The sequence below is a fragment of the Beta vulgaris genome, chromosome 8 (genome assembly GCF_026745355.1).
Source record: "Beta vulgaris subsp. vulgaris cultivar EL10 chromosome 8, EL10.2, whole genome shotgun sequence".
Lineage (NCBI taxonomy): Eukaryota > Viridiplantae > Streptophyta > Magnoliopsida > Caryophyllales > Amaranthaceae > Beta > Beta vulgaris.
In genome coordinates this window covers 23,304,028-23,365,871 of record NC_079209.1, presented here as the reverse complement: position 1 = coordinate 23,365,871, position 61,844 = coordinate 23,304,028, and the positions used below count along the sequence as shown (strand labels likewise).

Below are 61,844 nucleotides of genomic sequence, written 5' to 3'. Positions count from 1 at the left end.
CAAACTCATTCATTTATAAAAGTATATTGTTGACCCTTGAGTTTTGAAGATGACTTAACCACAATAGCCATAGTGTATTTTATTTATGTTGATTGCTAAGTAATTCATTCTCGAGCAAAGAGAATACTTGATTGAAGATTAAAACGGAGAATTAATCAAAGATCGAAGTGAAGATGTTCGAGTGATAAAGTATCAAGCATGGAGTGAAGATTAGAATACATTAGGGTGTATTTATTGTCTTCATGTTAAGGTTGAGTGAAAGCTCAATTTAGTTTGTGGTGAATTCTCAAAGAAACTTGGTTTTGTTCCCATTACAGGAACAGACCTGGCACAGTTAGGAACAAGGTTAAGGAACAAGACTTATAAACTGATTTAGGAACACCTAAATAACTTAAAAGTAGTGCGCCTAACTCTAGGTGTACGCCTAATAAGTTAGTTAGAGTTTTTAGTGTAGTTTTAATTAAGATCCACTATTTTAGGGAATTTGTTTCTAGTTTGTTAGGAAAAGATTTAAATTGATTTTCTGATTTTATCTAACCGATTTTTAAATCTTATCTTTTATCTTTTATATTTTATTTAAACTAAAAAGATTTTGTTTTCAAAATAAAATATACTTTCCGGTTTTTAAAGGATTTTCGTTTTAATTATAAAACTGATTTTCGTTTTAATCAAACTTATTTTTAAAGATATTTTCCTAAATTCTAGTTAAAGTAAATTTTTTATTTACTCCCTAAAAATCTACTATCATGCCTAAAACTACTGCTACACGTTTTGTAGTTAGTGGATTAATTGCCTTGGTTGATTATTTTCCAAGTATTAATTAATTTAAATGAGTTTAATTATTCCTCAAGTATGTAAACCACGTAATACATTACTGCTTCTCTTATTAAGATAAGTAGTGGGTTAGTGGATTAATTACTTCTCAAGGAATATTTTATTTAAGTTATTTAATTAATTAAAGTCATGGACATCATGGGATAATGGATTAAGTAGTGGATAAAAATTGTCTTGTATTAATTGTCTATAAATAGGCGCCTAAAACCTTAGAACAATTTGTGTCTGACTTAGCTAAATATTCTTAGTTGTCTAAAAGAGTCAGTGTCTTTCCTAAGAGAATTTATACTTACTTTATTCGAGTTTATTACTCTTCCATTGTCTTACAAATTGTATTTTTGAGTTAAGGATTTGAGTGAACTCTTGTAAGTGTGAGAAGCTTTGAGTGAAACAAGAGAAAGAGAAAAAGAAAGGGACTTCTAGTGAAGTTTGAGAGGAACGACAGTTGTGGGAACTGTTGTTGGGAACTTGAGTTTAGTGACTTAAGTTGTGAATTGAGAGAAAAGTAATAGGTTTGTAAACTGAGTTGTTTTGGCCTATTATAGTGAAAAGTTGTGTAAAAATCCCTTGTGGTCGAGGTTGTTTCTTCCTACTAGGCCTAGGAAGTTTTTCCTCGCTAAAATCTCTCGTGTTCCCATTGTTTGTTCCCAAGTTTACTTTTAATTCCGCATAAAGTATAGCTTATTCTCTCATTATAATTCACCCCCCCCCCTCTTATAGTGCTCATATTATACAACATATACTAATTAGTAATAACCTCATTTATTCAAATGAGTAACCTCATTATTCAAATGAGTAACCTCATTTGCTCACAAAAGTAACTTCGTTATTTCATATGAGTAACCTCACTAGTTCACAATATTAACCTTATTTAATCATATGATGATCCTATTTGATCAAGTAACCCCAATTATTTACAAAAGTAACCCCATTTTATTATATGAATAGCCCATTTTTATCATATGAGTAACCCAATTAATTCATACTAGTAACCTCATTTATTTATACAACTTCAATAAATCATAGGAGTAACTTCATATAATTTAATCATACGAGTAACCCCAAAGGTTCACAAAAGTAACCACATTTGCCTATAAGAGTACCACATAGGAGTGACACCCTTTTATTGTTAAAAATAAGCACATAATCATACAAGTAACTCCATTTGGTCATAAGAGTAATTTCATCTGTTCATAAAAGTTACTCCATTTATTTATAAGTGTTTGTGCATAAGAGTCAACTTCAAAAGGTCATATCTCACATCATACTTAATATTCTGGGAAGATTCAAGTTGGAGTTAAAAATTTGGCTCGATAGCTTTCCAACACTTTGTCAAAAGCTCGATTCTGATGAGAAACGAGTGAGATATGACCATTTGAAATTGAGCTGACAGGCTGAAAGCATGTTGCATGCGGCCACACCTGTACTTTCGCGTGTGGCCGGCCACATGCAAGACGCACTGAAAATTAAAAAGTTCTCTATCTCCCGCCCCTCAAAACCCGACCTCCACCCACCATTCCACCTTTCACCCTTCACGAAACACCGCCAGCAGCACTGCCACACCATCGCTCACGATGCACCACCGTGACACCGCCATACTACCACAACAACACACTGTCATTCACGATACACCAACAACATCGCTTGATCACCATACCAACACACCACCTCTCACGAAGCACCATCACACCACAACCACCACTGAATTTCCTTTTCCGTCACCACCACACCACCACATATCTCTCTCCTTCATCATGCTTCCAAACCCTAATTTTTGTTGTCGGCTTCTTCCTTCCCTATTTTCAGGTTTTCAGTTTGTTTCCGGTTCGAATTCATTTGAACATTCGCAATTGGAGCACTTCATTGATTTCTTCACAATTTGGTTCGAAGAAATCTTAATTAGAGCACTTGGTTGAGTTTGCAATTTCAATGGCTTCGGAGGATGTGAAAAAAATCATCATAAAAGTTCCATAAGAGATCTCAAAAAATAATGAAATTGCGATTTGTAAAGATGTCGATTTGTTGGAAATGGCGGCAAAGTAATTGTTGAGGTGCGAGAGAAGGAGGCTAATTTTGTGGAGAAAGAAATTGGGGCGGAAGAGAAGCGAAAAATGGAGTTCATGAAGATGAAAATGGTGATGAATATGCAAAATTGATGGTGAATACATCGTGATAATTCACAAGAGTGATTAATTTGTTACACAATAAATTATTGTGTAAGAGTTACACATAAGACTTTGTGTCATTGCTATAAAGAGTCGTTTGGAGCTCGTGTTTAATGGAAGCCCAAATGATTTACTTTTTTGAAGGGAAGTACATATGAATATAGTCTAAAAGACTATCACAATTATCTCAGTTAAAAGTAAATGGACCCAAAAGCTATTCTAGTTCAACAACTCTAGTGGACCAAAAGATGTGTTAGAAAAACAATCAAATACAAAAAGGCTAACCTAATCTGCAATATATCCTCAATTGATCTCCCCATTTACCTTGTCTAGACTTCAAATTTCACAAGTTCTTGGTCTAACATTTGCGGATCAGATGCTTGAGAATAAAGGGAAGGATAAGGGGACCCCTACTCCTAAACACCACATTTAGTAATATCCGAACCCAGGACTTCAAGAATCTAAGTTAATAGTCTTGCCAAGTAACCAAGTACTACTTGGTAGTCGGTCTCTTTCTATATATATCGACGACGAGATAGAAGACTTTTAATCATTTTATAATTAAGGGTTATAGTTTTTCGCTAAAGTACTTATAGAAATTTCAAAAAAAAAAAATCTTATATTATACAACGGTGTCTACATTTATTTTTTTTTGTATGCATTTCTATGGTTGAACAGATTGTACTAGTGAAGAAGCTAGCTCAAATCTGCTCTACACCAAAAATGTCAGCTCACATCTGTTATACATCAATTAAAATAAAACTAAATTATCAACATTATAGCATAGCTAATCACACTTACACACACTCAAATATAATTATCAGGAACACCTAATATATCTACTTTTTTCATTCTTATTTACTTACAACACTTATCATTTTGGGTTGTTTTAATTTACTTATGGCACTACTTTTTTTGGATATTCTTTCTCTATATCTCTCCTCGTCACTTGGGTTACCTTTTCTCTCTCTCTCTCTCTCTCTCTCTCTCTCTCTCTCTCTCTCTCTCTCTATATATATATATATATATATATATATATATATATATATATATATATATATATATATATATATATATATATATATATATCTTTCTCTCTTCACCTAAATTATTATGCCTCCCTCCTGTTGCAAGTAAATCAGAACAGAGGAAGTATGTCGTAGGCCTTGTGAAAACTTGATAGTCATAAGCTAACTTTTGATTTATCTATATTACATGCCTTGTGAACTTTTATGTGGATATTTTGGAGATTTAGAGCATTTGTATAATTTGATACATGTTGTGATTGTCAAAAGTCGCTTGGAGCCTAGACTCATGGAGCGTCCGCTACTCCATGGAGTGTGCGCTCCACAGGGGAGTGTAAGCTCTAGTTTGGTAATTTCGTGTTTTCTTGCAAAGCGTTGTTTCATCTTTTCAGCGGTTTTGCATTATTTCGTCGGTATAACTGTTTGTTCCTGATTATAAGTTATTCACTCTATATATATGAGACTCCTCTGGTATTCATGTATGGTTTTGAAACTCTATCTCAAACACAAAAGCAAAAGCAAATTCATCATCACAAATCTCATTACACATTTGTTCTTAATTGACATCGTTCTTTCTGAGCAAGAACTTTGTTGTCATTCTTGTTTATAATTCGAGAGAGATCACATGCAACCCACGCTCAATATAGGGTCATAATACTTCTTTTGAGAAAGTGATTACATGCCTAGAAGATTCGCATTCATCATGTTTATCTTTGTTATCCTAGTTCTACTGTATTTCCTCTAATATGATATAGTAGTATCTTGGGTAAAATGTTCTCTTACTCTTCTAAAATTCCAAAAAGAGACACATTACTTTTAATATGGAAAATGAGACTAATGTGCAATAGTGTCTGAAAATACTACGTCGTTTTGAAAATAAATGCAGCATTAACTTTTGCACAAAGTTTTGGAGAGTTAGCTTGTGGGGCATTTCTTTTTTTACTATTATAAAACTAGATATGAAATATAGAAGTTAGTGTAATACTCCATCTATTTTCTTTTGTTTTTTCTATTTGGAATCTTTTTGTGAGTGAAATTGGTCAAAGTAGGAAGAACTTCCGGGAACAGAAAGAGTATTATTTTATTAAAGGAAATGGAAAAGGGTCATTTATACCATGGATGTAAAATGAGATAATGGGTATAAGGTGAATGGTGCTAGAATTTTTGCCATAAAGCGAGCGAAAGATCAACATCCAACTAACATTTAACCAGGATTGACAAGCACAACAAGCATGACAAGCTAGTTTGCAAGGTTACTAGCATGCTTGGCAACGATTAAGGCAGCACGAGTGTGGGCGTGACATCGAGAAGCAGCACATAGCAAGTAGCGTATAATACTAACATAACAACATGCAATTTGGTGGAGCTATGTAGCAAGCCCAGGCGGGCAGCATGGTAGCCCAGGTAGGCAGGTGGTATGGGAGGGTGAACTAAGAGCTCAAACATGCACTACAAACTACAATGCTGACTGTTCAACAGAGGAAATTCAACTCAGGCTTGCAGCTCATATGCCTAAAGGAGTATGTCCTTAAACATTCCCCGTAATTACGAAATATAATAAGAATTATTATAAAGATAATTAATTGCGTTATTTTAGTAATCATGTTTACTTGTTAGAGAATAAATAATGGTTAGTGAGACAATATTGATTAGGTCAATCTAATCATATGAAGTCACACTGTGTAGGAACCAATTGAAGAAAGAAATCAAGCCCATTATGGGTCCATAGTGTTCGACCAAAAGGAGAAAGTTAGGGTTGAACTTGGTCTCTCATTAAACCTCTTCTACTATTATAAAGGTTATTATAATAGGGTTAGGATGATTAGTTAGTAACTTTCAAAGTAAAAATAAGATAGACCGTATATTTTCTTCCTTGGAAAACCAGTCACCCCTCCCTAAAAAGTGAGAGAGTGAAATAGTTCTAGCAGACGTGAGATAGTAATTGGTGCTAGTAGACTAAGTAGAGCGACAATAATGGTGTCCTTTGATCTCTAACACTAGTACTCAGGTGGAAAACACGCGCGCAAAAGTTGTTTATTCTTTTCCACATACTATGATTTATTTATGTTATGTTTATGATCTTATGATATATGTTAGGAAATTATTTCCTGAAACATATCTGCACCTAGGTTCCTACAATGCCTAGGTGGGCCCTTTCTTAGCTCAAGTGAGGTTTGTGCACTACAAAGATTGGAAGGCTTGCTAGGTAGGCAAGGGTGTGGCTCAAGCGGGCGACTAGTCACAAACATGGTTTTCGCACAAGTTCTACATTGCTTATGATTCCATTCTACTATAAATATGATTAAGGTCGTATTATTCATAGATTAACTAACATTCGCTGATTGAGAGAGAAATTCATCTAGAGGAACTAGAGAATCCTAGAGAGGTTAAAGAGATCAAAGTATCTTCTTGTATCATTCATCTCATGTTGAAAGTCTTGGTGCAGAGTATGTGGGTTTCTCTCTGTTTAAGGGTTTCCATATCAAATTTTCTTGTGTGATTTTTTAATGTAATTATATTGTGTTACTTCTGCGTTATTATTGTTTGCGAATACATAATTAGTATGCGACTAATCATAAAAATTTATGGGAACCCAGAGTGAGAGCTAAATAATAAAGTAATAGTGAGGCTCTTGTGTTCAAGATTATGTTGCAATTATCATGGAGCAATTGGGGAAAAAAAGTGTTGCTATTATTTAGGGATGGAGGAAGTATCATGTCGATGTCAATGTTAATAAAACTACATTTACAGCAAACATGCAATTTTCTTCACAATTTTCATTACCATTGATACCACCTTTTAAGTGATAACAAATTAAATGGTAGTAATACATTTTGATAAAGAAGAGAGATGTTTGGGTATCGACATCGGGGCCGCAGCTGGAGTGTGAAAAGAGCCAATTCCAGTTTTTTTGTTTTTATATGAAAGGGTCAATTTGAAAAAGTTTAATGCTTTGTAAACTATAAACGCCAAACACTTCCACAACTCCATTTTCTGGACTCCATAACTTCCGCTACTACCTATCATCTTCCGCAATCTCTTCCACCAAAAATTCAACCTTCCATATCCTTAACTTTCTAACTTCTTCCATCAAATTTTATCATCAATTCTTTTTCATAATTTAAAAAAAAAATGAATCCGTCAATTAGTATTGATGTACTAAATTTTATTATTATATGATCATGGCTACTTTTTATAGAAAGATATTTTCACATGATAGTGATAACTCAAACATAGTACATAGTAAGGAAATATTTTTTCCAACTAATTTTAAAAACTGGATTATACCTAAAAAAAACATATAGACACAATTTATCAAATAGGAAAACTTGACTTTAAAACCGCTTTTTCTATTAAGCACCACGAGGAAACTACAAGTTTAAATTAGGAATTTCAGAGCATTAAATTACTTAATAAGACATCTATAGATAAATATTTAAAAACGTATATATATATATATATATATATATATATATATATATATATATATATATATATATATATATAATTATATATATATATATATATATATATATATTCATTTTGGTATGATTCAAATAGCTTTAAAGCCTCTATCTAGAGAAGGTCTTGATTGTCCAATATATATAGCTTTAAGAGATAATTGCTTAGTTGGCTATAAAGATTCTCTTTTAGCTATGATTCAAACTAATATTTGTAATGGTCCAATTTACTTTTATTGTTGTCCAAACTTTACATTAGACTTAACCGATTCATGGATATTAGACACTTTAGTTCTAGATGTCCATCTTTCAAATTGTTCAACCTCCCTCTACCATTAATGCTACATTTGGATTACCCAAAATTTAACCTCCCTCTACCATTAATAAAAAGAGATATAGAGGAAATTTTCGACCAACTAGAGAAATAATTAACAATGACTCATACTATAAGAAGACCTTTAAAGCACCCACTAGACCACCAAAGAAAATTATAGATCCCAAAAAACCAACTTATTGCTATAAGTGCGGATGAGTAGGTCATAAGGCTAACGAATGTGACTTAAAACAAAAGGTCAATGAATTATGTGGTCATGATTCAGACCTTCAACAAAATATTTTAGCCTTATGTTCACTAGAAAAAATTATATTTGAATTTTAAAATATATTTTATTATTATCGGATTAATAAATAGATGAAATTAGTTTTGAAAATATGAGCAGATATTGAAAACAATTATATTGAAACGCGGATATGAATAATAACTTACTTTGATTCAACTTGAATGAACTTTTACAAGGATTCAGTAATAACTATTTTTGAGCATGAGGCTTTTGTATAGGATTCTAAATTTTTGCTCTGTAATATTTTCTTCTGAAAAGAACTTGCTTTGCTACGGTGATACATGTGACTATTTATAGTACATAAGTTTTGGAGTTATTTGAGACAATTCTGTTGACCCTTGAGTTTTGAAGATGACCTAACCACAAAAGACATAGTATATTTTATTTATGTTATTGCAAGGTAATTCATGCTCGAGCTAAGAGAATACTTGATTGAAGATTAAAGCGGAGAATTAATCAAGATCGAAGTAAAGATGTTCGAGAAATGAAGAATCAAGCATGGAATGAAGATTAGAATACATTAGGGTATTTATTAATCTTCTTGTTAAGGTTGAGTAATAGCTTTATTAAGTTCGTGGTGAATTCTCAAAGGAACTTGGTTCTGTTCCCATGAAAGGAACAGACCTGGCACTATAGGAACAAGGCTTAGGAACAAGACTTAATAATTAGGGAACAAGACTTTAAAACTAATTTAGGAACTTCTAAGTGACTAATATTGTGCGCCTAAGTATTGTGTGCCCAATATAGTTGTTAGAGTTTTTAGGGATAATTTGACTAAGATCCAAATTTTAGGAAGTTAGTTTAAGTTTGTTAGGAAAAGATTTTAAATAGATTTTCTGATTTTAAAATACTGATTTTCAAATCTTATCTTTTTAAAATATATTTTATCTTTTATATTTTATTTAAAAGATTTAGTTTTCGAAAAATATATTATTTCCGGTTTTTAAGAGTTTCGGATTTTTCGAAATAAAAATCTGTTTTCCGGTTTTTGTAAAAAGAATTTGAAAAAGATTTTTCCTAAAAACTAGCTAAAGGATTTTATTTATTTATTTCCTAAATTCTAGCTTACACGCCTAAATGATTTACTGCTTCAAGTTTATGGAGTTAGTGGATTTAGTGGTAAGTTAATTATCCTCCAAGTATTTAATTAAATTAAATAAGATTAATTATTCTCCAAGTTTGCAAAACCACGTATTTGTTACTGCTTCTATGAAGTGAAGTAATGGTTATGGATGATGCACATGACTTAGAATAAATAATTAATTTAATTAATTAATTAGAAATCATGGAGAACATGTGATAATGGTCTAAGTTAGTGGAAATCATGTCTTGTCTTAAAAGTCTATAAATAGGCGCCTAATTCACTTGAGAAAAATTGTGTCTGACTTAGTTAATTTGTCTTAAGTTATCTAAAGTGTCAGTGCCTTTCCTTAAGAGAATTCATACTTACATTAATCGAGTTTTATTACTCTTCCATTGTTTTACAAAGTGTATTTTGAGAAAAAGGGTTTGAGTGAACTCTTGTAAGTGTGAGAAAGCTTTGAGTGAAGCAAGAGAAAGAGAAAGAGAAAGAGAAAGGAACTTCGAGTGAAGTTTGAGAGAAAACGTCAGTTGTTGGGAACTGTCGTTGGGAACTTGAGTTGAGTGACTTAAGTTGAGAATCGAGAGAAAAGTAATAGGTTGTAATCAGAGTTGTTTTGGCCTATTATAGTGGAAAGTTGTTTAAAATCCCTTGTGGTCGAGGTTGTTTCTTCCTACTAGGCCTAGGAAGTTTTTCCTCGTAAAATCTCTCGTGTTCCCATTGTTTGTTCCCAAGTTTACTTTTAATTCCGCAAAAAGTAGTGCTTATTCTCTCACTATAATTCACCCCCCTCTTATAGTGCTCATATTATACAACAATTGGTATCAGAGCGGGAACTCTAATATTCAGGAAACCCTGTTGAGTTCAAGATCTTGAAAAATATGAATACTAGAGAGAAACTGGAAGAAGGGTACTCTACGCAGAGGCCACCAATGTTCAATGGTAAGTTTTACACTTACTGGAAGAACAGAATGGAGATCTTTATCAAAGCCGACAATTACCAGGTATGGAGAGTCATAGAGGTAGGTGATTTTGAAGTCACTACCACTAATGACAAGAATGAGGTAATTCCTAAATCTATATCTGATTTTGATAAAGCTGATTTCGAAAAGATGGAAATTAATGCTCTTGCTATAAAATTGCTTCATTGTGGTCTTGGTCCTCATGAACACAATCGTGTCATGGGATGTAAAACCGCAAAACAAATTTGGGATCTTCTTGAAGTCACTCATGAAGGTACGAGTGAAGTTAAGAGATCAAAAATAGATCTTTTGATGAACCAATATGAACTTTTTCAAATGAAATCAAAAGAGTCTATCCAAGAATGTTTACACGCTTTACTAATATAATTAATGAGCTAACATCTCTTGGTAAAGTGATTACATCTGAGGAACAGGTACGAAAGGTCCTAAGGAGCCTTCCTAGGGATCGTTGGATGGCTAAGGTAACTGCCTTACAGGAAACTAAGGACTTTACTAAGTTCAATTTGGAACAACTTGCTGGTTCCCTCATGACTCATGAGTTGCAATTGGACAATGAGAATGGAGATATGTCCAAGCAAAAGTCGATTGCCTTAAAAGCTGATGAAAGTGAAGGCTCAGAAACAGATGAAGAAGAATCTGCTCTCATGGTCCGAAAATTCAAAAGAATGTTTAGGAACATGAAGAAAGGTGATTACAAAGGTAAGAATAAAAATATTCTAACAAACTTGTTTGTCATAAGTGTGGCAGTTCTGAGCACTTCATCAAGGATTGTCCCCAATGGGAACAAGAAAAAGGCAAAGGAAGGGAACAGAGCAGAGATAGGAACAAAGAATACAAAAACTCCTATACTCGATCTGACATGAAGAAAGCTATGGTTGCTGCATGGGGAGACTCTGACTCTGAGGAAGAAGATGATCCTCAACCAAATGAGGAGACTGCAAACTTCTGTCTTATGGCTCTTGACAATTCCGAATCTGATGAAGAGATTGAATCTCTTGAGGCAAGTCTAGACACCATCAAAACTCGTCTTAATTCTTTAAGTAAAGAAAAATTATTTGAGTTTATTGTTGACGCTGTAAATGATTGCAAAGATGAAACCATTAAACTAAAACAATGTCAAAATGCTTTAAGTGTAGCAAAGGAACATACCTCTTGGCTTAAAGTGTTCGAGTTGATATTGAGAAAAGATTTTTCGAATTGTTTGATAAAAATCTTAAATTAAAAGAGGATTTCGAAAATCTTAAAAATGAGAACTACTTGTTGAGCCTTGAGTTGTCACAACTAAAAGAGTTTGTTCCTGAAGTAAGTTCATTTGACATTAAGTCAGTTCCCTTGCAAAGTTTCAAATCTGAAATAAACGAATTGAAAAATCATGTTTCATTTTTGGAAATTGAAAATAAGGAACTTGAAGGGGAACTGTACCAAATGAGAAATGAAAAGAAAATGCTACCTATTCCAAACTGGATTAAGAACCTCAAACAAAACGAACTGAAGGTCTTGGTTTTAATCACAAAAAGAAGTTTGAAAAACCTAAAAAGAAGTTTGAAAAACCTAAAAAGAGAGTTGATTTACCAAGTGATAAAGTTTGTATGTTTTGTGGGAACACTGGTCATTTTAGTAACTCTTGTCCTAAAAGACTTGGTCGAATCAATGAGAACTTGGAAACAAGTAAAGTAATTTGGAAAAAGAAATCTATTGTTCCTGAAGGAAAGGAACCCAAGAAAGATTGGGTTCCTAACTCTAACAATTAGTTTTCTTGCAGGTTGGAGTGAGGGGAACAACACATGGTACCTAGACAGTGGTTGTTCTAAGCATATGACTGGAGATAAATCAAGATTTCTCTCACTCTCAGCCTACAATGGTGGAAGTGTGACTTTTGGTGACAACAAGAAAGGTAACATAGTTGCCATGGGCAAAGTTGGTAAGTCATCGTCACATTCCATAGAAAATGTGTTTCTAGTTGATGGATTAAAGCATAACTTGTTAAGTATATCCCAATTCTGTGATAGAGGGAACTGTGTGAAGTTTAATAGTGAAAAATGTTTGATAGTCAACAATAGCACAAAGGATATCATTTTGGAAGGAACAAGGAAAGGGAACACATATGTTGTGGATCTCAACCTTGTTCCCAAAAACAAATTCACATGCCTTAGTGTTATTGATGATGATTCATTCTTATGGCACAAGCGTCTAGGTCATGCTAGCTTTTCCTTGCTTGACAAACTGCGTTCTAAAGAACTAGTTTTAGGTTTACCCTCTACTAAGTTTCATTTAGATCATGTGTGTATGCATGCGCAAAAGGCAAGCATGTTAGGTCCTCTTTCAAGTCCAAAATGTGGTGAGTACCACAAGACCTTTAGAGTTAATACATATGGATTTATGTGGACCTATGAGGATACAAAGTAGAGTGGAAAGAAATATGTTAGTAATTGTAGATGACTTCTCTAGATTTACTTGGGTTATTTTTCTTTCTAGCAAGGACGAGACTTATGATGAGTTCCTTGTCTTTGCAAAGAAAGTACAAAATTTGAGTGGTCAAATTACTTCACCTTAGATCCGACCATGGTAAAGAGTTTGAAAATTATAAGTTCGATGACTTTAGCAGAGACAATGGATTAGATCACAATTTCTCAGCCCCTAGAACACCTCAACAAAATGGTGTTGTTGAAAGGAAGAATAGAACACTAGAAGAGATGGCTAGGACTATGTTGATAGCTAGTGGACTTCCTAAAAACTTTTGGGCAGAAGCTGTGAATACTGCTTGTCAATTATAAATCGAGCCATGGTAAGACCTTTATTAAATAAAACCCCTATGAGTTGTTTTTGGTAAAAAGCCCAATATTACATATTTCAGAACATTTGGATGTAAATGTTTTGTTCATAATAATGGGAAACAAAATATTGGAAAATTTGATGCTAGAAGTGAAGAAGCTATTCTTAGGATATTCTTCTAGTAGCAAGGCTTATAGAGTGTATAATAAAAGGTCTATGTGTGTAGAAGAAAGTGTGCATGTTATTTTTGATGAAACAGATAAATTTGATGCAAGCACACAGGTTGAAGATGACTTCGAAATAGGATTGACAAAAGACCTAAGTCTTATTGATGAGACTTTGGAAGACGAAGTCATGGGAACAAAGCCAAGGGAACAACATCCTGTTCCTGTTCCCAATGAGGAAGAAGAGGAACTAAGTGATGATGCACTAGTGAATGAATCCACTATTGTTGAACCTGGTTCCCAAGTACAGGAAATGAAGATGATCAAGGAAACCAAGTTTCCATCCAGGATTTCCAACCAAAGCCTTGGAAAACTCATCGTTCCCATCCTGTGGAACTAATAATCAGTGACATAAATAAGGGAACTCAAACGAGATCTCAATTGAAAAACTTTTGTGCTTTTCATGCTTTTCTTTCTATGTTGGAACCTAGGAATCATGAAGAAGCTCTCACTGATGCTGATTGGATCGTAGCAATGCAGGATGAACTTCATCAATTTGAAAGAAACAAAGTTTGGCACCTTGAACCTAAGCCTAAACATAACAAGGTTATTGGTTTAAGTGGGTGTTTCGAAACAAATTAGATGAGTTCGGAACTATCATAAGAAACAAGGCCAGGTTAGTTGTGAAAGGATACAATCAACAGGAAGGCATTGATTATGAAGAAACTTTTGCTCCAGTTGCAAGATTGGAAGCAATTAGAATCTTCATAGCTTTTGCTGCCTTCATGGGTTTCAAATTGTATCAAATGGATGTAAAATGTGCTTTTCTAAATGGTTATCTTAATGAGGAGGTATTTGTAGAACAACCTCCAGGTTTTGAAAATAAAGAATTTCCTAATCATGTCTTTAAGCTTGACAAAGCTCTTTATGGGTTAAAGCAAGCTCCAAGAGCATGGTATGAAAGACTTTCTAAGTTCCTTCTTGAAAATGAGTTTAAAAGAGGAAAATTGGATCGAACCTTGTTTTTAAAATCAAAAGGAAAACATTTATTAGTTGTTCAAATATATGTTGATGATATTATATTTGGTGCACTAATGAATCTTTGTGCAAGGACTTTGCTAATCTCATGAGTAAAGAATTTGAAATGAGTATGATGGGTGAGCTCAACTTCTTCTTGGGGTTGCAAATCAAGCAAACAGAAGAAGGAATCTACATCATCAACAAAAAGTACATAAAGGAACTATTGAAAAAGTATGGTTTGGAAGCATCCAAAGTTAATCATACACCTATGGGAATCTCAACCAGATTGGATGAAGATTCTATAGGAACAAGTGTGGATCAAACCAAATATCGAGGTATGATTGGCTCATTACTATATCTAACTGCAAGTCGTCCTGATATTGCTTTCAGTGTAGGATTATGTGCAAGGTTTCAAGCCAATCCAAAGGAATCTCATCTCACAGCTGTGAAGAGAATCCTAAGATACCTCAAGGGAACAGATGATTTAAGCCTATTCTATTCGAGGAGTGATACCTTTGAATTGAAAGGATTTGCGGATGCTGACTATGCAGGAGATCTGGTCAATAGAAAGAGTACATCAGGTATGGTTCAGTTCCTTAGTCATAGTTTAGTTTCTTGGAGCACCAAGAAGCAAAACACAGTTGCTTTATCTACAGCAGAGGCTGAATATGTTGCAGCAGCAGCATGTTGTTCCCAAATGCTATGGATAAAACAACAACTACGTGACTATGGAATCTACTTTGAATGTGTTCCCATCTATTGTGATAATACTAGTGCTATTAGTATTTCTAAAGATCCCGTACCATTCAAGAGTCAAACACATCCATATTAGGCATCACTTTCTGAAAGATAATGTGAAAAGGGTCTTATTAAAATGGAATTCTGTGAGACTGAACGTCAAATTGCAGATATCTTGACAAAACCCTTAAATAGAGATAGGTTTGAGAAATTGAGACTTGAACTTGGCTTAATAAATTGAAATGATTGCTACATTATTCCCCTTTGTGTTAATTCTTTGGCATTATGTCTTGATGTGCATTTTTGATGTTTTTATTTGCTTAAATACATCACAATTCTTATATGATTATTTCATATGTATAAGTAAAAATGTCTGAAAACTGCTCACCAATGTCCAATAATATTCCCCTTATTGTTCATAGGACAATTCTATGCCTTAAGTGATAACAAAGGATTAAAAGAATTAATGGAGTTCCAAAGTAGCAAAATTTCATTGTTCCCATTCACTGTTCCCAAACGCTGTTCCCAATTCCCAGCGTATTAGAGTTAGATTTTTTTCAAAATTCGAAAAACCAAAAATATTTTGTTCAGATTTTATTTCCTAAAAATCTGATTTTTCCTTATATCTCTCAAGTTAGTTGAAGATATTTTTTTAGATTTTTTTTTAAACACGTGTAAATACACGGTTTTATGTATTCTTTCCTTAAATCAAAACAAATTTTTTTTCCTTCTCATAAAACCGAAAATTACTCCACAAAATATGACTACCAAAAACACTCATCACTCTCTCTCCTCCCACAAAGCCGAAAAACCCTCTCCTTCATCCTCTAAAATTGAATCACCAACACCCATGGATATTTCTCCAAATTCTTCATCAAGAATTCTAAGGAAAAGGAAGAAACAAGAAGAATCGGTTGAAATGGAGGTTGAAGAAGCTCATGCAACAAGTGAGGGGGAATCAGATGTTCCCGAGAGAGGAACAACTCGGATTGTTCGAAAAAATTCCACGGCAACTAGGTATGTGCATGGACTTTTTATTGATGTTTCTTGGTGCAAAAGAGTAAACTTTCGTCAATTACTTAATATGATTAAGTTTCAAGGTTGGGAAAATCTTTTTGTGAAATGTTATGGAAATAGTTTGATTCCAAATTGATGGAGAATTTTGTGAAAACTTTTCCATGGATGAAGAAGGAAATTGTTCCACTTGGTGAAAGGAACTCAAATTGATTTTAATGCTAAAATTTGGGTAAACTGCTTGGTGTTCCCGTGAGAGGAACAATGTGTATTTCAAGAAACAACGTGGTTCTATCCATTTTCGGACATTTCCTTTGATCAATTGATTGTTAAGTATGGAGGTCAAAAGGAAAAACATTTCTTGACCATAATCTTCTTTCCCCTTATCACAAAATTTTTTTCACATCCTCAAGAAAGCTTTATTGCCTCCTTTCCAAACGTGCTCAAGTTAGCATGTTGGATTTAATTTACATTCATTGTCTTGCTTCTCACAAACACATAAACTTTCCTTCGTTAATGATTCAACATTTGAGTCATTGCATTGAAAATGGATTTGTTGTTGGCTATGGAGCCTTAGTAACCGAAATTCTACTTAAGTTTAAAGTGAAAATTTCGGGAACTCAGTCCATAAGTGTGTCCACGGGAAATATGTTGAATGTGCTTAAATGTTTGTGTTGTGAATGGAGAAGTTATTAAGGGCCGTGCTAATCTTGATGATGATGAGGATGATGATGATTGGATGATGAAGTGGAAGAAGAAGAAGAAGAAAAGAAGTTGAAGAGAAGAAATCGAAAAAGAAAAAGAAAAGAAAAATCAAAAGAAAAGAAGAAATTGAAAAAGAAAAAGAAAACTAAAAGAAAGGGAAGAAGGTGGTTGATGAGGTGGTGAAACCGGTTATGAAGAGCTAGAGCTAGTCAAAGGGTTCAAAATATGAAAGTGCTTAATTTTCCTATTCTTGATGCCGAAGAAAGTTGTGAGGAAGATGAAGTAAAGGTGATTGATAGGGAAGATTATGAATCTAACCTACCTCCTTCTAGGGAACCGACTCCTGTTCCCATGGAAACCAATCCTCCTTTTCCTCCATCTCCACAAAAATCTGCCTCACCCTCTACCCTAGCACCACAAGATGATCTATCCCTCCCTCTACCTCAAAACCCTCCTGTTCTGTTCCTAAAGCTAAGGAAACAGTTGGTGTTCCCATTCTAGAGGAACAACCTGCTGTTCCCAAACCCAAGGAACAAACCGAAACCCAAGCCTTCTCAAGCTCCCTCGCTTCTCAAAATCCTACCATTGGTTCTACATATACTCTAGCTCATGCTAGAAGGTTGGATTCTTTGTTTTCCTTGGTTATGGGTCATTCGGAAGCAATGATGGAGTTTGCTACGGAAGCTAAGGATTTAAATGGGTTGGTAAAAGGGGTTATGAGCAAAGTTGACAAAGCCTTGGATGGACAACAAAAATAATGGCTGGCTTGGTGAACTTTCTTCCTCATTCAAGCTATGAACTCAGATTGTTGAAGTTGGAAGAATTGTGCTCAAGGGAAATGATACAATGGCCGAAAATCATCAAGAAGTGATGGCAAAGCTTCATGATGTGGTGGAAGAAGTAGAACAACCTCCCTCTCCTAAACATAAACTTTTCCATTTAGCTTGTTTTATTTTGTGTGGGAACATGAACTTTGTTTAATATTTGTCTTTTCTATCCTTCTCCTTTAATCATGCTACAATGGAACTTCTTGGTTTGCTTAATTCTAAGTTTGATCTTTTTGCATGTGTGCGTCTAAATGAATGGCTAATATTCTTGGATTGCGGTTTTTGAGAGTTGAATGCTTTATTTGCTTATACTAACCAACTTATTTCTTACAAGTTTGGTGTGTGATGTGTTTAGTGAATATATTCATCTTTTGAAATCGTGGAATGTTTTTGAAGATGCCAAAGGGGGAAAGATAAGGCAAATCAGAGTAAGTAGTAAATTTTTTTTGTCATGAATTATGTTCTCATATTTCGACTTTACAAAATAAAATAACGAGTCTATAATATTAATTTAACTTGGTTACATACTTTGTTAAAATTATTTTTATATGACTTATATATATTATTTTTAGTATATGCCTTTTGTTGTCATCTTCAAAAAGGGGGAAATTGTTGACCCTTGAGTTTTGAAGATGACCTAACCACAAAAGACATAGTATATTTTATTTATGTTTTGCAAGGTAATTCATGCTCGAGCTAAGAGAATACTTGATTGAAGATTAAAGCGGAGAATTAATCAAGATCGAAGTAAAGATGTTCGAGAAATGAAGAATCAAGCATGGAATGAAGATTAGAATACATTAGGGTATTTATTAATCTTCTTGTTAAGGTTGAGTAATAGCTTTATTAAGTTCGTGGTGAATTCTCAAAGGAACTTGGTTCTGTTCCCATGAAAGGAACAGACCTGGCACTATAGGAACAAGGCTTAGGAACAAGACTTAATAATTAGGGAACAAGACTTTAAAACTAATTTAGGAACTTCTAAGTGACTAATATTGTGCGCCTAAGTTTTGTGTGCCCAATATAGTTGTTAGAGTTTTTAGGGATAATTTGACTAAGATCCAAATTTTAGGAAGTTAGTTTAAGTTTGTTAGGAAAAGATTTTAAATAGATTTTCTGATTTTAAAATATCTGATTTTCAAATCTTATCTTTTTAAAATATATATTTTATCTTTTATATTTTATTTAAAAGATTTAGTTTTCGAAAATATATTATTTCCGATTTTTAAAGTTTCGGATTTTTCGAAATAAAAACTGTTTTCCGGTTTTGTAAAAAGATTTTGAAAAAGATTTTTCCTAAAAACTAGCTAAAGGATTTTTATTTATTTATTTCCTAAATTCTAGCTTACACGCCTAAATGATTTACTGCTTCAAGTTTATGGAGTTAGTGGATTTAGTGGCTAAGTTAATTATCCTCCAAGAATTTAATTAAATTAAATAAGATTAATTATTCTCCAAGCTTGCAAAACCACGTTATTTGTTACTGCTTCTATGAAGTGAAGTAATGGGTTAGTGGGTGATGCACATGACTTAGAATAATAATTTAATTTAATTAATTAATTAGAAATCATGGAGAACATGTGATAATGGTCTAAGTTAGTGGAAATCATGTCTTGTCTTAAAAGTCTATAAATAGGCGCCTAATTCACTTGAGAAAAATTGTGTCTGACTTAGTTAATTTGTCTTAAGTTATCTAAAGTGTCAGTGCCTTTCCTTAAGAGAATTCATACTTACATTAATCGAGTTTTATTACTCTTCCATTGTTTTACAAAGTGTATTTTTGGAAAAAGGGTTTGAGTGAACTCTTGTAAGTGTGAGAAAGCTTTGAGTGAAGCAAGAGAAAGAGAAAGAGAAAGAGAAAGGAACTTCGAGTGAAGTTTGAGAGAAAACGTCAGTTGTTGGGAACTGTCGTTGGGAACTTGAGTTGAGTGACTTAAGTTGAGAATCGAGAGAAAAGTAATAGGTTGTAATCAGAGTTGTTTTGGCCTATTATAGTGGAAAGTTGTTTAAAATCCCTTGTGGTCGAGGTTGTTTCTTCCTACTAGGCCTAGGAAGTTTTTCCTCGTAAAATCTCTCGTGTTCCCATTGTTTGTTCCCAAGTTTACTTTTAATTCCGCAAAAAGTAGTGCTTATTCTCTCACTATAATTCACCCCCCCCTCTTATAGTGCTCATATTATACAACAATTCTGATATGTATTGCCGCTTGGAATAGGAAAGTGCATTCATTTGAGTTTGCATCATCACTTGAACTTTGGAATTTTCCTTGAATTAAGGTTTTGTCTTCATGTGGAAGGATAGGTGCTTTTCTGATCATCCTCGGAAGATGAAGTTGATGGAAATGAAACTTTGTTCTTTTCTTCTTTTTGTTTTTATGATAATTGATATTTTGTTGTTTTCTACCTTTGGGTGATTCATCAGATATTCAGGTGGTACACCTGATATTTGATGAGTCGTCATTTGAATACCTGTATGAAAATGTTAGTAAAATATGTCCCTTATTTTTGCCTAATTGATAATCACTTAGCGGGATCTTTTTATTTTTAATGCCCTAACTTTTGCCAGGAAGATCCTGCGGGCTACTTTTATTATTTTATTTTAAAAAGAGAAAACTTTTTCTTCATTATAAATAAGGATCTTGAGCACAAGTTCCTCCAAATGGGTTGTCAGATCAGGAATGGACTGATAAAGCGGGTGAATAGTCTGAATTTTGGATTAAAAGTTGAGTTTGTCTTTTGAGAAGTTTGATTTCCTTGTTGAGTAATTCAATTTCAGATTCTTGAATTTTTGGGTTTTTTGTTTCTTTTTCTTTTTGTGGAGTAGGAGGGTTAGGAATTTCTTTTATAAGTTGATTATCTGCAACCATTTGATCTTGGACGGTCTTTAATGAGCAAAAATTCCCAATGGCAAATTTTCCCACCACTTGATCTTGAATTCACGTACCAAAGACATGGGGAGTGGTGTTGGGTACCATTGAATAATATTATAGGACCAGCACATTATCCATGGGACATTGAATTCTCTATAAAATAGGAGTTTTGTGTAATATGGAGTGTTGGTTTGTGCATGTGTGGAGAAGAATTCATAGGATTTTTTCATTCTCATCGGCCATATTTGTTGAGAGCTTCCAAAGTAGAGCTACTATTCATAAAACCATATGAGAAAATTATTTGGACATTGAGGAAAATGGTGAAGAACCACGAATGATTAAATTTTCTTAATAAGAATGCTCGAAACCATGGCATTCGATAATCGCTGTAATTATATTCTTGGGGTTGGAAAGGGACCGATAATACTTTCGGAACATAAGCAGATACCCATTCAGTCTCTGGGATGATCTTCTTGCTTTTGCACTTTGAATAAGCTATATAATTACCTTTTTCACTATGCTCAATTTCTACATGCAGACTTGGTATCAACAAGTATGAATCCATAAAACCTCTGAGTTTTATAAGATGTTTCAGGTCGGTATTGACAATACATTTGGAAAAGAGAATTAGTGAATTTGATAAGTTCAGGAATTTGAGGGAGTCTCTTTGAAACGGGTAAGGAGTAGTTGTTCCTTATGAAGTTTGGTGATGTATTTGTGGATTTCGGAATTTGAAGATTAGGACTTTTGAGTGGTTGATTTTGAGTTTGAATTTTGAGAAGGATATTTGACTGCTTAGGAATAAGATAAAGGTGAAAAATCGAAAAATGCGTCAAGCATATCTGATGAAGATGCTTTTCTCACTTGATGGGGGGAGCTTATGAAATCTCGTCACATAATCTTCTGGTTTTTTAATACCTTTGCCTTTATTAGAATCTTGATTCATCTTGCTTCCTGTAATAATTAAACTTAATTATTACTACTATTGTCTTTTCCTTGTAATAATGCTCTAGTTAAAAAAGCAGGAAGAGACTTATTTTCTCTTTTTATGAATAATATTTGAAAATCAAAAATTGTAATATAGCTTGCCATCTGACGAAAATTTGTTTCGAAAAAATATTTTGAACATCCTTTTGTAATATTTCTTTTGCAGATTTACAATCTATTCTTAGTAAAAATGTTTTATTATAGAGATCATCTTGAAATTTTGAAAAACAAAGAACGATAGATAAAATTTCCTTTTTAAAAGTCGAATAATTTTTTTTGAAAACCTAACCATAGACCTGAATGAAATCAAATTATTTGCTCGCTTTTATTTTCAGAAAATTTTTGTTTAACAATGCCTCCATAACCCATGTCGGATGCATCTGTTTCTACTATCATGAATGCATTGAGGTTTGGGAGACCTAAACATGTAAGGGACTTAACTTTTTCTTCTAACGTTTATATTATATGTGTATGTTTTCGTGACCAAGCTGGAGGATTTTTCCGTAATCTTTGGTAAAGACATGAACAATATTGTCTTAAATTAGGGGAAAAAATCTGAAATATAATTAAGGCATCCTAAAAATCTTTGTAATTGATTTTTGTCTTTAATGTCATCTGAAAATTTGTCAGCAAAAATTCTATGGCTCTATTAATAGATTTTATAGTACCTTGGAAAATATCATGTCCTAAAAATCGTATTTTAGTTTGAAATAGTAGCATCTTGGGAAAAGAGACAACTAAAACATTTTTCTTAGTAACATGTAAGGAAATATTAAGGTGTTTGAAATATTGATCTAAGGTATCTGAAAATATTAGGACATCATAGACTATAATATTTTGGATTAAAAATATCGTTCATAATATTTTGAAATTTATATGGAGCATTTTTTAAGCCAAAGGGCATTACACTCCACTCATAATGTCTAAAAGGAACATTAAAGGCAGTTTTGTATCTATCCTTTTCATATATTTGAATTTGCCAAAATTCACTTTTCATATCAAATTTTGAGAAGATTTTTGCATTATAAAGACGACTCAATAAATATTTTTTATTAGGGATTGGATATCTAATCCATTGTAAGACTTTTTCTTTGAAACTAACATTTTCATTGATTCAAAGTCATACGACATCTTCAATAGAAGTCAAAACTAAACAAACACATATCACAATGAAATAAATACAATTCTAATATAACAAAACCATGATCGTTGAGTAGATCTAATACTTCTGAAAACCCTCGTCTTTCACATCGATGTTTGATACAGCCTTATGTAAGGGGTTTTCTGTCGATCTTTTGTAGTTTTGAAGTAGAACCGGATTCAAGTCAAGTGATTGTAAACGAAGTCTTGACATCTATTGCAACTCCGCACAAATTTCGATCAACAAATAGATCAACATCTTGAATAACACAATAACCCAATAACAAATTCTCTAAACTCTCACATGGAGAGAGATAAAACCCAATATATGGGTAGACATAACCCAATATCAGAGAGAGATTGAAGTTTATTAGAAATATAAACATAAAAGACTAGTAACAAAAGGAGAAAAGGGGCTTACCACCACCCAAAAGGATGGTGGTAGACCTTAGGTTGAAAATTAGGGTTTTGTGGGAGAGGAGAGAGAAGAGAGAAAAAGAAGGAGAGAGGAGGCGTGATGGAACTTTATGAGATCATAATTAATTACTAATCTAGGAACCCCTCTTCCTTTTTCCGCTTGATTCATAACATAAAAAGTAGCACAACTCCAAGGAGATTTAGATGGTCTAATTAACTTATTATCTAATAAGGTTTGAATTTTTTTTTTTTTACAAAAGTCTACATTTCTTGATGCATTTGAATAGGTCTTGTCTTAGTAGGAATAGCTTTTTCTGAAAATTCTTTTTCATATGGGAATGAAACCATATGTTTTTTCTTTTTCCAAAAAGCATTAGGAATATCTGCACATTTCTTCTTTAAACTTTTGTTCTAAATCACATATTTTCTTTTGAATATAAGGGTTTTTTAATCTTTCTTCTATTTTAAGTATGATATTTCTTGTTTTAAAAGAGAAATTTGAGATTCCCTATTAGTTATTGTATTTACTTGTTGAAAAATAGATGAAGATTGTAATGTTACAAAATCTTTTTGGTAAAAAAAAATTAAACTAGGGAAGCGCACGATGCACTATTAATGTCAGTTTCTGCTTTTTGGCCCACTTGCATATATTTATTAATTATAGTGGTCCCAAACTTCCCAACTCCTAATTCTTATCAGATTTCAAATTAAATTAAAAATTAAAAATCATTTAATTTTGAAAACTATTAGTTTCTCTTTCATTCCTTTCCCAATACAGTCAATTACTCAATTCTCAATTTCTCATGCTAAAAAAAATTAAGCCCACTGACTGTCTTCTCACACTCTCACTGTCGGCTGCCCAGTCAACATTCAGGCACCGCAGCACCGCTCCTCGCCTCCTCCGACCAGCCCGCAGGCAGCCATCGCCCAGCACACCAGCAGGTATTATTTTATTTACATTTACAGAATTTAAATTTTAATTCTTTTACATTATTTATTTCCTAATTCCTAAATTGTATATTTAAAATCTTATTTGGTTGATATTAATTGTAATATTTGCATATATGTGTCATGTGTGAATTTTTGAATTTGTAAGGTGTGATAAGTGATTGATGCATTTAGTTTATTAGTTAGTTTGTTGTTTATTTTTTTTATGAATGTTGAATTTATAAAATGTGAATTTGTATTAATTAGGTAGTGTTAATTAATTTATAATATTCTATGATGATTTAGTTCTTACGATGGTAATTTATCGATTGATTTTCATATAGTTTAATAGTTAGTTCATAACTTCATATGTATTAATTTGTACTAAATAATGAATATATGAAACGATGAGTGATACACCTATAGATCAAAAAAATCATAAAGGCAATGGGAAACAACCCGATCTTCGACAATTTATATTCAAGAAAATGAAATCTCAAGATAATTCATGTTCTTCAACGCCACCGGTAGATAGTGGTACTCCATCAAATGCTAGTGCATCTCCATCTTATGATTCTCCTCAAATTAACAAAAATGATATGAATTTGTGGGTGGTTCAAATACGGATAGTGTGCCATTAGAGAATGAGGAGTTGGTTTATGATGTTGAACTTCTTCCTCATGACCCGGGAAAAAGAATAACATAATGGATTATCCTTCAAATCAACGTAATGCGATTAGGAGGGCATATATCCTTAAAAAACCTTGTCAACCAAAAACTCATAACTTCCCTCAAAGAGATCTTGGTGGGCCGCGTCCGCGTCGATTTGTTGCTTCTTGGTTTGATAAATGGGATTGGCTTGAATATAGTATCGAGAAAGATGCGGCATTTTGTTTTGTTTGTTACTTGTTTAAGAATGATATTGAAGTCAATGTGGGAGGAGATGCATTTGTAGATGGAGGATTTAGGTCATGGAATAAATCGGAAAGGTTTAAGACACATATTGGAGGTATAAAAAGTGCTCACAATCTTGCTTATGAGAAATATATGAATTTGAAGATAAGAAGAAAAAAAATCAATCATTGAAACTTTTGATGATGTAAGTGATGTGATTAAAAGTGAGTATGAAACTCGCTTGAGAGCTTCGGTTTCTTGTTTGTCTTATCTATTGCGGCAAGGATTGGCATTTCGTGGACATAAAGAAGATGAAGAATCTCTTAACAGGGAAATTTCATTGAGCTTTTGAAATGGTTAAAGTCGCATAATGAAAATGCTCTCGGAAATTGTCAATTGACATCTCCCATGATTCAAAAAGATATCATAAATTGTTGTGCCAAAGAAACAACTAAGCGGATTATAGAGGAAATTGGTGATGAATACTTTGCTATCTTGGCCGATGAATCTAGTGATGTATCCCAAAAGGAACAATTAGCTCTTTGTTTGCGTTATGTTGAAAAGAAAACGGGAAAGGTAGTAGAGCGGTTTCTTGGACTTGTTCATGTTGGGGATACCATTATCTCTTAGAAGTTTAATTATATCTTTGTTTGTTGATCATTCATTAAGTCCTTCTAAGATTCGAGGGCAGGGTTATGATGGGGCTAGTAACATGTAAGGTGAGATAAATGGCCTCAAGACTTTGATTATGGATGATACTCCAAATGCATACTATGTTTATTGTTTTGCTCATCAACTTCAATTAACTCTTGTTACCGTTGCTAAAAAGAATAATGAGTGTGGTTGGCTTTTTTATACACTTGGAACCTTGTTGAATGTAGTTGGAAATTCTTGTAAAAGAAGAGAAATGATTCGAGACATCCAAGCTCAAAATGTTGCTCGATGAAATAGGTGAACTTGAAATGGGATCAGGGTTAAATCAAGAATTTGGTTTGAAAAGACCCGATGACACTCGTTTGGGTTCTCACTACAAAACTCTACAAAATGTCATGAACTTGTTTCCTACATTTGTTGATGTAGCTGTGATGATTGGAAAATATGGTTCAAATGCGGATGATAAGGCAAAAGCTCAAGGTGTTGTGCTCTTACTAGAATCGTTTGATTTTGTTTTTATGGCACAATTAATGTCTACAATATTTGGGTACACTAATGACTTGTGTAATGCTTTACAAAGAAAAGATCAAGACATTGTTAATGCCATGAGACTTGTTTCTTTAACTAAAAAGGAATTCAAAAATTGAGGGATGGTGGGTGGGAGATTCATTTGAGTAAGGTTGTCTCATTTTGCAATAAACATGCCATTGTTGTTCCCAACATGGAGGATAATTACATTCCTCAAGGAAGATCAAGACGTTTTGTTAAAGAAGCGACATATCTTCATCATTTTCGGATGGAAGTGTTCATAGGAATAATTGATCTATAACTTCAAGAACTTAACAACCGTTTTGATGAGGTTAATATGGAGTTGCTTGAATGCATGGCTTGCTTATGTCCCAAAGATGGATTCTCTTCTTTCAACAAGAAAAAAGGTACTTGAACTTGTCACTCTTTATCCTTCCGAATTTACAACTAATGACTTAGATACTCTTGATTGTCAACTTGATATATTCATGGAAGATATGCGAGATGATAATGGTGAATTCCAAGATATCAATGATCTTTCTTCCCTCACAATGAAGTTTGTTGAAACAAATATAATAAGAATGAAGCTTATTCACTTGAATTTCTGCTCATCAAGTTGATGTTGATTCTTCCGATTGCTACGGCAAGTGTGGAAAGAGTGTTTTCGGAAATAACTTATATAAAAATTAAGTTGCGAAATAGCATGGGTGATCAATTTTTGAATGATTGTTTGGTTACTTTTCTTGAGAAAGAAGTGTTTCTTCAAGTTTTCGATGATGATATTATTGATCACTTCCAAAAAATGAGACTCGTCGAATGCACTTGTAATTATTTATTTTTGTTTATGTAATTTTTTCTTAGTTTGGAATGTATGACAATGAATATTAGACAATGTATTTCTGCGCTGTAAATTTTTCAATATTGAATATCCTTTGTCTCTTTTTGTGACCCCTCGATTTTGAAATCTTGGCTCCACCACTGGGTATACTAGGGAAAGAAATTGAAAAGATATTTTCTTTCCCATAATATTAGTATGAACACCGGTACGATCAACTGAAAAAGTATAAATTTGAGTAATAAAAAAGGAGTACCAAGTATTATTTCATTATTTATATATTTCATTAAAATGAATGTATTCTTAAAATAAAAACCTTGATTACAAGTATATGCATTTGGAAGTTTATATTATTTTTGAAGGTGCACCATTAGTACTATGTAATTTTTCTGTTGTTTTTTCGTAGAAGATGCTAGGAATTAGTCCTTCCCTTATACAATTTTGATCATCTCCACTATCTAATAATGCTATAGTATTTAAGTGAAAGTCATTACCTACTTTAAACGAAATGAGAATATACCATTTTTGAAAATTTATTCTATCTATAATATTTATTTGACCGTCTTTAGGATCTTGGGATAAAATTTGAATAGGAGGTGAATTTGAAGTAGAAGGTTGAGTCTTTTGACTACTATTTGACTCTAACAAAGCTATTCTGGTTTGAAGATCTAATTCTTTAGTTTTGAATTCTAACAATTGCTCTTTGATCTCTTTTACTTGGGTTTTAAGAGTACTAACTTCAGTTTGTAAATCTTTAGTTGTAATTTGTTTGAATATATTAGGAGTTGGATATCGATCAAATATTTTTGATAAAGTAACCGACTCAGTTCTAGTAGGATTTTCTTCTTTGCAAACAATATCTTTTAGCTTTAAAAGGTATTCCTTTTTTATATATGTGTCGTTAATTTTGTCTATAAGTTCAAATAAAAATTCTTTCTCATTATTATTTTTTGTGATAACATTAATAGAAGGAAAAGAGATAATGTCTACATATTTTTTAGGTATAGTCCAGTTTTAATAATTAATTGGAAAATATATTTTCTTACTATGTATTATGTTTGCATTATCACTATCATGTGAAAATAATTTTCTACAAAATGTAGCCATGATAATATAAATAATAAAATTTAGTGTATAAAGCAGTTAAGTAGATGCATATAAATGGGACCAGTGAGATCATCCTAATCGAGACCACCTTTTCTCCTCTTAACGACTGACCAACATATTTCACAAGGGTTGACCAACGTCTGACCAACACTTAGTGCAATTTCTTAATTACTAAACCCACGAATTATATACTATATAATGTAGGTAACTTTTAGTGAAAAGTAGTAACACTAGATAGTTGAACTAAATGCAATACATATAAAGATAATAGAATTCCTTTTAAATAAACAAAACATAAACTATCCTAATAAAATATAATAGCATGAACCATGAATTGTAAGTACTAACAAGTTTACGTAGCAAATGCGTGCATAAGTATATCAAATTAGCTAAAAACCGAAAACACTAAAAGACGAAATAAGAACCCATTTGTATTTTTAACACTATTAGTAGTACTAGTATGAATGCACTTTTCTATTCCAAACGGCAATACAAATCAGAAGTGTTTCAAATAACTCCAAAACTTATGTACTATAAATAGTCACATGTATCACCGTAGCAAAGCAAGTTCTTTTCAGAAGAAAATATTATAGAGCAAAAATTTAGAATCCTATACAAAAGCCTCACGCTCAAAAATAGAAAATGAATAACAAGCCTTAGATGGAAGCTCAATGCTTATTAATATGATTGCTATGCATTTTATTGGAAATTCAAAGGAAGAAATGTCAACAAACCAAGTACTAGTTCTTACTAATCTTAGGTGTCTTGCACTTGATGCTTGTCGTTGGTATAAAGATTAGAAATGTTATCTACGCAATTAAGTCCAAAAAATCTCCTGGTATTGAAGACATTACATCAAAATTAGGAACATTATCTATAAATAAAAAGGAAACAAAATTTCCCTTTGATATAGCTACCCACATATTGATACTTCAAGTATTCCCATATATTGTCAAAAATCTCTTAATTTACCTAAAAAAAACAACTCCTTTAATTAGTAAGATTGAAGAGAGATTATCTAACCTAAGTATTTATAAGTCAACTAATAATATTAATGTTTTAGATAAATACAATTCAAATAAAATATTAGATGAAGAAAATGACATTAACAAAATAAACAATAGTTCTTGGAAAAATGTCTCTAGTAGAAATTATCTTTCGAGGATGATCAAAAAAGCACACATCCTTCGACATAAAGACAAAGCTTCCATTCAAAGAAAATTACAAAGTTCAAGTGATGATGCAACTTGCAATTATCATGGAACAAATGGGAAAAAAAATGTTGCTATTATTTAGGGATAGAAAAAGTATCATGTTGATGTCAATGATAATAAAACTACATTTACACCAAACGTGCAATTTTCTTCATAATTTCATTACCATTGATACCACATTTTAAGTGATAAACAACTTAAATGGTAGTAATACATTTTGATGAAGAAAAGAGATATTTGGATATCGACATCGGGGCCACGGCTAGAGTGTGAAAAGAGCTAATTTTAATTTATTTATTTTTATATGAAAGGGCCATTTGAAAAAGTTTGATGCTGTGTAAACTATAAACGCCAAACACTCCACATTTCCATTTTTCGGACTCCATAATTTCCGCTATCACCTATCATCTTCCTCAATCTCTTCCACCAAAAATTCAACCTTTCATATCTTTAACTTTCTAACTTCTTCCATCAAATTTTATCATCAATTCTTTTTCATAATTCTCAAGATAAAATTAATTCATCAATTAGTATTGATTCTCTCTACATTATATAAAAACGTGTGGTATTTTTCTGACTAGCGGGAAAGAAATTAAAGGCCCCGATTCTCATTTTAAAACAGGGCCCATAAATCTCCAACACAACCCTGCTCGACAATCATTGTCATGGAACTTTTGTTGCAAAATTACACTAATATTTATGACTATCATTTCCTACCAAACAGGAGATTAATACCTATGTACTAAGTACAGTAAAACACTACAAATGAACAAAAGTCCCTTTAAAATAAGTAAAGATCATAATGGAATAGTATTACAATAGCAGTTAACTAATACTCCACATTCCATCCACCTCAAAAAAGAAAGTAAAAAAAAAAAAAAAGAACCTACTCCACAATCCCTTGAAAGTACTCCTAGTTGTTACAAATTAGCTAGTATAAAATTTGTTATGTTAAATTAGATGTTTGATTAGTAAATAAATCCAAAAGGTCTATATTCTACTCTAAATGCTGTCTGGCAATAACTTTAAAATTAGCTTTTAGATTAATTTAAAATAGTACTTGAAGTTACTTTTGAAGTACAATTGGAAAAGTTTTACACAATTAAGTAAAATAAGACGAGGAACTAGGTAGCAATTAGAAAAATGAAAGATAAAACAAGAAATACCAGACTGTCAATAGGTGTTCTAAGTTGCATATTTTGCCATACTTTCACTCCATACATGATACATACATGTTAAAATAACACTTACATACAAACTTCATACCTGGAAAGAAGAGATACCTAATCATTGGCATAATATAATTCCTGCAACTAGTACTCCAGCCTGTTACAAAGAATACTAGGAAAGATAACCTTAACATAATCAATAATCATAATCATTAATCCAACTAGTAGTCCAAATCATTTTGTTTGTTGTTAAATCAACAAATTAATTCACGATTAGTTGGCAAATAACTTTTATAACATTACCTATACTATAAAAGACTGCCCATCTATATGTCTCCCTGCACTCCACATTCCACAAGCAAGCAGAAGAAAGAAAACACAGTTCAGTTTCTCTCTTCAAATTTGTGCTTTAACACATTTTATATTTAGAAAGAAATGGAAGCCTGCAAGTTCACCACTTTCGTCGTCGCAGTCGTTATGATTTCCTCCTTATTCGCTACCTTTGCCGCTGCTCAAGATGCTACAAGCATTGCTCCAACTCCTGCGATGCAGAGTGATGGAGTGACTCTGCAACTTTCAGGTTTGGTTGCTGTTATTGCTTCCTTAGCAGCTTGGGCTTTCTAGATTTGACAATTGGTTCTCATGTTCCTTGTTCTTGATTTTTCCCTGTAACTTATGGATGTTTGTGTAAGATTCTTTCCATTAAACATCAATATTCTTCTGTGACTATTCAATAACAATGTTGGTTCTTTTTGTTTCACCTTTTTGTTGTTGATTCCATCTTTTTCTTTTCCTTTTTGTTTTTCTATTATCCTGTGTTGCTCAGACTCGCCTAGAAGCCAGAAGGCGAGGGTATGATGTATCCAAGTGTTAGACATGGTTATCATATGAAATTTTTGCAAGATTTTGGTCCAATGAAGTGTCTAATTACTTGTGCCCGAGTGTCAAGTATCCAACCCAAGTACTCCAGATAAAATGAGGAATCGGGGTAACAAAGATTATCGACAAAAATTGAATCCAATAACTAAGGGCACAAACAATAAAGTGAACGCTTGAAATATATATACCTAAAAATCAGCAACTTGCAGTTAAGGACCTATGTGTTATCGGTTTTAGTTCTTTAAAAGGAACCACAAAAATTAGTTTCCAATTTTTTGAAGTAATTGTTATCAATTTTTGTAATTTTATGGTGATTAGAATGAGTAGGACTGTTGTTGTTACATACCCATATCATACTATTGACTTTTTGAATCTTAAAACTAAAAATTTGAAACTGGCAATGATACCGAACTCGCCGGAGATCCTGACTGGAGAATAGCTGATAAACACTGAGAACAGATGCGTCACACAGCTAAACTGATTGTTGTCAGCCAATATATATAGTTGGGTGATTGAGGAAGTTCACTCTAAACAAAAAATGGCAAACTTTTGTACGTATTATCAAACTTGACACACCATTTTCAAGAAATGACAATAAATCACCGCTGCTTGATAGCACCAAATAATTCTTCAAATGACCGCTTAGGAGCATCAGGACTTGCAATTATCTCTACTACTTTGAAAGAAGCCTCGGTATGATTCAATGCCTCAACAGCAACTTCGGCAACTTGATCCCTTGATATACTGCCTCCCGAAAGAGTGTCCTACAAAAATATGTGCAGAATTTTACACGCATAAGTACCTGGAGAATAAGTAGACGTAAAGGAAGAAAAAGCACAGAAAAGAAAACAAATTAGAAGGCAAAGTCACCTCTGGGTCCATAATTATATTTCCAGAAGGAGGATCATTTTTCAACCCACCAGGACGTACAATAGTGTAGTTTATACCAGATTTCCTAATATAATTCTCAGCTTGTAGTTTTGCAACTAATACAAGTCCAAATACATTAAGAAAGATGTAGGCTGGATTAAGCAACTGCCCCATTGCAGCACCATTAACTAAAATGGAACTGATCAGAATGAATCTTTTGATACCACGCTTGCGACATGCTTCAATAAGATTGACAGTACCAAAATAATCCACCTGTATTCAGACGATGTAAAAATCAGACCATTTATATCGTATCACAAATCATGCATCAATGTTACTGCAACAGATATAACTATATGTTCCTTCCATAAATTACTCAACGTCACTATATGTTTCTTCCATAAATTACAAAAAACAGGAACAAGATTGTTTTGGCTCCAAACTCATTGATGTCAAACAAACAAGGACATCTGACAATTACTTGAAAGAGCACCAAACTAACAAATGTTCTAGGTGGAACACTGTCCCGCAAGTAAATTCAAAAATGTGATCATCAAGCAAGGACTAACTGTTTTAATCCAACTTCACAGTTAATGTTCTATTAATAAAGGAGAGCACCTTGTTTGCGGTACTAAACAGAAGTAGAAGGTACAAGTGAAGGTTTTTCTAACCTTCCAAGGAGCCAACGGATCCCATGAGCGTTGAAAGCCAGTTGCACATATTAAAGCGTCCGAGTCATCACTTATGGCTTCAGCTAGCTTATCTGAACCATCAGTAACATCTGCTTTCACCTGCAAACAAAATTTTGTACATTTTTATCATTTGGAATATTGGCCTGCTCCTCAAATTTCAATAGATGATCAACCTAATGTCGGTTCAAACCAAAAGCTATAACTCCATCCTGGAATAATGTCTCCTTACTCTTTTAAAAACGTTCCAACTACATAACAAGTACTCAAGTTCACTACATAGAAATGTCCTCTTTAGCATTTTTACTAAGTCATAACTTAGAAGAATTGACAAACTTTTATCTTTATGTCATCTGAAATACTGGCCTGCTCTCAAACTTTGTAGATTATCAACCTAATATTGTCAAAAAGCAAAATCTATAAATCCATCCTCAAATAGAGTCTCACTCCTTTGAATTCTCTTCTTCCTCAGAATTTTTACTAATAATCACAATCTATAAGAAGTGAAAAATCTTTTTGGATGCAGAGATTTTAAATTTAATAATTGAATTTACATTTTACATGTTGTGTAAGTCCAATCACAATAATCCTAATTTGTGAAGATGTGAATTAAAGTAAAACATCGTGCATCAGAAGTTCAGACGTTTAAACAATGTATCATAGCCAATTGGTGACTAAATGTATCCTAGAGCTTTGAAATGGCTCAACTACATGTATACATTAAGACACGCCTTAGCAAAACCTCAAGGCCTTTAGCAATAAGGTGGTTTGATTCATGCGGCTCTAACCCTTCCATCACAGAGATGTTGATCCTATTTCGTCCCTCAAAAAATGACACACTTAATAACATAACACATCATATTCACGAGTTATTAATCACTCATGAAGAAATCCAAATTTATGACCATGGTAACTTCCTATGCGAAGCAAAAATCAACCAAACAAAAATTTTGCACTTCTCATGAAACGCAATTATACAAGGAACATAACTTCTTAGGAAACATGATATGTCTATATTCAACCAAACAACCGCTAAATATACAATCCGAAGCACTTCGATTTATTATAACAGCCAATGATCATCTCCCCTCACTTAGTTTTTGCTGAGATTCTCATTTGGATACATAATTGACATGTTCCCCATACATCTTAGAAAAGGATACAGTCATACAAATAGCCATATGTAAAAGACACTCGAACGAATAAAATCTAGTTTACCTAATGGGCAATTTACCCACTACTAATACAATTTCAAATATGATGGAATCCAACTCCCCATCAACCATTATTTTTTAAAAGTCTATTATAAGCGGATAATCTACCTCATAGATTATGTAGATATGTTAAATATGTTAATATTTAGGAAAGATAGAATTAGCTCCTTAATTTTAGCCTAGAGTATCTCTTTGTAATTGGTATATGTACCTACTCAACTGCCGCCCATCTTCTTCTCACGGCAGCTCCGCCCACACTGCCTCCACGCTGCCACCATGACTGGCGGCGCCTCCTCACCTAAATCTACTATTTCTTCTTCCTCTTCTCCTTTCTCATCTCTTGCGGGTTCTAATGTTAAACATAACATCCCCATCACTTTAGACATGGAGAACGTGCAATACTCGACGTGAGCCGAGTTATTCAAGATTCATGCACGCTCCCATCGAGTCATTCATCATATTATTCCTCCGGCTAAAGGTAAAGAGAAGATACCTACAACCGATGAGGAAAAAGATAATTGGTCCACCATTGATGCAACGGTGTTGAAGTGGATTTACGCCACTATATCCCCTGACCTTCTCAACACTATTCTTGAACCGGATTCTACGGCTATGGAAGCGTGGAATCGATTACGGGATATTTTTCCAGACAACAAATCCTCCCGTGCGGTAACTTTAGAACAAGAATTCTCTAACACTTGTATGGAGGATTTCCCTAATGCATCTTATTGTCAACGGCTTAAAATGTTGGCGGACCAACTCAAAAATGTTGGGGCTCCGGTCTCTAACAACCGACTCGTTTTACAAATGGTAGCGGGCCTTACCGTGGCATATAGTGGTGTTGGTACTTTGCTTCGACAAAGTGATCCGCTCCTTCCCTTTTACCAAGCAAGATCCATGCTTGTATTGGAGGAAGCCGGACTTTCCAAGAAGGCTGGTGGCGCGGTGATGGTCGCAAATGCCGTGGAGTCTTCGCCGGAAAATGGTAGTCCTAACCGTGGGCCAAACGGTGGGAAAAAGGGCAACAAAGGCTCGAAAAAATGACAAGAAAGGGGGTGGCGGTGGTCACCGGAATTCCGGTGGTGGTTACCGTGGCAACCAGACCTCCACCGGCGGCAGCAAAACCGGCAGTCAGACGGCGGCCCAGCACCAGCAGCCGGTCAGACAGTGGGGCGGTCCTCTGCCAGCTCGCGGCCGTGGACCTCACATTGGGGGGTATAACCCTTGGGCTTTTCCTCCTCCTTGCCCATATCCCTTATCTCCTTCACCTTGGGCCAGACCCATGTATCAACCAAGGCAGCAAGGGGTGCTTGGGCCAAGGCCACAAGCTTATTCAGCTCAAGTTCCATCTTCTCCAACGGATATTGAAGCAGCTATGCACACTCTTGGACTCACCCCACCGGATCCTAATTGGTATATGGACACGGGAGCCACATCCCATATGACATCCTCCCAAGGTAATCTTTCGTCTTATTTTAATTTGAGAAATCATAATGGTATTGTAGTCGGAAATGGCCATAGTATTCCTATTTGTGGTTACGGTGATACTTCTTTACCTTCCCCTAACCCTCATTAGCTCTTAAAAAGGTTCTTCATGCTCCCAAAATCATTAAAAATTTGGTGTCTGTTCGAAAATTTACAACGGATAATTCTGTCACTGTTGAATTTGATCCTTTTGGGTTTTCAGTGAAGGATTTTCTGACGAGGAGACCAATCATGAGATGTGAGAGTCAGGGTACGTTATATCCTATCACCACCACAAATCAAGCCAACAACCACTCAACCTTTGCTGCTCTTGCACCGTCTTTGTGGCATGATCGTCTGGGTCATCCGGGTGCTTCTATTATGGATTCTCTTAGGCAAAATAAATTGATTCAATGTAATAAACTTAGTAATACTAGTGTTTGTTACTCTTGTCCTCTTGGAAAACACATTAAACATATTAAGTTACCGTTTGTTGCATCTACTTCTTCTACTATGATGCCTTTTGACATTATTCATTGTGATCTTTGGACTTCTCCCGTTTTGAGCTCTTTGGGCCATCGTTATTATTTAATTGTGTTGGATGATTTCACGAATTTTGTATGGACTTTTCCTTTAGCTAAAAAGTCACAAGTCTTCTCTACTTTCTTACAATTTCGTTCCTATATCCGTACACAATTTGAAAGGGAAATCAAAAATATACAATGTGATAATGGTCGGGAATTTAATAATGAGTCGTTTTGGGATTTTTGCAAAACACATGGTCTTTCCTTTCGTTTTTCATGTCCTTATACATCATCACATAATGGAAAAGCCGAAAGAAAACTACGTACTATTAATAATGTAGTCCGTACTTTACTTGCTCATGCTTCTCTTCCTCCAAATTTTTGGCATCATGGACTTCAAATGGCCACCTATCTTCTTAATATTCTTCCAAGCAAGAATCTTGCCTAGATGTCTCCTCTCCGCCTCCTCTATCAAAAAGAGCCTTCCTATTCTCATTTACGGGTTTTTGGGTGTTTGTGTTTTCCTCTTTTTCCATCCACCACTATAAATAAACTCCAACCCCGTTCTACTCCATGTGTGTTCTTGGGTTATCCGGAAAATCATAGGGGATATATGTGTTATGATTTATCTTCTAATAAAATAATTTTGAGTCGCCATGTGATTTTTGATGAGCAAACTTTTCCATTTGCATCATTACATACCCCACGGCCCTCCTTTTATACCTTTTTAGATGATTTGCCACCTCCCTTCATGTCCCCTCTCCCAAATCCAAACTCGCTGCCACTGGGCCTGACTCTCCAAGCCGGTCAGCCTTGCCCATCTCCCTTAGCTCACACACGCATTTCCCCACCTGCTGGGCAGCGTGTCTCTGCTGCCAGCTCTCCCTCCTTGGGCCCCCAGCCCACGAGCTCCCCTCCCTCACCTTCCAGCCCTTCCTCTTCGGGCCTGCAGTCCGCTAGCTCCCCACACTCAAATTTAGCCCACTCTCATCCCATTCCCCCTCCTCTCCCTCACGAAAATCGGCTTATAACCCGCAGCCAACACGGCATTCACAAACCAAATAGAAAATATGCTCTTGTCACTCATAGTGCTCGCTCCCCTCTTCCTTCTAATCCCGTGTTGGCCCTCCGTGACCCAAATTGGAAAATGGCTATGGATGATGAATTTGATGCTCTTATTAAAAATAAGACGTGGGAGTTGGTGCCCCGTCCTTCTAATGCTAATATCATTCGTTCTATGTGCATTTTTGCTCATAAGGTAAAATCTGACGGTTCTTTCGAAAGATATAAAGCTCGTCTTGTAGGTGATGGCAAGACACAGCGGGTTGGCATTGATTGTGGCGAGACATTTAGCCCGGTTGTGAAACCGGCCACCATTCGGACTGTTCTCAGCATTGCTTTATCAAAAGCTTGGCCTCTTCACCAGCTTGATGTAAAGAATGTTTTTCTTCATGGTGAGCTTCAGGAGACTGTTTATATGCATCAGCCCTTGGGGTATAGGGATCCCACTCATCCTGATTATGTGTGTCTCCTAAAGATATCTCTATATGGCCTTAAGCAAGCTCCCCGGGCGTGGTATCGCAGATTTGTGGATTTTGTTACTAAAATTGGCTTTTCTAACAGCAAATCGGATAATTCACTCTTCATCTATCGTCGAGGTACTGACACTGCTTATCTCCTCCTTTATGTTGATGATATCATCCTCACTGCCTCTTCTACCACTTTGCGGACATCTATTATGACTTTTCTTGGTTCCGAGTTCACTATGAAGGATCTAGGTCCTTTGAGCTATTTTTTGGGTATTGTTGTCACTCGTCATGCAGATGGTCTTTTCCTCTCACAACGTAAGTATGCTGAGGAAATTATTGAACGTGTTGGCATGTCCGCCTGTAAGCCTTCTCCTACTTCTGTTGATACTAAGCAAAAGCTTAGTGGGCACTCTAAGGTGCCATGTCAGGACCCCTCTCGATATCGGAGTTTGGCCGGGGCTTTACAGTACCTTACGTTTACTCGTCCGGACATATCTTATGCAGTCCAACAGATTTGCCTATTTATGCATCAGCCTATGGATGAACACATGAGTGCACTTAAGCGCATTATTCGGTATGTAAAGGGCACACTCACTCATGGTCTTCATCTCTACCCTTCTTCCATATCATCTCTCATTTCTTACACCGATGCTGATTGGGGTGGTTGTCCCGATACTAGGCGATCTACTTCTGGTTAGTGTGTGTTTCTTGGTGACAATCTCCTCTCCTGGTCGTCCAAGCGGCAAGCTACATTGTCCCGATCTAGTGTTGAATCGGAATATAGGGGGATCGCTAATGTAGTCTCGGAATCGTGCTGGCTCCGAAATCTACTTCTTGAACTTCATTGCCCTATTAATACAGCGACTTTGGTTTATTGTGATAACATCAGTGCGATATACTTATCTGGCAATCCGGTTCAACATCAACGGACAAAGCACATTGAGATGGATATCCATTTTGTCCGTGAGAAAGTGACTCGTGGTGAAGTACGGGTCTTACATGTTCCTTCTCGTCATCAAATTGCAGATATCTTTACCAAAGGCCTACCCTTAGTTTTATTTGAGGATTTTAGGGACAGTCTCAGCGCCCATCCTCCTCCCGCTTCGACTGCGGGGGTGTGATAGATTATGTAAATATGTTAAATATGTTAATATTTAGGAAAGATAGAATTAGCTCCTTAATTCTAGCCTAGAGTATCTCTTTATAATTGGTATATGTAATCAGTTTTGTAAACTCAATAATTCAAGGAATTATATTCTATTACTACCCAATCGAACTACTTACCATTTTACCCAAATAATTAACATATGTAGTGCATTGTCAGAAATCCAAATACAGAAACAAAATCATTACCCAAAAAATTAAAAGATTGGAAGAGGCAGTTAGGAATACTTACAATCTGAAGGGCAGGATTAGTAGAAAAGACAGTTTTAGCCTTGTCAATATCACGAACACCAGCCTTAACAGAAAATCCCTTAGCCAATAATTGCTCAACAATTCTTTTACCAGTGTTTCCAGTTGCTCCTGCAACAAATATCTTCTTCTGGGTATTACTTACTCCCACTTCTCCATCCTCCTTAATTTCGCTTTCTTCCATCTAAAAACAACACGCACACACACAAAAATGTAAACAAAAAAATTGTCAAAATGAAATTTAAGCTTATAAAGTTGATTTCTTGAAAAAAATTAAGCAGAGCATTGAATTTTCAATCTTAATTTTTTACCTTGTTTGCTCTGACAGAAAATGATAATGAGTGGGTTTTATTGAAGGGGAAAATTGGCGTGCAGGATTTGGGAAGAGAGAAAGAGAAAGTGTGGAAAATGGAAGTTTTAGAGAGGAAGGTGGCCATGGACTGTGGAGTTACGCAGTCCACCCGCCAGAAGTTTGGTTAACTACTTTACATCCTTATGAAACAGCCACGTTCCACCATGGCATTGGTGGCTTTTCTTTTTAACTTTGGAAAAATGGATCAAAATATCTCTAATTTTGGCTCATCCGCTTTTAATACTCTCAAATATAAGTTATGTTTAAATACCCTCAACTATGATAAAGGTTTGCTAAAAATGCACCTAAATGACCTGTAACCAGTTAGTAAGGTAATTTTTTTATTTTTTATTTTTTATTTATCTTTTATTTGTTGTATTAGCTTTTGTAAACCAAAACTCTCAATACCCCCACCACTCATTGCCACTTTTTCCTCACCCCCACTACCATCGTTCCGACACCCCAGCCCCCCTCCCCCCACCACCCTGTTGAATTCTGCCCTAACCCCCTTCGAAACCCCCCTCCCCTAACCCCCGTCGTTGTTGTTGTTTGGTTGCTAATGGGGTGATGCTCCCCTGCACCTCCCGCAATTCTCTCTCCTCCGCTCGCGTATATTTCGTCGGTCTTGCTCGTCTGTCACTGGTGATGGTACCACTACTGTTCGGCGCCGCATCTTGGCGGTGTTGTGTTGCTGGTGTGGAACAGTGGTATAGTTGTTGGTGTTGCTCTGTTGGTCGTCGTCGCTGCTATGGTGGCTCTTCTTCTTGACTTTTGACTCCCCTGGCCTATCTTGCTCGTATTCTTCTCTCTTCTCTGTCTTACTGTTGTTGTTGTTGGTTCTCGCCGCCTTGTCTTGGTGTTTTCGGAGGTACTTTCTCCATGTGTTATGGTGTAGTCAGTGTCGTCTCAAACATTTTGGAGGCCCTGTTCAAATCCTAAAATTAGGCTTTACAATTAAACTTTTGTCACTTTAGTTGATAAAAAAACTATCTTATATTAGTATTATAATTATATTTATATTTATATTCTTGCAACTTAAAAACCAAAAACTCATACCCAAATTGAAAATGTATATAACAGATCAATAGATAACCAAACTATATTAATTAATCTACTTACAAAGATGATAATTATTTTTCTATTTCGCTAACCTAAAAAGTTGTACTAAAGAGAGAAAAATTATGTAATGGAAGTAGTTGAACTGTGAATCAACAAGGCTGCAAATTCTACTTACTTTTCTTCCTTGGCAAACATCAATTCCAGCAAAACTCTTTTTTCCCAAACAATGTCAAATTACCAACAACAGTAGCAACCAAAAACAAAAAATCCTTTACCAGATGAGTCTGATATTATTTTTCCGTCTAAAAAATCAAAAGTTGAAATCTTTGATTCTTCTGAAAATAAGTTGATATTGTATGTAAGGGAAAAATTTTAGGTGCTAATAAATTATTTATTGGGGAGATCATTGATACTTAGGTATCACAAGGATTAAGAAAATTTGTGAAGTACATCATTGATCAATTGTAGAGGAATGTGAGAGGGTTGAATGAACGTTTTGGTTAAAGAAGAAAAAAATTAATGAGAAACTAGAAAATTTAAGAATGAACTAGAAAAGTTTCCACTTATTTTGAGAACTGTAGTTATTAGGGGAAGATAGAGGAGACAGAAAGAACTAAAAAGACTAGAAGAGTAATATTTGCTTTGGCTGAAGAAAGAGAAAGAGAATATCGGGCCCCATAAATTACGAGGCCCTGTGCTATGGGTCTGCTTGCACAGGCCCATAGCCGGCCCTGTGTGTAGTTGTTGTAGTTGGGTTAGGGAAGGGGGGGTTTCAAAGGGGGTTAGGGGAGGGGGGAATTCAACGGCGGGGTGGTGGAGAGAGGGGGGCTGTTGGGGGTAGGGAAGGGTATGGGGTGTGGAAAGGGTGGTAGTGGGGGTGACGGAAGGTGGCAGTGAGTGGTGGGAGAGTGGGGCTGGGGTTGTTTCAGGGGTTGTGTGAAGGGGAAGAAGTTGGGAGGGGAGGTTTTTGGGTGGGAAGGGGAGGGGGACTAGTGGTTGAGGAGGGGGATGGGTGGCAGTGGGGTAGGGTGATAAAAAAGCAAAACAATAAAAATTAAGTAAAATCAATAAGAGCACGACACGTAACATTTTTAACTTGCTAAATCAGTTCTTTTAGGTCAGATTGATTTTTGGTGGACCTTCCCAATAGTTAGGGGTATTAAAAGCGGACGGGCCAAAGTTGGGGATATTCTGATCTATTTTTCCTTTAACTTTTTCATCCGGGTGTTTTTTTTCACAGCTTTGTTGCGTAATATAAAATTAGTAATTTCAGTTCCATTTGGGTCAGCGTTTGGTTCATATGATTTGGTTTGAGTTATGGATTTAGAATGAGCAAAATCCATACCTAGTGTTTGTTTAATAAATTGATAAATTTATAACAGATACTTCAAACTCATAAGATATGGGGTTTAGAAACCCAAGAGGGAGGTGGGTATGGCTCATACCAATATCTCTTGGTGTTGAATAGAAGAAAAATTTTCATTCCCTAATAAAACCAAACACATGATATTAGGTTTCAAGTTCCAGCCCTATATCACCTTGGTTTCATTCTTGATTCCAAACCCATACCACTATATGAACCAAACGCTCTAGTGATTTCAAGCCAATTCAGTTAGGTCATAAGCTTTACAAAAATGAAAAATAATTAAATAATAATAATATTTGGTCGAATAGAAAGAAGGGAAGGGAAAGCAAAACTATTCTTCGTTCTTTTGTTTTTTCTATTCCTCTTATTTTGGAAAGCAAAGAAACTGAAACCATCATTAAATTTAACTTCCCGTCACTTTCTCATTTCTTATGAAACCGCAGATGAATTTTGAAAAGTTAAATATGTAAAACGTGTTAATTCAATTCTTTTTTGTCCAATTTCTCCCACCAAAATAAAATATGAGCTGCAACCATAAGCCACTTCAAGTTGGGATATGATTTACAATAGTGGTGTAAGTAGGTCAACAATCTAATTTTAAATTTGGTGGACACTAGACTAGAAAAAGATTTGACGGGGCCCAAACTCAAATGTATAGGTCTGAATACTTTGCATTGGATTTCAACTCAATCCTTTGGAATTGAATGTTCGGTTAATTTAACACATAAAAATAATGTGCTTTGGATGTTATTATCATTATTGGTATAATTAATTATAATTTATGTAATGATATTGTTACTTTTAACCATGTCAATTGTTTTTTTTTAATTTTTGAGGGGAAACGGAAGCAATATCATTAAACACCATCAAGATCCGCCAAGGCTAAAACACCTTGCGGCAAGTCATCAACAAAAGTTTGTTCAACCCCCATAGCCGGAGGAATTCTAGCTACTAGATGAGCAACCGTGTTCCCGCCACGCTTAACATGAGAAACATTAAAAACATCACAATTTCTACCCACTACACAAATGTCTTCAATGAGGAGATCCAGAGGAGAACGTCCCACTGAATTCGAGAAAATAGCCTTCGAGAGATTGAAGGCGTCAGTCTCAAGCTCCACGCTATTATAGCCATGTCAATTGTTTTTATTAACAAAGGCTCTAAAGGAAAAAAAAAAATTACTAAAAGAGAGTTGATTGTCCTATAATTGGAAGACAACAACTAAATCTTAAATTGAACATACCTACTTTAACTTATATATTATATAACTCCTCCATACACCTATTCTTACACCTCCAAGCAACTAGAAGGGATTGCCACATGAGATTCTGTCATGGTTCGAGCCAACTGAGCCAGACTATGGGCGACGCGATTGCCTTATCTTTTGACATGTAGAATCTCGACCCCCCATTTCGCCTGAAGCAAAGCTTTAATGTCTGCCACAATTGCCGCAAATTCATGGGAGAGGAACTTATCCAGCAATATTTTCCTTATCAGTCAAAAGAGGGACAGGGGAGAGCCATCGAGGACAAATCTCATAAATGAAATTGTTGTGCACATCCGATAAAAATCAACTATGGATTTTGTTATTAAATTTTTGATATTTATTGTGAGTTCAAGCAGCGTTACTGGGCAATAGAAGATATAAGATCTTGTTGTTTTCTAATGATCATAAATTTTTTCTTCACTCGGTTCTCTGTTACTTGTAAATTGTATAGGCAGAACTCATAAGGCATAACCTCCTCCCAAAACTAACAAAAAGAAAAATGAAGTGTGATATTACTGAAAGCGTTGCCTTGGAATAATAGAACTCATCCTTGACTCTCTACATTATGGTGAATTCAAGACAATTTAACCATTATGAGATCCTTTATAGCAAAAGAAACACCTCAAGTATCCGTCCAACAAACCTAAACCTAATTCATTAAGCTTCAGTCAAATCCAAATCATATTCAATGGAAAACATCATCTAAATCTAATCTCGAAACTGCTCTTATAAAAAGTAAGGGAATACAGCATGGTTAAACTACAAATGTTCAATCCAGTTGCCATAATACAATCTACTTGTTCTTTCTGTTGAATCGGATATGCTGCTTCACTAATTCAACCTCCTGCGATTAACAAAAAGATCAATCAGCTGGTTACAGATTGAGTTCCAGAAACTTATACCGCAAGGAAAGCACACGGTCTTTTGTTCAGCAATGCCGCTGAGAAAAAGAACTTTTTTCATTAAAATCACTGTCAAATGCTTAATACATACAAGTGTAATACTTGTTTTATGATAGTCAGACTTCACAAACTGACCTTTTTTTTTTTTTACAAATGCATGAAATGAAATATTATCATGTGGAACCTTGTCAAAATTATTCTAATGTATCATTCAAAACATCAACTTTTCATAATTTTTATTCAAAGGTTAACACTGCCAACCTTGAAGACCCAAATATTACTTATTTGTAGAGGGAAGAACAGCTGTGTAATACAATACATAACAAACGGACTAACTGAAGGCATACCGTCAACTTTTTATACATTCATGAAAAGCTCTACATCATGTGCACCATGTCATCAACGATCATCAGTCTGTTATCCGTTTGTAGTCTCTGCACAATTGAATGAATCATTTATCATTTCACTAAATAGCAAATTGGTAATGCTACCAATAACATGCAGAAAAAACCGATTAGAATTAAGAAACTAATCCGACGATCTCGTAAAAAACAAGTACCTCTAAAAGAAACGTTATCTCTGTCCTTGAGTAACTAGTGGCTGCCTCTGCATTGATTATCCTGTCAATATCTGTGATTGATATCACTTCCAAGTGGTTTGCTCGCATGTGCTGACCCAATATAGAATCAAATGCTTCTACTCTGTAAATTCACAAGGCCAAAGGTGAACACTGCTAGCAACCTGAATCCAGATATGAAAAGTACTCAAGACTCTTCAATGTTCATTTAAGCTCAAGTGCCCGTGTCAGATACTATCCATCCAAGAGACCAAGACATGGGTATTGACACTTCGACACTTAACTTTGCACCAAAGTCAGGTAATTTTTTTATAAAATAGCAGAGTTGGACGTTGGACACATACCTATGCCCTATTCAAGTACATGAGTCCAAGTAGCATAGACAGTTAGAAGAAGAGTAAGCAAGCATACTGCATACCTCTCAGGAGTTACGTTGATTTCTGATTGGTCTGCAGGAGGCTCATCTACATCCATGGCTTCTGTTGCTTCACTGAATTGTAGAAAGCAGACTTTCATTATCACAAGGGGAGGCTACGAGAGATGTCCATTCAAAGATGAAGTGAAACTGTGGAAACTAAATTTCGCAATAAACAATGTACAGTTTGTTTCGTACTACTCACTGATAAGAGTAGAAGCATAAGATACAGTCATACTGATACAGCCATTCTAATTTAGTCCATTATGATTCAAAAGCCATAACTTGGCTAGACAAACGCACTTGTAATCCAAATATTATTATTACTGTGAAGAATCAACGTATTGGAACCCTGTTTCGTCAACCATAGATTGGTTTTGTTTAGTTCAGCTGAGCCTATATTTTATTTCCGGTTTTACGTCCTCAAAAAATTGTTGAAGGAAATTATATGCTGGAAAACGTAGTGCTGGAGTATCTTTTCTAGCACTGAGATATCAAGTAGCATGAGAAATGTGATGCACGTATTAAGAAAAAGCGAGCTTGTAGCATACCCCTCTGTGGCAGCTTCCTCTGCTTGGCCGGACCTAGCCCTTCGACGATTGCGTGGAACCTGCTCATTGTCGTTGGCATCATGATCAGCTTGCCGTTTTCTTTCTGATTCCCTCTCCCTTGCTTCCTCACGCTCATCCATGTCAGTCAACTCTTTATGATATATAGCAAAGTTCATAACTTTAAGAGCAGCTTCAACATCAGATTTCAATACCTGTTAACCAAGCATTGTCGACTTAATGATCCAACACAAACACCAGTTAAATGTACCTCACATGTGAACTAGGACAGCAGACAGGCAAAATATATGACACCTATTGCAAATGAACAATATAGTGCATAATATTTGGTAAACTGCAACAGGAAGGTGATCCTGTTATTGGATCCACTGAATACAAAATTTTCCTTTTCCCGTCAGGAGATCTTCCCGTCTCCTATGACCTATTACAACAGGGAGTATGCATAGTCTCATACACTATGTTACGCAGACACGGATTAAGTGTCTACTCGGATACAAGTGTCCAAGTGTCCGACTCGGCTATTTTATAGAAATAAGTCAAGTTTTTAGTTTAAATTTTTAAAATGTTGTATCCAAGTTAAGTGTCGTGTCGGACACGACAAGACACGACACGAAACCCCGCTTTTGAGGTAAATGAAGGTGTCGGAATAACACTGCTCATACATGTTGGAGGTTCCAAGAATAGTTTTACTTGTAAAAAATTAATAAGCCATCCAATCACCTTAGGCAATCTTAACCAGCCTATGAAACTTTTCTTACAAAGACAACAAAATGGCTACACACAAGCCAAACAAATACATTTGATCATTGTTCTTTGGGTTCCAATTTAAAAAATTCACCCGTTTTTCAAATGGCGTAGCTCCGTTTTACATACTTGAGGAGGCGGCTTCAATTTCATCATACAAGTATATTAAGCAGTCAAATGATATTGTTCAGTTAACTCTTACTACAATAGCTTTAACCATAAAAAGACTTGTTCCGGTACTGAAAAGGTTCCTCTCAGAAGTTTTGTCAATAGGTTTATGTAGGTGTTGGCAAGCAAAAGTGCAACAACAAAATTGTTATTTTTATGGCTTTATCCTCCTTTTTCATCAAGTAATAATTAGCTATAACACTGATATGAGTGAGAATCAACAATATGCATAACAGGCATTTCCATTTTTGCAATTGAGACCAACATGATAAAGTAACAGCTGCTGGAAGTGTGTTTAACCAAATTACTTGTGAATAAAAACATGAGGACAAACACCAATACTAGAAGCTTATGGACAAAATTACCGTTCTGCTCAATTTCAGCTTCGCATGTGCAGTAGAAAGCCGTATAATTGTTTCCAGTGTTCTAGCAGTGATAGGGAGAGTTCCACCACCCTGCACAAAAAAAGTGTGTTATTCACTTATTTATAAATTTTTATACACAGAAATTGGTTTTCCCACTATAGCTAGAAATTTCACCTTTGCATTAGAGTTAGCATTTCTAAGCTCTGCATATGCCGTTGCAATATTTTCAGATGCCTACACACAAGAGCCTTAAGAATCAGCATAAATCTAGCTCTCAAACTTGTATTAAGCTAAACATATGTATGGTATTACTGAAAACCAATAGTCGATATAAAAAAAGGAGGCATAATATGTTGAAAAATAACTACCTCATCGCTCAGCTCTGGCTGAACTCTGTGCTTCGCGTAATGTATATACTTCTTTAAAAAGTTGATTGTTAGAGACTCCTGCTTCCTACCCCTTTGTGCCTTCTTTCCATGCAACATCCTATTAAACTTAACAAAGACAGATGAACCAGGATCCGCCTCTTCTTCTCCCCCATATTGTGAACCATCAAGTGTTCCGTCACCTAAAAAATATCTACAGTCAGTAATACCTTTTATTATAAAACATCTTAAGAGCTACAACATCCTACATAAAAGGATAGCTACCTCCATCTAGTGCGGAACGGTAACGATGCATACGCAGGACATGCTCTGAAATATGACCATCTATTTCAGGATCCATTTGGTCCAACACAATAAATAGCAAGTCAAAACGAGAAAGTAAGGAGTCCGGCAATCCAATGTTCTTTGTTGGAGTCAAAGATCGATCATACTGTGATGCAAGATAAAATTCAGACAACAGTAGATAATAATAGAGGCTAGGTATAGAGGCATGCATGCAATATATAAGCAGCTCAACTTACAGTTCCATAGATAGGATTTGCAGCAGCTACAACACTGCATCGAGCATTTAGAGATGCATGGATACCAGCCTTGGCAATGGTCACTGTCTGCTGTTCCATGACTTCATGTATAGCAACGCGATCTTGGTCATTCATTTTGTCAAATTCATCAATGCATATGACACCACGGTCAGCAAGAACCATGGCGCCAGCTTCTAACCTTCTTTCTCCTGATCACAGCAAACATTTTCTGAATTAGCAGTCAGACAACGAGTGTAAAGGACAAAAGTGCTTCAAGAGACATCACCTGTTTCCTGATCAGAAGTTACAGCTGCTGTTAAACCAACACCTGAAGAACCACGACCAGTTGTAGAAATGGCCAATGGAGCAATGTTCATGATTGCTCTTAAAAGTTGGGACTTGGCAACAGAAGGATCACCAACCATCATCATGTTTATGTCACTGGTAAATATGATTATCAGTCAAGTAAACTTTCTTGTAAGAAATTAAGATAGGATCACCAAGAGGCCAGTGAGAAGAAAGGAAGAGGTGAAACATAGAACAGGAGTGAACTTAACAAAAACCTACCCTCTTAAGTGAGTTCCATTCTTCAAGTTCTTCTCAGTTCCGCCAAGCATAAGTAATATTACTGCTTTCTTGATCCAAATGTGTCCAAAAATAGATGGCGCGAGGGAATTGGCAAGAAGATCAAATATATCTTGTCTATCAGCAATCTTCTTAATGTTCTTTAAGTCTTCAGTGGAATAAATTGGTGCATTTGCCTCTTTATTCAGCAGGGTCACATTGTTAGCAATGAGAATTGTCCTATAAAAACAAATGGTTGTGTCAGTTGCTTTCATACACATAGCACAGTCCAAAGTAAAAAAAAAAAAAAATAGCATTAGCACCATTATGATGTGGATGTCCAAACCTGAATACTCCATTCACACTACCCTTGTTTTTCCCTGGTAAAGCTTTGTATATACCAACTATTGCAACACGGTCTCCAGGTTTGCATGCATCAACAAGGTCATCCTCAACTACAACATCTATAGTTCTTGGAAGCTGACCAGGGGCAGATTTTTCTGGCACTTCTTGCATCGATAAAGTTTGATGATCTTTGTATTTACACAATCCATATTCAGTCACCAGTAGGTTTCCATTCTCATCCTGCAAATGTGCTCATATTGTAAGAAAAAACATCCATCGTTAATTCTGATAGAGAATAGTATACATGATGAAAGTTGAGCATTACCCGGGTGGGATAGACAGAACCAGTAGGTAAGCCTGTAGTGGATGTAATATCTCGATACTCTCTAGAAATGATTTTGCCAGTTGAGGGGCAGAAATGAACGCTTTTTACAACCTTGGGCCTCACAAGAGAGCCTGTAAGTTGAAAATAGATTATCAGAAGATCCAAAAAAAATTTAACAGCTATACCAAAACACAAAACAAAAATAAATAATAAGAAAGTTACTGAAGGCCAAATAGGCAACAATGATGTACATCACACAAGTACTTAAAGAAACTCTTTTGTCCTTGTTTTCTGTTGGTTGAAATGGACAGTACTCAACTTCTCATTTAGTTATTCTAATAAACAGAAACACTATCAAAAAAAGACTTTGACTTTCAGGAACAATCAGCAGGCCATGCTAAAAATTCGCTGCACAAACCACTCGTCCTGATCAATATACCCTATCACAGACACTTGGAACTTTATCCACCACTACTACCAAATGCTACTTCACAAAATGTAACAAACTTCATCATTATTATTTTTTGTCATTTTCATCCCCTCAAATCATCCAAGAACACTGCAATCATACAATTTCTTCCTTGGCCTTAAGGTGAGATGCCCAAATGGCAACTAATCCACCTCTAAATAACATCATTTTCGACCCTTTTCTCCTCCCAGAAAATTAGTTACACCATAACTAAGATACTATAACAAAAGTTGAAACTTGCTCAGAACTTTTTTTTTTTTGAAAGGAAAACTTGCTCAGAACTTAAAATTATTATAACACAGCCAAATACTGCAATTAAAGCAATTAAGAGAAATTCAAAGAGAGAATGAGACATTACATTTGGTGACAATGCCCTCAACACAAACCATAGAACCAATAAACTTTGAGAGAAGATCTCTAGGAGTAACCCTCCTTGAAACAAAAGGGCCATCAAATCCAACCACAACTTGCTCTCCTTCCTTCAAGAATTTGGGATCGATGCTTCGTGTCACTTCCGTTACGGCATCACAAAATGGTTGAATATACTCAGTCGGATTCCTCAATAACCTAACAAATTACAACCCACATACTCAATCATCATCTCAGAAATACCTTAATCTTATTGTCTTTCAAATTAACCATTCAATAAAAGGGGGAAAACTATTTAACGAAAATATACACAATTAGGTTCATCAGTAACCTATTAAATAACAACCAGCAAACTCGACCTTCATCTCAAACAAAACCCTAATTCTAAAAAAATTCAATTTAACGATTCCTGAAAAGGGGGAAACTTTTTAAGGGATTTACTCAGTTAAGTTATGCAATAACCAAACAAAAAACAACCCACGTACTCAATATTCATCTCAAACAAAACCCTAATTCTAAAATCTTTCAATTCAAACAATTCGAGAAAAGGGGGTAAATTTTTTACAAATAGCAACCCACATACTCAGTCCACGTTTCAAACAAAACCCTAATTTGAAAATCTTGGAATCTAAACGATTCGAAAAAAGGGGATAAACTTATATAGGAGATATAAACCTGCGAGCTAAGTCGGAATTGTAGTCATGAAGGTCGGAAATGTTGACGATGAGACGACGACGTTGCTTGTTCATTATCATTTTCCGGATGGTATCCATGTAGATCCCATGTCCCACCTGCTCAGACAAAGAGAGAGACAAAATTTTGTTAAAAGAATTAGTGCAAAAAAGAGGAGAAAAATGGAGAAAATAGAATTGAGTTTACTAGGAGTACATCGTGATCTAAGAAGTCGAGGAAGGTGCGCTTGTGAGCTGCAAATGCTTCTTCACTGATGTCCATTGATGGAGTTTCAGTGGCGACGGAGAAACGAGTGGAAGGAGGAGGAGACAGAAAGAGTGTGTGTTTTGGTATTGGTGGGCGATGAAATTGGGTTTTCAGAAGAGGGGTTTTGAGTTTTGGCGGGAAAAGTGTTGTCTTCTCCTCTTAAATGGCGGGAATGTGGGGGGCGGGAAAGGGGTACGGGGTAAATGTCTTCGATCTTCGTTGTAAGGGCTGGCAATGATGCGAGTCGAGCTCGAGTTTGACTAAACTCGACTCGAACTCGAAAACTCATACTCAAACTCGACTCGACTCGAAAACTCATACTCAAACTCGACTCGACTCGAAAACTCGCGAGTTCTAAATTTTCAAGCTCGAACTCGAACTCGAAACCTAAACTCGAACTCGAGCTCAAACTCGTTTCAAGCTCGAACTCGTTTCAAGCTCGAACTTGAACTCGTTTCAAGCTCGAACTCGAACTCGTTTCAAGCTTTTTGGTCATTTGATATAGTTCTATTTTTTATAGAAGAAATTCTTTACTTTGCTTTTTGGTCATTTTATACACTTTTTTTTCATTTTTTTAAAAAGAAAAGTACAAGTATTTTTATAGAAAAAATAAAGTTAAAATTTCTTTAAAAAATTAAAAGTATATATACATATAAAATTTTATCGAGTATCTCACGAGTTTCTCGAGTCGAGTATTGAGTCGAGCTCACTCGAGTCGAGTCCGAGCTCGAGTCGAGCTCACTCGAGTCGAGTCCGAGCTCGAGTCGAGCTTTGACCGAGCTTTAACCGAGCCGAGTTCGAGTAGCTCGCGAGCTGTCTCAACTCATTGCCAGCCTTGTAAATTAATTTACTTTCTCCGTTTTTTATTAGATGTTACACTTTTCAAATCACGGACTCCTAGGTAATTTTTGGAGTAGAGAGAGATAGAGAGAATGAAAAACAAAAGGGCCCCATTTGAACATGTGATAGGAGAGAGATAGAAAGAAGTTATTACCCAAAATAAAAGTATAACATCTAATTTAAAATTTCCTAAATAAGAAAGTGTAACATCTAAAAAAAACGGAGGAAGTATATATTTTATCTACGCTATTATTTAATACAAAATCCTAAGGGCCTGTTCTCCCCAGCTTATTTTTAGTTCAGTTCAGTTCAGCTCCAATCAGTTCAGTTCAGTTTCATTCTTTTATAATCATTTTGTTAAATATTATTATTATGTTGGTATAATTTATTTTACTAATTACTCTTATTATTATTATTATTATTATTATTATTATTATTATTATTATTATTATTATCATCATTATTATTATTATGATTATTATTATTATTTAAATATATATCATTACTATTAAGTAGTAGTATTATTATTGTTGTTTCTATATATTATTTTGTTTATTATACCTTTACTCATTATTATTACTATTATTATTAGGAGGAACATGCATGGTTTAGGTCAAAGCACAAATAAACCCACTTTTTTTAGCCCATAAACCAATCAAATCTCATCAAGACATTTTATGATGTAATTTTCGCGGTCCGACCCAATCATTATTTTTATTACTAAATATTTTTATATTATTAAATCTAATTATTAAAATAGTAATATTAATTTACTTCTAATTAGATATTATTGTTATTATATATCATCATCAAGTATTAATATATTAATACAAATAATATAAAATAATTATTATTAATTATCATTATTATCATTAATTATTATTAATAATTTATGATTATTAATATTATTTATTTATAACTATCATTTAAAAATATCCAAAATACTGTTATTATTATTATTATTATTATTATTATTATTATTCATTATTATTACTTATCATTATAATTAATATTTAATATTTATATTATTATTGTTTAATATATTGTTTATATATTTATAACATTCAGTTTCATTCAATTTAATTTAATTCAATTCAATTCAGTTCAGTTCAGTTCAGTTCAATTCAGTTCAATTCAGTTCAGTTTAGTTCATCTCCAATAAGTTCAGTTCAGTTCAGCTTCAATAAGTTCAGTTCAGTTCAGCTGTTTTACGCCGAAGAGAACATGCCCTAAATCCTAAATATTAAGTTCAGTCAAACCAAACAATTCTAGAGTTTCACAAAATGAAGTCTCTTCATTTCGGTTTCCACTTAGTTTGGTCGGAAAAAAATTTAGTGTTACTTTCAGAAATCGTAAATTTAGGTAATTATCTATGTTAATTATGTCAATTTATATCATGATTCTCAATCCTCATATAAATTTGGCCGGAAATCAGTTATTACCATATTAGTAATTTTTCGGATTTCAAATATGATAATGAAAATAATTTATGAATCATGCATGATTTATGCTAATTGTTAATCAACCATAATTTCGGGTATTAATTAGCCAATTGACCTAAATATTCGAATTTCACATAGCATTTTTGTGTATAAATAGTAAAGATTTATCATGCATGATCACTAAAAAAACATAACTTATGGTAAGGATTTGAATTTCTCAATCAACCTTAATTTTGCTTATATTAATTGGCAATCAATCTTAATTTCGAATTTTTAAAATACATATTTTAATTACCAATTGCCAACTGATTTTCGATTTTCAAATCCTTACTAATTAAAAGAAAAGAATACTTTGTAGGTGTCAGCCATATACATAATTTGATTTCGTAATCTTAGGAATGTGATTTCTTTATTTTAGGCAATAGATTGATAAATTGTAATCTACTATAGGCAATAAATATGACCAACCGAGATATGTCATTGATTATGAACCAAAATTATGGCAAATATTGATAATTGATATTGGTTGATGATTAATAGTAAATGCATAAATCTACCATTTATTCGTCCATAATTATTTAGGCATTATACTATGCTTTTGTTCAGGAAATATAACTATATAAAGCCTCATGGTACATATTCCCCCTATAAATATCTTCTAACAGAGAGGGGAAACATATTGGCAGTTTGCAAGGTCTTTCATCGCATCTTTTGGCATCGTCAAAGATTCCGAAAAAAAATACATCAACAACCTTTGAAAAATCAGTTAATGTGGAAGTCAGGTAACACACAACTGCAAAAAGTTTTGATTTTTATAAAGCCTAGAGTATTGAATTTAAGCTTTATTATAATGGTGAAGGGATCAAGGTTTGTTGTACGGAGAATACTCCAATTATGTCTATAAGATAGGATCAATTACATACATTGTAGAAATCATCATTGTGTACCAAGGATGAAAGATCATGTTTTTATTTAAAATGTTCAGCCTAAGACCCGATGAGGTTATTACATCCATGTGAGTGATGTGGTATTATTTTAAATTGTCATGTTTGATGTTATGGATTGCAATCATTGTATGGTTATGGTTATTACATCCATAAATATTGATATGCTATAAAACTGTATAATATCAAATTATGAAATTTCTTTTTAGCATCAAAAGAACCTGGTATATATCAAAATACTTTCTTTATCCATGAAAACTAAAAGACTAAATAGCTGGTATATCAAAGGAAGTGATTTCCAATATGTTTTTTTTTCTATACACTTATTGCTTTGAAAAATGAATTACTTTCATATGAATCCTCCAAGAGAAAGAAGAAGGAAAACTCTCCTTTAGGTCATATACTGCATGATGTCAATTTACTCTTGGAGCAATGTGATGAAGTTGGATTCAGCTTTGTTAAGGGTAGCACATGCATTAGCAAAGAAAAGTTTAATGATTTCTTTGTTTAGTTGGAAGAAGCTTTTGTTGATGTAATGAAATTTTTAGCTGAAGATATTGCAAAGTAATTTTATCATGGTTTTTTGTTGTAAAAAGAAATTTCGAGGAAAATAATTGTAAATCATAGTTTGAGATTATTTTTAAGTTATATTTGGAAATTAGAATCGTGATATAACACTTTAATAAGTCAAAGATTGCTAGTCATTTTTAGAATAATAATGAATTTTGATATTTCTACTAACAATTATGAAGGAATGTGAGAAATAATTATATTACAAATTTGCAAAATATTTAATATCATAAGTTAGAATTATATAATATTATATAAGATGACATGTTTACTAGACATGGTGGAATTATGAAATTCATTTGCTTTATATTATTATAAAATTTACAATAATGGATGTGAATTTGTATAAATAATTTATTACTTAGCACACATATTGTAAAAGTTGGAATGTACATGGCAGAATAATACAGTTATTTGATATATATATATATATATATATATAGATAGATAGATAGATAGATAGATAGATAGATAGATAGATAGATAGATAGATAGATAGATAGATAGATAGATAGATAGATAGATAGATAGATAGATAGATAGATAGATAGATAGATAGATAGATAGATAGATAGATAGATAGATAGATAGATAGATAGATAGATAGATAGATAGATAATAGATAGATAGATAGATAGATAGATAGATAGATAGATAGATAGATAGATAGATAGATAGATAGATAGATAGATAGATAGATAGATAGATAGATAGATAGATAGATAGATAGATAGATAGATAGATAGATAGATAGATAGATAGATAGATAGATAGATAGATAGATAGATAGATAGATAGATAGATAGATAGATAGATAGATAGATAGATAGATAGATAGATAGATAGATAGATAGATAGATAGATAGATAGATAGATAGATAGATAGATAGATAGATAGATAGATAGATAGATAGATAGATAGATAGATAGATAGATAGATAGATAGATAGATAGATAGATAGATAGATAGATAGATAGATAGATAGATAGATAGATAGATAGATAGATAGATAGATAGATAGATGATAGATAGATAGATAGATAGATAGATAGATAGATAGATAGATAGATAGATAGATAGATAGATAGATAGATAGATAATAGATAGATAGATAGATAGATAGATAGATAGATAGATAGATAGATAGATAGATAGATAGATAGATAGATAGATATAGATAAAAGATAGATAGATAGATAGATAGATAATAGATTAGATAGATAGATAGATAGATAGATAGATAGATAGATAGATAGATGATAGATATAGATAGATAGATAGATAGATAGATAGATAGATAGATAGATAGATAGATAGATAGATAGATAGATAGATAGATAGATAGATAGATAGATAGATAGATAGATAGATAGATAGATAGATAGATAGATAGATAGATAGATAGATAGATAGATAGAGAGAGAGAGGATGACTCTTTGAGAACACATTCTCTATCTGAGAACAATATGTGAGAACAGTTTTTTATGTGAGAACAAATCTGGACCTTTGGATCTAATCTAATTTAACTATTCTAAATACACTTATGAGTAATGACATTTTCGTATTTTAGTTTAACCCTTACCCCCTTCTTTCCCACCCCTTTCGCGCTACTTTTTTTCTCTCTCTAAAGTTTTGCACATCTTCTCGTTCTCTCTTCTCTGCATCGTCGTTCATGGAGTTTTAGTTCTTCAAAGTTTTAGTTCGATTATTTGCGGATTCGACACTATTTTTCCAGAAAGTGTGTTGGTTACTATGATACAGTAGAGGGTCACTATGATATAACAGACAGTTGTGTTGGTTACTATGATATAGCAGAGGGTTGTGTTGGTTACCATGATACAGCAGAGGCTCACTATGATATAGTAGAGGGTTACCATGATATGGAAATAATAAATTTTTTTTCTTGACTAATTTCTTTAAACATGTGGTAGATAGGTTATTATGATATAACACATGGTCACTATGATATTTTCTCATAGTTTTATAGGCTTAGTTGCTCAATGTCGTTTTTTAATTTCTCTTGGTAATCTTCTTCGATTTTAGGTTAATTGTTATTAGGTAAATAGTATTTTGTTTTCTGTCAGATAAGGAAGTTGGATCTTCTTTGTTAGTTCTTGAATCAGGTTTTTAGGAGGAGAGAGATGAACGTGAGTGAGAGAGAGAAAAAAAAGTTGATCGAGCCGACTGTTTTGGAGGAGAGAGAAAATTAGTTTAGTTTATATTGTTTGAAAAATTTTGAGCCACTTGATTAAGCCTAAACCTACGGATGAGATTCATTCTCACATAAAAAAGTGTTCTCACATAGGGGCCTATTCTCACCGGATCTCAACCCTATATATATATATATATATATATATATATATATATATATATATATATATATATATATATATATAAAACATATGTGATGATAGAACTTTTGCGTATTGTTCTTATTGATTATAAATATGTAATATAAGGCCCTATTTTGCCGGAATGGACGGATAAAAATCTAGAACATGCATAAATTTGCTAATTGAAAAGACAATTTTGTTTTAGAGTTATCTTTGATTTGGGTGTCTAAAACTTCGAGTTTGTCATATCTAGAGCATGAGTGGTGCACTCGGTGGTAAGGTTGAGCGATGATGGTGAGAAAAATCTGGTGATATAAGAACTCAGATAGAGAGATAGAGAGAGAGAGATAGAGAGAGAGAGAAAGGTGAGTTTGATGGGTTAAGGTTTATTTTATAAAGAATGGGATACATGAAGCGTGCAAAAAATGCATGATAACTTAGATTTAATGTATAAAGAAAGATACGAAGCTCACTAATAGAAGTAACGTAATCTTCAAAATTTAAATGTGAATATATGGCTAAAGTTGAAAAAGTATACCGAACAATTGGGTGGATACTGATTCACCATACTATTTTATTAACTTAATAATTTTTATTATGTTGCAAACCAGCAAAATGGTTATCTAAGATAGCCGTTTTATATTGCCATCTTCCAAAATTATCGTGATAGAAGATCGTTATATCTTACAAAACAATTTAACATATTTAACTGTTCTCTATCCACCGCTTCATATTCCAGTTTTTGTTGTAGTGAAGAGACATCTTTGTATTGTTAGATTAAGCTCTCTTTGTATTATAAGCTAATATTTAGGCCCAGACGTTTCCCCGGATCGGTATTGTTTTTCGAACTCAATATGCACTTTTTTCCATTCCCATTATAATATGTTAAGGAAAACTCAACATTTAAAAGGTACAACCGTATAAATATAATAATGTGGACACTTAAAGCATGATTAAAAATTGGTTGAGATGATAATTGTGTCATGTATAATAGCAAGAGGTTATGGGTTCAAATCTTGTTGCAAGCTAATTTTATTTTTGTTAATTGACGTGACTTATGTACACATTTGACAATTCTATAGTGGAGTAACAGAGGTGCCAAGTGGCGTATATACATTGTCATGCACGCCTTTTAATTTAATATATTTGTATAGATACCTTTACTCATTTATGGAAGATTAATTATCATTTCAACCTTTCATTGATTAATTAGAAGATGACACAAAGATTGCTAGACTCATTTATATATGTCGGATGTCCTAACTTATAGCTTTACAACACAAATACTTAATTTTGTCTCGCATCCTCTCAAGAAGGCACGAAAGAGACAAATGAATTTGGTTTTCAAACCCAAATATTTTTATGTTTTTATTTACCAAATACTTCCTCCGTTTCCTAAAGATCTTCCCACTTACTGTTCCTACAGATACCAAGGAAAATCAAGTTGTGTGGGGCATGGTGTGAGTAAAGTAGGAGTGAGAAAGGGGTTAAGATAAATAAACAAATAAAAAGGGGTTAAAGTAGGAGAGAGAAAGAGAGTAAAATTGAATTAATAATGTAATGATGGACCATATGATAGTGACATAAGAGGGTAAATAGGGAAATTTGTTTTGCCAAATAAGGAATAATGTAAAAGAGGGAAGATCTTTTGGAAACACCCTTAAACGGAAAGAGGGAAGATCTTTAGGAAACGGATGGAGTACATTAGTAGATACCTTTTCTCATAATATAAGTATTTACTTTATCAAAATCATAAATAACCTCACATACTATTTTAAAATAGATTATATAACCTTACTTTATAATCCAGACTCTTTATAATTGAATTAATCTATTTAAAGACATGTACATATACTTATTGAACAAAAAAAATAATCATGTGCATCATGCACGGGTTCTATATATAAAAACGTAGGGAAAATATAGATAATAATACTCCTTTTGTCCTAAAAGTAGACAATTAGTGGGATATTTTCTAATTTAATTAATTAACATATATGATAGAAGATAGCAAAGTATACTTATTAAAATCAGAGAATGTGTGTGAGAGTTGAGACCTTTAGTTTTTAGTAGTTGTATGAAGTTGTTTTAGATAAAATGATACTTTCCAAAAGTCAAAGTGATTTTACTTTTATGATACAAATTAAAAAGAGATAAAAGTGTAAGGATTACTACATAATAAGAGAGTATCCATGGCCAATGTGAGAAGCTATATCATATAAGTAAGCAAGATGTTATCATATAATAACATGCTTGTGTGAAATTGTTGATAGTATGCAAGCATAGAAGGAGAAACAATGAAAGAGAATTAGAAAAGTCCAAACTCATATGATAAATTTACAAAAGCTAATAATGTTACACCTTTTTATTTATAAGAATGTATTTTTCGAACCCTTACAAAATAAATTATATATTGGCATTTTTAATTAGATTAATTCATTAGATTCGAAATTTATTAGTCACTATTGATTATTAGTTTGTATGTATATATTGTAATTCAATTTTCTATATATACTGGTGAAAAATTTACTCAGCAAAATGTGAATACATAGATACAGTATGTTTACCTATATTAATCATTGACAATATCAAATTCACTTCGTACAAAGATTCACTTATAAATGTTAAATATATGTTATTAACTAGACAAGTTTATTACTACTTGAATTTTTAGCACTCAACACATCTGTTTACCTTTTTATTTAGTTTTTATTATATGCAAAATATTGTATAATATTTTAGAAATTGGTTGATATTGTTATTGATAGTTTTAGATGATATGATGCATTACAATAATAAAGTAAAATTTTGCTCATTTTTGTAGGTGGGGGTTGGGTGGGGGCTGGGGGCTGTAAGGGTGGGGTGCTGGCAGGGGTTAGTGGTAGTTATGGAAGAAGAAAGAGAGGCGGGAGAAAAAAATATTGTATAAATATGGGCATAATATAGCATGGAGGTTTATATTTAAATGAATTGGTTTGTCGAAAAAAAATCATTTGATTGAAAAGACGGATGCAACAATAAACAAATGCCAAAAAAAAAAACAGTAAAAAAATAAAAAATAATAATTTAATAAAACGAAGTATAGTGAAATATTTAATAAGGGGAGAAATAATAATATGGGTGACACAAAATATAGGGCTGACTCGAAATTGTAAATCCTTTGTGTTGTAAATGAATAATTGACAAGCAAGAAATCTTTTCAAACTTGGTCTCAATTGTTTTAGTCCTTCTCAAATCACTTTCAGTTATATCGCCAACTCGAATACCAAGTAATCTAAAGAAAAGCGACATGAAAGTTGAGGGATTGCACTTCGAAATACACTAACATCTAATAAGATAGAGAAGGTTATTTGGTTTGTATAAACTGCCCAAAATTAATATTTTCCTATTTAAATTAAAGGACAAAAAAATTGGGGGATCAAGAATTTTGTTGGATGTTTTTATAATGGATGAGAAAATTCAACGGAATGTATGATGGGTGTGATCCATGAAGATAGCTTTTATAGATAAGGGGGGTAAATCTTGCCTATTTCTGTGTTGGAACATGATATAATTTAGCGAATAACATGTGGGATCAATTTAACGGGAAAATACGTTTAGGAACAAATTGTCGAAAATAACATCGTAATCCTCAATACAATTGCAACGAACTTGTTTGTGCCCAATAATGTTTAGGCCCAATATACCTCTGGTTCCCCCAATCCATAGCGAAATTTCGATATTGCCCTGTGAAACTTTACAAGTCGGCCTTTCAAGAAATCTCAGCCTGATGGTCAATTTTCACACTTCCCAACGCCTATTAGGGAAGAGCTCCCCATTTATTGAGGTAATGAATTCTACACCCAGCACTCAATACTAACCGTTAAGTTCCTTCACTGACTTGATCGTCGGGGGGCAATCCCGGAAACACCTTGGGGTAGTCTAAATTTCGTTATTTCAGGTCCCGAAACACTCACTGAGCATCTAGCCATCTTCAACAATCCTTGACATTTACTCTCAACTATTCCTTCTACTCTATAAGTTTTTTTCCCGAAACAGAATCCAAAACAATTTAATTGAATTTTTTCCTTGAATAATGCCAAAAAGGGGATTAATTCCCAAAATGTGTGACAAAAAATTTTATTTCCCTGCGTACCGTCCACGTAGGACGACACGCGAATTTTTTTTTTTTTTTAAAACTGCAGTAAAACCGCTACTCAGAGTAGCGGTTAATGCATAAAAACCGCTACTCAGAGTAGCGGTTAATGCATAAAAACCGCTACTCAGAGTAGCGATTATATTTAAAATCAACCGCTACTCTGAGTAGCGGTTTTCTTTAATGAACCGCTACTCTGAGTAGCGGTTTACAAGATTTTTGGACCCGTTTGAAACGCTACTCGGAGTAGCGGTTCATTAAGGAAACCGCTACTCCGAGTAGCGGTTTATAAAAATCCCCAAATCAGACCTAAATCCCAATTTCCCAATTTACAGGTGCTTGAAATTTTTTTTCTCTCACAATCACTTCTCCCTCTCTCCTCTTCCGACGACGTGCTCAAATCACTCTCCTCTCTCTCTCTTCCGACGACGCTGCGCACGTTCCTCACCGCCGGCGACCGACGACAGTCCGTCACTTCTTGCTCTCTCTCTTCCGACCACATCCATCTTTGTGAGTATTTTTTTTGTTTTTTTTTTAATTTAATTTGTGTAGCATGCCATATTTGTTAGATGGAAATTGTTTAGTTTGATTAGTATAATTTAGTTGTTGATGATTAAAAATTTAGGATATTGTGATGGTTGATTTTGTATCAATTGGAAGGTTAGTATAATTGGAAGGTGATTAGTATAATTCGAAGGTTATTAGCATATTGTTTAGTTGTTTGATTAGTATAATTTAGTTGTTGGTTGGTTAAAAATGAATTTGAGCATTTTGTGATGGTTGATTTTGCATGAATTGTTGTGTTTATGTTGTAAATACTACTAGTATAGGTGAAAAATAGTGTCATTATTTGAATATGTAGAATAAGAATAACTTAATTAAACATTATGTTTTTTGTATGTAGAATATGGAACAACCTAAATATCCTCTATACCTTTATTGGAATGGTGAATTATCTCAAAATGATGTTGATATTGTGTATAGAGGTGGAAGGAAAAAGTTTTTGTTCATCAATTCCGGTATGATGTTTCAAGAGATTCTGAATAGGGTATATGACGTTGTTGGATGTGATCGTATGTATGTGGAACTGAAATTGTTTATGAGATATCCGATGCCGGGAAAATATGTGCCAATTGCACTAGAGGAT

The 61,844-nt window shown here is 34.1% G+C and overlaps 2 protein-coding genes across 2 annotated transcripts; both read right to left on the bottom strand.

Annotated features, from left to right (window-relative positions):
* Nucleotides 1–31,494: 31,494 nt before the first annotated feature.
* Nucleotides 31,495–39,240, bottom strand: LOC104883740 (hypothetical protein). The gene is made up of 5 exons (XM_010668295.4): nt 39,042–39,240; nt 38,714–38,914; nt 32,569–32,688; nt 31,898–32,170; nt 31,495–31,791 (listed from the first exon to the last, which is right to left on the bottom strand). The coding sequence occupies exons 1-5, from the start codon at nt 39,165–39,167 to the stop codon at nt 31,627–31,629; spliced, it is 885 nt and encodes a 294-aa protein (XP_010666597.1). The 5' UTR covers nt 39,168–39,240; the 3' UTR covers nt 31,495–31,626.
* Nucleotides 39,241–43,343: 4,103 nt separating this feature from the next.
* LOC104883739 (DNA replication licensing factor MCM3) lies at nt 43,344–50,573 on the bottom strand. The gene is made up of 17 exons (XM_010668294.4): nt 50,382–50,573; nt 50,169–50,284; nt 49,483–49,691; nt 48,656–48,786; nt 48,332–48,570; nt 47,989–48,225; nt 47,708–47,862; nt 47,422–47,630; nt 47,165–47,330; nt 46,883–47,082; nt 46,689–46,748; nt 46,515–46,604; nt 45,220–45,431; nt 44,672–44,743; nt 44,236–44,377; nt 44,024–44,110; nt 43,344–43,618 (listed from the first exon to the last, which is right to left on the bottom strand). Exons 1-16 carry the CDS (start codon nt 50,445–50,447, stop codon nt 44,054–44,056), a joined length of 2,361 nt encoding a protein of 786 aa, XP_010666596.1. The 5' UTR covers nt 50,448–50,573; the 3' UTR covers nt 43,344–43,618; nt 44,024–44,053.
* Nucleotides 50,574–61,844: the final 11,271 nt, after the last annotated feature.

Coding starts and splice junctions, on each gene's coding strand:
- LOC104883740 (XM_010668295.4), bottom strand. CDS start 39,167: ATGGCCACCTTCCTCTCTAAAACTTCCATTTTCCACACTTTCTCTTTC. Junction 32,689..38,713: donor CTAATCCTGCCCTTCAGATT/GTAAGTATTCCT, acceptor TTTTGTTTGCAG/GTGAAAGCAGATGTTACTGA. Junction 31,792..31,897: donor ATATAATTATGGACCCAGAG/GTGACTTTGCCT, acceptor ATATTTTTGTAG/GACACTCTTTCGGGAGGCAG.
- LOC104883739 (XM_010668294.4), bottom strand. CDS start 50,447: ATGGACATCAGTGAAGAAGCATTTGCAGCTCACAAGCGCACCTTCCTC. Junction 47,331..47,421: donor CAAATCCTATCTATGGAACT/GTAAGTTGAGCT, acceptor CTTGCATCACAG/TATGATCGATCTTTGACTCC. Junction 46,605..46,688: donor ATGCTAACTCTAATGCAAAG/GTGAAATTTCTA, acceptor TTTTTTGTGCAG/GGTGGTGGAACTCTCCCTAT.